This window comes from Dipodomys merriami, unplaced genomic scaffold (genome assembly GCF_024711535.1).
Source record: "Dipodomys merriami isolate MVZ:Mamm:240054 unplaced genomic scaffold, mDipMer1.0.p SCAF_1727, whole genome shotgun sequence".
Lineage (NCBI taxonomy): Eukaryota > Metazoa > Chordata > Mammalia > Rodentia > Heteromyidae > Dipodomys > Dipodomys merriami.
This window is the reverse complement of record NW_027203079.1, coordinates 22,104-94,192: the sequence shown is the minus strand read 5'-3', so window position 1 is coordinate 94,192 and position 72,089 is coordinate 22,104. Positions and strand designations below refer to the sequence as shown.

General features: G+C 43.1%; 1 long non-coding RNA gene across 6 annotated transcripts; it reads left to right on the top strand.

The window, feature by feature from the left end:
- Positions 1–25,444: 25,444 nt before the first annotated feature.
- Positions 25,445–59,590, top strand: LOC138829485 (uncharacterized). Of its 6 annotated transcripts, XR_011372624.1 has the most exons (12): positions 25,445–25,477; positions 25,706–25,783; positions 27,167–27,528; positions 31,656–31,777; positions 33,298–33,336; positions 39,669–39,735; positions 39,996–40,099; positions 42,747–42,911; positions 46,671–46,833; positions 47,929–48,013; positions 57,786–58,006; positions 59,058–59,590. It is a non-coding gene; the product is annotated as an uncharacterized lncRNA (long non-coding RNA). The 6 variants fall into 6 exon arrangements; XR_011372626.1 differs by lacking the exon at positions 33,298–33,336; XR_011372627.1 differs by lacking the exon at positions 39,996–40,099.
- The last annotated feature ends 12,499 nt before the right edge of the window (positions 59,591–72,089 follow it).

Sequence of the window (72,089 nt, the reverse complement as noted above, 5' to 3'; positions counted from 1 at the left end):
TGGGCGCCACTTGACCGGTCCAGCAGGCCAGGTAATTTGGTGGGGGATCCGAGAGGGCACCTCCTAAAAGAACCAAGGGGGGCGAGAGAGGATCGAGACCAAGCGCATAAAGAAATACAGGGTCAGTCTGAGTCGCGTCAAGGTCTCATATATTGGCAAAGAAACTTAGGCTTTTATAAGGAAAGAAGGGGAAGTACTGTATGGAAGGGAGGGGCGGACGGAAATTTCTTTACGGTGAAGTCAGGGCAGGGTCTTTTTGGTCCACCGGTTTCGGTAATTGGCCCAGCCTGTTTTAGGAAGTAATTTAAATGTACACCTTGGAATTCCCAAGAACGGCTATTTGTCATGGCTTAATCAGGTGTTTGAAAAAGGCCAGAGCATTCTCAGGCAGGTTTCAGGTCTCCAACACATGATCATCCATCTAGAGAAGGACTCGTGTTCTGTCCACTGCATCCTGTCTTCCCTTCATAGTAGAGGACGGATATCCTTCTCCACTGTGGTCACATTTGGGAGGGATTGCTTTGTGGGGAGTGGAGGCATGGTGTAACAATGCTTTGTGTATGAAGACAGCAAGCTATTTTCTCTTCTGGACTCTGTGATCTGTATCATGGTTTGATTGGCTAGAAGCCAGTGTCAAGCGAAATTCCTACCCTATCCCACCTCCCCTTGGAATACAGAGGTCATTTTGTGGTACTAATTGTGCATTTCTGTATTAACTCCATTCCTGTCTCCATTGTATGCTGCTATCCATACCTTTCTACTTTCCCGTTCTCTCCTACACCTAGTTTATCAGAGCAGTTCTGGAATACAGCAAGTTATAAATAATTAAAATATAATTAAATTGCCTGGGCCTAGGGTGGAATTTGAGAGCTTTGCTTTGCTCTTCTCTGCTGCTGAGGGGCAAGCTTTCCTGTTGCTCTCCTGACTTCCACTCACTTGACATTCCCTAGGACCTCGGCAGTTTTTGCTCCTGGGTTTGCCATCCAGGCTGACTTGTGCAGAGCATACAGGACAGGCTTGGTTTAGGTTCTCCCCGAATCTTTGATAGTAACCTTGGTCTAAGGAGCCTGAGCGTCTTTTCCCCTGAACTCATACTTGAGTCATTTCACAGGTTTGTCTTGCCTTTCTTGTCTTCATAAATTGTAATTGCTTCTTTTGTCTTAGACACAGAGGTACAAGGAAGAGTTAAGAGCTGTGGAATGCTGGGTGCTTGCTCCCCAAATGATTCCCTATAGTCTGAAGCAAAAAGATAGATTAAATTTTGAAAATCTCTTTACAAGTCTGGTTGAAAATAAGAACCTCCTTACCTTTCTTAGAGGGATAGATCTGTCTGATAGTGACCCTGAGTTTGTAGCCAAAGGCGACTTTTAGAAACCCTGAGTGGTATTGGGCTCTGTCACTGACTGGTAACTCCAGGCTGTACAGTTTCCTTGTTCTCAGTAGAGTGTTAGCTCTTCCCCATAGTCCAGGGGATAAATGGTGAATTGTTTGGTATAATATCTAATGATCAATATATATAACTTACTATCATTAGCCTGCCTTCTGCTTATTTGTCACATTAGTTAGTTGGTCTATCTTCTGTAAAGATTATAGCAATTATGGTAATTACTATATCCACCATAAAGGAACCACATGAATACACACTTAATATCTTATTTTTTTTTCTGTAAACTCGCCTTTTATAAGTGCTCACTCCTTCCTTTCTTCCCTTCCCTCCCTGCTTTTTCTTCCCCTTTTTTGTACTTGAGCTGAGTCTTGAACTTATGGCCTCTTGCTCTTGTTTGGCTCTTTTGTTTATGGATGATGCTTAGTCCTTTGAGTCTCATTGACTTTATCTGTCAAGGACTTTGAACCGGGATCCTTAGATCTCAGCCTCATGAGTTGTCAGGAGTACAGGGGTGAGATAACAGTACCAGGCAACTCTTTGCTTTTACTTTTAAAAGCAATGTATTCTTTTATTTATTATCTTTAAGGAGTTATACAAAGGAGTTGCTATCTAACTCAGCAGTTTAGGAATACAATATATCTTCATCAATATCACCCCTTTCAACTGTTGTTTTGATTCTTCTTTACTTCCTTTCCCTTAGCACTTCTCATGACCAATTACTGTATATTCACTTCTGTGGATTTACTGCACACACATGTGTATGTATGTGCATGCATGTGTATGTCTGTGTTTGGTGTGCACACTCGGTTCCCACCACAGTCTTTTTAGAACATTGCTTGGTACGTCGTAGCCATGCAAATCTATATTCAATCAGTGAATAGTCTTCAGACACCACCACAGTTTCATTAATGCGGCTTTGGATGATACTTGAAACAGAAAGGGCATTCCTTTGACTGAAGACAGAAGCTCTTCCCAGGGAAGTGTGTGCTTGAAAGACCCAGGGAAGACATGGGCTGCATTACTCTTTAATGGGGCTGCTTGCTCAGGATTCTGTCACGAATTACCACTAGTCTTTTTGTCACCAGATTGTGGACTGCCCACTGAGAGCTAGGGAGAAACCAAATGGGAAACCTCGCAGGTGCCCACAGAATGATGTCCCTTTTGATTTCTGTGCAGGGACAACATTTTGGTAGGATCAATACATGTGAGTATCTTAGAATCCTCATATGTCAAGAGCATTTTTCAAAAGCAGTCTCTGATCTGCTGACCTCTCTGGGATTAAGAAAGCTGACTTATGTAAGCACATAGCTAACAATACCCTATGTCCTGATGCATAGAAGAATTCTAAGATGAAGTTGACTCAACACAGGTTCACACTGCATACACTATGTGTGGAAATTCTGCAAAGCAAGGCTGGGGTACCATGGAGCTACTTACCCCTGAGGGGGAGCAAGAAGCTGACATCCAGGGAAAGACAATCAAACCACTTCCTTCTTTCAGAGCTGAGGACCTTACTGTTAGGCAAGTGCACTTCCACTAAGCTAAATCCCCATCCCCCACTGCCTCTTGTCTCTATATTTCCTCAATATTTTCCTGACTCTTTCAGAATGTCTTTTGATTAAAAAAAATCTTAACTGAGGATCATTTCCTTGAGTATGCACAAGTAAAAGTGAAAGTTCTTATGTTCTGTATACTTCCGGAATTCTGAATGAATGCATGCTACCCTGCTGCACTCTGAATGTGCACGCTACCCTGCTGCACTCTGAATGTGCACGCAGCTTTCTCATCCATTATTTCACTGATGCTCTGCAGTTTCATTGTGAATCAAAAGTCACCAATTGCTAAACAGAGAAAGCAAAGCAGAGCGGTTAAGTTTTGCCCCAGGTCATTAGTGTACAAGTTCAGTAAAAGGAAATTATATTCACTTTTTTTTTTGGTTGTGGGGCCTGAACTCTGGGCCTGGGCGCTGTCCCTCAGCTCTTCAGCTCAAGACTAACGCTGTACCACTTGAGCCACTTCTGGCGTTGTCTGCTTATGTAGTACTGAGGAATCAAACCCACGGCCTCATGCATGCAAGGCAAGCACTCTACCACTGAGCTACCTTCCCACATTTACATTCACTTTTTATCTATTAAATCCTGAGTTCTTTTCCTCCCCTTTTTTTTCTAACTACATCCTACTTCCGCAAATGTAGAGGCTCTACTCTCACAGCAATATTATAGCATCCTCTTCGAGAAAGAATATTAGCAGCAGCCATTATATACTCAGGAAACATGGTCTACCCTACCCTGACTCCTACTGGTAACTCCTCTATGAGATGAGTTCCTGGGCAGGTTTTGGACTTTAAGCTACAAGTTAGTTCTGCTATGGCAAAGGGGCCACAGGCAGGACCAGGAAGCAATGCTGCTGTGCAGACTGTGGGGAGCCTGTATATGCTGAAGGTCAGATGCTGACCCAGGCAGGAACAAGATGAGGGGAAAGCACATCGTCAGGCATTTGCTTTGCCTGTCTGCTTGTGCTCAGGACATCAATGAAGAAATAGATTCCGTTGTGCAACATATGTTTTAGATTATAGCCTGAAAGCTGTCTATGTGGCACCACAAATATCTTGGCCGGCATAGCAAATTTGAGGGTAGTCTCGTGTAAACAGTATGAAATTTGAACTAAAGAAGACATCTAAAATAAATGGGCTTCAGTTATTTTCAAAAACTTATATTGGAAACCTAAAATGATAAGGGCTCTAGGAAAGGTTCTGGTGTATTGCTGGTGGAGCCCAGCTATTTGGGAGGAGGTAATGGGAGGGTCACGGTCCATAGATCAGTTGGATAAAACTATGAGAACTTACCTGAAAAAGCCAAATTAAAGCTGGGTGCTCGTGGCTCACACCTGTAATCCTAGCTACTCAGGAGGCTGAGATCTGAGGATCACGGTTCAAAGCCAGCCCAGGCAGGAAAGTGCATAAGACTCTTATCTCATATTTTCCAGAAAACCAGAAGTGGTGCTGTGGCTCACCTGGGTTCAATTCTTCAGCAACACATAAGCAGAGAAAGCTGGAAATGGTGCTATGGCTCAAGTGGTAGAGTGCCAGCCTTGAGCTGAAGAGCTCAAGGGAAAGTGCCCAGACCCAGATTTCAGGCCCCACAACTGACCAAAAAAAAAAGCCAGAAGTGGTACTGTGGCTCAAGTGGTAGAATGCTCACCTTGAACAAAAGACATCTGGAGACAGCACCCAGGCCTTGGCTCCAAGCCTGAGGGCAGACAAAAAAAAAAAGGAAAAGAAACAAAAAGAATAATTTTTAAAATTATGCTATGGTGGTCACGGGACGGAGATAAGACATTTACCAAGAAATGCCCTCCAACCAAGTCCATGAATTATTGAGAAAACCTGGAGATGCTGGTGGCTCATACCTGTAATCCTAACTATTCAGGAGGTTGGGCTCTGAGGATCGCAGTTCAAAGCCAGCTTGGGCAGAAAAATCCTGAAAGACACTTATCCACAATTAATCAGTAAACTAGAGGAAGCAGAGCTGTGGATCAAGTGGTAGAGCACCAGCCTTGAGCAAAAAGGCTCAGAAAGAGCACAAGACCCCAAGTAAAAGGAGAAGGAAGGAAGGAAAAAAGGAAGAAAGGAAGATAGGAAGGAAGGAAGGAAGGAAGGAAGGAAGGAAGGAAGGAAGGAAGGAAGGAAGGAAGGAAGGAAGGAAGGAAGGAAGGAAGGAAGGCAGGCAGAGAGGCAGGCAGGCAGGTAGGCTTATCACATGTCTTCCTGAACAGAGAGCCAGGCAAGGTGGTGTGTGTCTGTAATCCCAGCATTCATAAGGCAGAAGCAGGAGAATTATAAGTTCCAGGCCACCTGGAACTCCATAGCAAGACCCTGTTTAAAAGAACAGGAGAGGAAGCCAGGTGCTGGTGGCTCCCATCTATTAACCTTGCTACTCAGGAGACTGAGATATGAGGATCACAGGTTAAAGCCAGCCAAGGTAGAAAAGTCTGTGACATTTCCAATTAACCCAAAAAAGGCAAAAATGGAGCTCAAATGGTAGAGTAACAGCTTTGAGTGAAAAAACAGGGACAGCACCTAGACTCTGTTCAACCCCCAGGACTGGCATGAGTGTGTGCATGCACGCACGCACGCACGCACGCACGCATACACACACACACACCACACACACACAAACTCACACCACCACCACCATGACAACCACCATCCAAGCCCCTCAACAGGCAGACACTTCAGACAGCAAAATGAAGCTGCCATCACTAGTGCTTTCTCTGAAACCCACATTGCTAAGTGGCTGGGTGTATTTTCCAAAGATGGCTAAAAGAATAGTTTCACCTATATACTGTTCCTTAATGTTTGTTTTGATTTTGAAACAGTGTCTCACTATATAGCCCAGACTGGCCTGGAACTTCTGATTCTCCTGATTACCAGCACATACCACCATACTTGGCTTTGAATAGTTTTTACCAAGACCCATATTAAGAAATGGTTAGGCCGGGCACATGCCTGTAATCTTAGCTACTCAGTAGGCTGAGATCTGAGGATCATGATTCAAAGCCACCCCAGGAAGGAAAGTCCAAGAGACTCTTATCTACAATTAATCAGCAAAAATCCATAAGTGGCACTGTGGCCCAAGTGGTAGAGCATTTGCTGTGAGCTGAAGAGCTCAGGTACAGAGTCCAGGCCCAGAGTTCAAGCCCCATGACCACCACCACCAACAACAACAAAAACACGTTTAGGCTAGGCAATGGTGGCTCCCACCTATAATCCTAGTTACTGAGGATTGTGGTTGGAAACCAGGCAGGAAAATCAACGAGACTCTTATCTCCAATTAACCACTAGAAAACTGGAAGTGGAGCTGTGTCTCAAGTGGTAGAGTGCTAGACTTGAGACTAAAAGCTCAGGTACAGCACTCAGGCTCTAAGTTCAAACCTCACAACTGACAAAAATGATAGAAAAAGAAAGATGGACGTTTAGGCCAGGTGCCGCTGGCTCACACCTGTAATCCCAGCTACTTAGGAAGCTGAGGTCTGAGGATCAAGGTTCAAAACCAGCCTTGACAGACAAATCTGAGATTCTTCTTCTTCTTTTTTTTTTTTTTGCTGGTCATGGGTCTTTCTTTCGTGTATGTGGGTGTATGTGTGTGTGTGTGCTGGTAGTAGGGCTTTAACTCAGAGAATGAGCTTTTGCTTGACTGTTCTGCTCAATGCTGGCATAGCACAACTCAAGCCAGAGCTATACATCTGGCTTTTTGGTGATTAATTGGAGATAAAAGCCTCAAGAATTTTTCTGCTCTGGCTAGCTTGGAACTACGAGTCTTACTTCTTACACTCTTGAGTAGCTCAGAAAACAGGCATGAGCCACAGGCACCCAGCTAGCTCCATGATATATTTATCTAGTTAGACAGTTTATGATGTTTCCAGGTTAGTTTTTGTTTTTTTGTTTTTTTTTTTTTGCCTTTTAAAAAGGATCTGAAATAGCACAGTGGTAGCTCAGTAATGAAAGCACATGCGATTCTTTCTACAGGGTGATTTCTTAGTGCTAGAATTTCTAGGCTAAAGGAGCAAATGCTTTTCTTAAACAAACAAACTTATTTTCTGCCAGGCACCACTATAATCCGAGCTACTCAGGAGGCTGAGATCTGAAGATCACAGTTTGAAGACAGTCAAAGCAGGAATGTCCGTGACTCTTGTCTCCAATTAACCACCAGAAAATCCAGAGTGGCTGTGGCTCAAGTGGTAAGTGCTAGCCTTTAACTGAAGAGCTGAGGGACAGCACCCAGGCACAGAGTTCAAGCCCCATGACTGACAAAAAAATTTAATAACTCTATACACTTCAGAAACACACACATATACATATAACCTTACAATTTCAAAAGGGTGTTCTCATACTCTCAGTCACTAGTTCGTTCAATGCTCATGACTCCTCCAGAGGGAGGAGACCATTATGATTCACAATTTTTCAGAGAAAGCAAAGAGGTTTCATTGAGTGAGGCTATTCGCTTAGTGTGACACACACAACCAGCCAGTGGCTGAGCCTGCCTGCCCTTCATGTCACCTGTTCCACACCCCTCCATTCCACCACCTCATGTCCACTCCTCACTTCATAACATTCCTGTGATAAAGACCTTCTAGACCCTTCTAGATCCACAATGGATGGCTGACCTTGCAACCCCCATGAATGGAGCCAGAACAGTTTCTGTAAGATCAAATGGATCTTGGCCAATTTAATTTTGTAGGATGATGTTCAGGGGCTCCATTCAGCAAGAAGTAGATATTTCCTGGGGCTCAGATGGTTCTAGCACTGCTTTCAAGGAGCCCAGAGAGATCACTTTGGTCAATAGATCCTTGTCAGTTCACTAGTATAAATTAAAAATTCCACCATAAGATTTATTTACTTATTTATTTATTTTTCCCCAAAGAAGATAATTGTGATTCTGGTTAAAATGCAAACCTGCACAAAAGGGAACAGAGTCTGACCATTCACTTACACGCCTCGATCTCCTTCTAGCTGTCTTGGTTTACTGATTGTCAATGCTACAGCACTGGAACCATAGTACCTGTCATACATTACTGAAGGCAGTGCAGGTGTAGCCCTCAGCAAGGTGCTCACGACAGTCCCTAAGTGCTAAGTAAAACCAGGTCTTCTGGGTGCTGCTTGGTTGTGGTAGCTGCTGGGGAAAGAAGCTGCAGAAGGGTCAGGACCGAAGAAATAGCAGTGCACCTGGGAGGAGCAGCTCGTGGGCAGAGGAGGCCCTGGCCATGTGAGAATGGATGTGGCCCAGGTGGGAGAAGGTGGTTGGTAGAGAGGATAGATGGATGGTAGGAAATTCCAAGTGCTGTTGTCCTGTTGTCTAGGAAAATCATAAAGGTGACAGACCAAGGCTGCTTTCCTCTTTCCTTCCCATCTCAGCATGTGGGGCCTACCCTGGGTGGCAGGAGGAGGGAGGGGAGGAGGAGGAGGAGGAAAGCAATCAGGTTCTGGCTAAGTATGGGTTCACACTCTCCATGGAACTATAACATGGGCTCTAGAACAGCCTGGTTCAGAATGTGGAGCAGTGCGGCCAGGTGGGGTGCATGGCTGTGTATGATGGCAGGCGTGGGTGTTTTATGGCTGTGGTGGTGCAGGTTTGCTGGTTTATATGACTTGCCTTTTAATGTTCTGCATCTCAGGCATTGTTTCTGCAGTGCTCGCTCTTCCCCTCTCTCTCTCTCTCTCTCTCTCTCTCTCTCTCTCTCTCTCTCTCTCTCTCTCTCTCTCTCTCTCTCTCTCTCTCTCTCTCTCTCTCTCTCTCTCTCTCTGCTCCTGTCATCTTCCCTTTGTTTCTGATCTTTTGGAAATGCAGAGACATCACGTAGAAGGGCAGAAGCAATGCATTTCCTATGGCGTGCACCACACGTCTGTACACACAGGTGACCATTGTGGCCCACTTCATCCTGCAGCTCAAGGACATCCACACACATAGGACCAAGGATCAGGCTTTGTTATAGCATGAAGCAGGCTACTTGCAACTCAGACTTTGCCCTTCACCCTTCTCTCCTCCAAAGATCTATTAAATGTGCAGACAAAGAAATATGCTTATGCTGGCAGTAAGGCTTGAACTCTGAACCACATGCTCTTGCTTAGCTTGTTTTGCTCTAGACTAGTGCTTTACCCACCATTCGACTGACCCCTTCAATTTTGACCTTTTTCTGGTTAATTAGAGAGAAATTTTCCATGGATTTGTCTGCCCTGGCTGGTTTTCAACCTTGATCCTCAGATCTCAGCCTCTTGAGTGGCTAGAATTAGAGACATGTGCTATTAGCACTAATGTGAGAAAAAGTCTTTTCTATCAAAGGAGTTTTCTTCATTTCTGTTAATATTGAGCGATTTTTCTTTTCTTTTTCCATTTTGTCCACTATGGGTCTTTAACTCTGAGCCTGGGTGCTGTCTCTGAGCTCTTCAGCTCAAGGTGAGAGCTCTACCACTTGAGCCATAACGCCACTTCTGGTTTTCTGGTGGTTTATTGGAGATAAAGATTCTCATTGACTTTCCTGTCCAGGCTTGCTTTGAACTGTGATCCTCAGATCTCAGCCTCCTGAGTAGCTAGGTTTACAGGTGTTTTTTTCTGAAGTGTCCCTGCTTTGGCCAGGTGGCTTGGCCCTTGTTATGTACACTTTACTTACAAACTTCCTTTTCCTCAGCACCTGAGAAGCTCCTTGAATTTTAATTACATCTACATCTCTTTCCACATTATGAGCCTGATCTCAGCCAATGGGAGCAGAGGGGTGGGGCCTCCTGGATCTGGGATAAAAAGGGAGCAGCCAGCCTGCCTGCTCTGTGCGGTTGCTTGCCAGCTTTTTGACTGATGGTGCATTCTTCTGCAGAAATAAACTTAGCCTTGGTGAGTTCCTTTCCAGACACCCAGGAACTGAAAATCCACTTTACCATCCAGGTCCTTAACCTACACAACCTGGAAGTCTGCATGTACACAGAAGAGGTAGGGCTTGCTGCTTGTCCTGAGCACAGCAGGGTTGCACTGTAACTGACCATAATGCAGTTGCACTGAGACGGGAGACAGCATGGGCTAGACTAGAATCTCCATCAGCTCTGTGACCTTGTTTCTGTCTCCTGGCTGTTTGTTTGCCCATTCAAACAATGGAGTTCATGCTTAGCAATCTCTATGTTCTTCTCCAGTCCCATTGGCCTTGTCCTCTTTCTTTTCCCACTCTTGTCCTCTTGCTTTTCTATCACTATATATTTAAGACATTTAAAAAATTTGTTTATTCCTGGTGCCAGTTATGAGACTTGAACTCAGGACCTGGGCACTGTCCTTTGTCTTTTACTCTCAAAGCTGGTGCTCTACCACTTGAGCCACAGCCTCACTTCTGGCCCTTTTTTTACTGGTTAATTGGAGATAAGAATTGCACAGTCTTTTCTGTCCAGACTGGCTTTGAACAGCAAGAGGTCTCAGCCTCTTGAGTAGCTAGGATTACAGAAATGAGATATTAGTGGCCAGCAATCAATTATATCTCTAAATGAAGTTAAACAAACATAAAATATTAATTTCAATGTTGGACAATAAAGTGCTAAAATGAATCCTCAATCTTAGACTGTCTCTTTGTCTAGCATATAACTTTCTACTCTGTCATGTCCCTTAATAATGGCAGCCTTTATGGTCAAATGGTTCCTAACAGGTGACGGCCTCCTCTCCCCCCCACCCGTGCACTGGGGAGGGTAGAGGGAAACACATATTTTGTAAGGCAGACATTCATACAATGGCACTCATTTGTGCCCCTAAACCATGTCTTTTCTACTTGCAAAACACATTAACTCACCTGGCTCCAGTGGCTCACACTTGCAATCCTGGCTACTCAGAAAGCTGAGATCTGAGGATCATGGTTCAAAGGCAGCGCAGGCAGGAAAGTCCATGAAATTCTTATCTCCAATTAACCACCAGAAAACCAAAAGTGGTGCTGTGGCTCAAGTGATAAAGTGCTTGCCTTGAGCTGAAGAGCTGAGGGACAGTGTCTGGACCTAGAGTTCATGCCCCATGACCAAAAAAAACCCCCCAAGAAAACAAAATAGATACATTAACTTCATCCTAGTATTCCCTATCCCTCCACCCACAAAAAAGTAAATTTCGCCACTTATTCCAGCATCAACTTTAAAGTCTAAAATCCCTAGTATGACCTAAGTCACATACAGACCAGCTTTAAATCATGCTCCTTCTGAGGTTGTATGCCAGCGGAACCCAATGTATATTTCTAAAACACAACGGCGGATTGGCATAGAATAGACATCCCCATTTCTAGAGGGCTACATAGAACAGAAGAAAGGAATAGCCATTAAGTCTCCCAAATCCAACAGAGTAAGCAACATTAAATCTCAAAGCTGGAGATGAGTCATCTTAATGAAATTCCATTTCATGGACACTCAAGGCCTCAGGAAGACTTTCCTTGGTCATGCTCAAGTTTCTGCTCATGCTGAAATTTCATGCCTATGACTTCTTTAGGTTGAGGCTGTACATTGAAGCTCTATGCTTGTTTGTGTGTGTGTGTGTGTGTGTGTGTGTGTGTGTGTGTGTGTGTGTGTGTGTGTGTAGCCGGTTTTCCATCAGTCCTCTCAATATTGTCCTAGCAGAGATCTTGATAAGACTCCAGTGTCACAGCCTGCTCTCTATAGCAGCTCTGTCCCTGAAGTAGGACCCTGCCTGGTCCTCAAGGCTTTTGCAAGCATCCTTTGAAATCTGGCCAGACGAAGCCATGCCTCCATAGCTCCTACCTTCAGATTGCCTTGGAATTCACTGTATGTGGACATTTTATAAACAAGGCTTGCGTTGTGGTGGCCTGAGGCAAATCTTGGCCCTTGGAGCCAGAGCTGGGAGTATGGCAGAGGAGTTCTGTGGCAGAAAGTGGGGATCAGAAACTAGAAAAACTCTGGGTAATGAGCCCAGTATGTCCCACAGGTACTCTGAGCCTGTGAGGGGATAGGTAACCCTAGAAATCTCTGGCATGCCTTCTAGAAGCTTGTTTCTATCTTTTGCTGATCTCCATATGGTTACTTGGTTACAACTTTGCTTTTCTCAGCACATTTGTGTATGTATGTGTATGTGTGTGTGTGTGTGAGTGTGTGTGTGTGTGTGTGTGTGTGTGTGTGTGTGTGTGTGTGTGTGTGTGCACGCACACTTGTATCCACGCATGTGTGCATGCTGGTCTTGGGGCTTGAACTCAAGACTTGGTGCTCTCATTTAGCTGTTTCGCTCAAGGCTGGTGCTCTGCCACTGGAGCCACACCCCCCTTTCTGGCTCTTTGCATGGGTACTAAGACTTGAACTGAGGACTTTGAGCTCTTGTTTAGCTTTTATGATCAGGACTGGTGCTCTAACACTTGGGCCACATCTCCACTTCTGAAGCAATTTTTTTTGTCAGTCGTGGGGCTTGAACTCGGGCCTGGGTGCTGTCCCTCAGCTCTTCAGCTCGAGACTAGCACTCTACAACTTGAGCTACAGCGCCACTTCCACATCTCCACTTCTGGCTTTGCTTTTTGGCTTATTAGATGAAGCTAAGAGTCTCATAGATTTGTATACCCAGACTTGCTTTGAACTGTGATCCTCAGATCTCAGCTTCCCTGAGTAGCTAGGATTACAAGTATGAGCCACTAGTGCTCAGCTTGAACATGCTTTTATGTCTCTTTACATGGACTGTCTCTGAACTTTCCAGATCTTTCCATGCTCATTCCCTCCTGAGTGTAAATTCTAGGCTTCAGATCATTTGATCATTCCTCTCTTCTTGCATTTTACAAGAAGCTGTTCAGAGAAGCCACATAGGTTCCTGAACCTTTGCTGCCTGGAGAGATTTCTCCTGCCTGATTCCAGAGCATTACCCCACACATTCTGCCTTCTACAGCATCCGAGGAGAGGGACAGAATTCACCCAGCATCGTTGCAAGTTCACAGCAAGGCTGGCCTTTCCTCTTGTTTCTTTCTCACACTTTGCTCAGGATGTCTAACTGAGGGTCCATTTCAGCTGATTTTAAGTCCTGACTACATCTGCTGAGAACACATTTGTTTTCCCTCCCTACCACTTTATTCTCGCAGAACCCAGTGCCTAATAGCTTGGGCCCTGTATCCATTCCAAATCCACTTGCACATTGTTAGATATTTAGGAGAGCCTCCACAGTGTACCCCATGGCTCTGGGACCCATCTTTGTCGTCTTAGTCCATTGGTATGACTATAACAAAATACCAGAAGCTAGACACTATATTAACAAGAGAAACTTGTGTTTTGTTGCCTTGAAAATGAAGATTAGTTCATGGCCCAGTTGTCAGAGGCTCAATTGTCAGATGATGCTACAGTTGGCTTCCAACATGGTGCTTGGAACACAGCATCTTCTGGAAGGGGATGGACACTTGCTGAACATGGACACCAGGGGTCAGACTCCCCTTAGATTCCTTTCTGATAGCATTAATCTCTCCACAAGGTCATGGCCTTCCTGGCATAAACACCTCCCCAAGTCACCACCTTCTAACACTGAGAGGATGGGGATTACGTGTTCAGCGTGTGAACTCGTGTGTGTGTGTGTGTGTGTGTGTGTGTGTGTGTGTGTGTGTGTGTGTGTGTGCACTCATACCACAGCGATCTCACTTTCTGCATCTCTGATATAAAACATTCTGAGTACTAAGCAGGTAGATTAAGAACTACCATGTGAAATCACATGAGGACCAGGAAACAGGCCAGGAACTTTAGATAGAGGGAGAAGGGATGATGGCTAGGATTTTTTTTTTTTTTTTGCCAGTCATGGGTCCTGAACTCTGGGCTTGGGCGCTGTCCTTGTACTCTTCAGCTTAAGGCTAGCACTCTACCACTTGAACCACAGCACCACTTCCTGTTTTTCTAGTGCTTTATTGGAGATAAGAGTCTCACAGACTTTCTTGCCTGGGCTGGTTTTGAATCGTGATCCTCAGATCTCTGCCTCCTCAGTAGTTAGGGTTATAGGCATGAGCCACCGGTGCGTGGCTTTTTCTAGGATTTTTATCTCATTCTCCTGAAAAGAATTAAACACACTGTGAACAAAAGTGTCAGCTTGTCCTCTGTATCTTGTTATTATTTCCAGGCCATCATTGTGATTTCTGAGTACTAGAATAAAAAGATTCATGAAGCCAGCTTTCCAAATATATAGCCTGGAGCTAACAGCATAAGCTGTTATGAATTCTAATTTGTATTTTACTTAGGAATCACATGGAATTAGACACCAGACTAAGGTTAGTTATATGGAAATGAAATGGAAAGAACTCAGGTCTTCAAAATTATGTTGGTCAGCCATGCCCTGGGGGCTTATGCTTGTAATTCTAGCTACTGAGGAGGCTGAGATCTGAGGATTGCAGTTCAAAGCCAGCCCTGGTAAGAAAGTCGATGGGATTCATGAACCACCACAAAACTGGAAGTGGTGCTGTGTCACAAAGTGGTAGAGCGCTAGCCTTGAGCAAAAAGAGCTTAGAGACAGCATCCAGGCCCTGAGTTCAAGACCCATGATTGACCAAAAAGGAAAGAAAACAAAACAAAAAAAACATGACCAAGGATATTAGCCAGGCCCTGAGTTCAAGCCCCAGGACAAGCACAAAATAAAAACAATAATAGATGCAATCATGGTTCTAATCTCTGAATTAGCTCTTACTTGTTGGAATTCTCTTTATGAAGCGATTGAGCTATTAGGGGATATTGAGTGGAAGTGAGGAGTACAAAAGTCAGGCCTTTCTCAAACTTCTTTTGTGACCCCACACTCATTTTTGAAACCTTGATGGCTGAGCTGTGGGGTGAGTTTTATAGTCCTTGCCTTCCCTCCAAGTGGTGCAAAGCATTTATTGAGTTCTTCAGGTAATGATAGTAGCGTGCATGCTCTTAGGAGGTCTCCTCATCTCTATCATCATGTGAAGTAGAAATGGGGTTTCCACAGCCCTGCAAAACCACCTCCATCAGCACATTGACCCTATGGGAAGGTAAATATATGGGCAGTAATAACACTCAGCCTGAGTCTGAAGCTGTGAGACAGAGGGACTGCACCATGCACAGCTCCCCTAGGGTGGAAACCTGCAAGCTCGATTTCTACCTTTATCAGCAGAAGATTTGACATCCTACAGGGTCTTCTCATGACAGAGAGGGGGCGCTCCTGCCAGACTGTAGGGTCACAGATCAGCCCCACAACACTGATTGTTGATTTATAGTGGGTCTAGTAAAGAAAATGAGACAAAGCATTCTCCTCCCTTTCTTCCTTTCTTCCCTTCCTCCCTTCCCCCTTCATAGCTCCCTCCCTTCCTCTCTTCCTTTCTTCCTTTCCTCCCTCCTTCCCTTCCTAGCTTTTCTTCCTTCCCTTCCCTCCCTTCTCCCATCCCTCCTTCATTCTTTCCTTCCTTCTTTGTTTTTCCTCTTCCTCATTTTCTCTTCCTCCTCCTCCTTCCTCTTCCTGTTTCCTTTCTCTTCTTTCCTTCTTTCTCCTTCCTCCTTCTTCCTTCTCCTCCTCCTCCTTCTTTCTCCTCCTCCCTCCTCATCCCACCTTTCTCTCCTTCCTCTTCTCTCTTACTCCCTGCTCCTTCTTCCCCTCTTTTGTCTTCTCCTCCTCCTCTTCCTCCTCATTTTCTTCTCCTTCTCTTGTTCCTCCTCATCATCTTTCTTTCTGTGTGCCAGTCTCAGGGCTTGAACTCAAAGCCTGCGCCTTGTCCCTTCATTTTTTTAACTCAAGGCTAGTGCTTGCCACAGCTCCACTTCTCACCTTTTGGGTTGTGAATCTGAGATAAGTGAGTCTCACAAACTTTCCTGCCAGTACTAGCTTGGAACCATGGTCCTCAGGTCTCAGTCTCTTGAGTAGTTAGGATTACAGGTGTGAGCCACCAGTGCCTAACGCTCACATTAAATTTTAGCCCACTTAAAAAAATCTGAAGAAAGAATTTGGAATTCTCTCACATCTGTTTTTCCCCCTCTGTTTTCTCCCAACAGTGGCAGCTATGTGCTGCCTTAAATCAATGCCTTGTTACAGAGTCCTGGGAGAGAAGATGAGGCAACCTCCTGCCTGCTTCTTTGCCTCTGGTCTCCATGCACCTTCCAGTCATAAGCTGAGCATGGTTGCCAGACTCCAGTTTCTACAGCATCCTCCCTTCCTTCCTCCTAAGTATTCAATCACTCCCTATTGCCAGAATGAAGAGTGAACTGCAAAGTAAGTACATGCCAGGTTCCAATGTCTCTCTCTAATTTTCAATTTTTCATCTATCTATCTATCTATCTATCTATCTATCTATCTATCTATCTATCTATCTATCTATCTATCTATCTATCTATCTATCTATCTATCTATCTATCTGTCTATCTATCTATCTGTCTATCTATCTGTCTGTCTGTCTGTCTGTCTGTCTGTCTGTCTGTCTGTCTGTCTGTCTGTCTGTCTGTCTGTCTGTCTGTCTGTCTGTCTGTCTGTCTGTCTGTCTGTCTATCTATCTATCTATCTATCTATCTATCTATCTATCTATCTATCTATCTATCAATCTATCTATCTATCTGTCTGTCTGTCTGTCTGTCTGTCTGTCTGTCTGTCTGTCTGTCTGTCTATCTATCTATCTATCTATCTATCTATCTATCTATCTATCTATCTATCTATCTATCTATATTGCTTCTAGTATGAGGACTTGAACTCACGCCCTATATACTGACCCTGAGCTTCCTCACTCAAGGCTTGCATTCTACCACTTGAACCACAGTTCCACTTCTGGCTCTTTTGGTGGTTCAATGGACATAAGAGTCTCACAGACTTTCCTGCCTGGTCGCGTTTTGAACCAGGATCCTCAGACCTCATCTTCCTGAGTATCTAGGATGACAGACATAAGCCACGGTTCGCAGAAGATAATATTCATTTCTATTCTTACCTATAAATAGACTTATGGACTGTAAGATGGGACATAGAACATTGTCTTTGGAGTAATGGCTTTGCCAAGATCTAGGATATGATGGAAGCATGGCCTCTGCTAGCCAGCCTCTAAAGAAAACCCTTCTTCTGGCTTGCTCACACTAGAGATGAGAGTAGAGGAGCTCGAAATGCTGCTCCAGGAAGGACGCCATCATGTTCTTCTGTGAGGTGAGAGATGTGGCCCTCCATGTGGCCTTCCTGGGAGGACAAGACCAGCCCAAAGCCCAGGTAAACATCTACTTCTCCCACCATGCATCATTCTTGACTGCCAACAGTTTTTATGAGTGAATAGCTAGGTGTGGTGATAGTCATGGGAGAGCCTGGGAGAGCAAGTGAGGGCCTTTGGCCTTGTGTAGTCTAAACCCCATCCCCTTCTGATGGGGAATCTGAGCTCCTGAGAGGTGCCTCTGTTCTCTCATCTTCTCCTTTCTTAATCTGAGGCACTGCGGGGTTGAGATCACCTTGAGAAAGCAGAGGGCTGTGTTGACCTGCTCAGCCAGGGGCAGAGAACACTCCAGAAATACTCCTAAATCCAAGGAGAGCAGAAGCAGAGAGGAGAATAGGAGAGGAGAGAACAGGCATTCCTCTGGTTCAGAGAAATAGAGTGCAATCTCAGAGCAGAGACAAGAACAGGAGAGGCTTCAGAACCTATGTGAAAACTTCCTAGCTTGCTTGCTTCCTTCCTCCCTCCCTAACTTCCTTCCCTTCCCTACCCTTCCCTTCCTTCCATCTTTCTTTCTCTCTCCCTTCCTTCCTTCCTTCCTTCCTTCCTTCCTTCCTTCCTTCCTTCCTTCCTTCCTTCCTTTTTCTTTTTCTCTTCTTTTTTTTTGGGGGGGGCGGTCAGTGAAGGGGCTTGAACTCAAGGCCCAGGTTCTGTCTCTAAGCTCTTTTGTTCAAGGCTAGCTAGCACTCTACCACTTAGAGCCACAGCAACACTCTGGTTTTCTGCTGGTTCATTGAAGATAAGAGTCTCAAGGACTTTCCTTCCTGGGCTGGCTCTAAACCACGATTCTCAGATCTCAGCCTCCTGAGAAGCTAGGATTACAGGCATGAGCCGCCAGCGTCCAGCCTAGAATTTCTTATTATAAGAACATAGTTAGGCACCAGTAGCTCACACCTGTAACCTAGCTGTTCAGGAGGCTGAGATTTTATGATCATAGTTTAAAGACATCCCAGGCAGGAAAGTCTGTAAGACTCTTTTCTCTAATGAACCAGAAGAAAACTGGATGCAGAGCTTTGGCTCAAATGGTAGCATGCCAACGTTGAGCAAAAAATACCCTCAGGGTCAATGCTCAAGTTCCAAGTTCAAGCCCCAATAGTGGCACACACAGACAAAAAAAAAGAATAAATTAAGAAGTAGTGATTGCTTTCTACCGAAAACCTGAAAGGAATGAAGAGGTGAACCTTTTAGGAATCTGTGTACCAGAGTTGGAGGTGTGACTCAAGTGATAGAGTACCTGCCTGTCAAATGCAAGACCCTGAGTTCAAATCTCAGTTCTGCCAAAAAAGCATCTAAGCATTACTCTGGGCAGTATTAAGTTGATCAGAATGTTTGTCAAGGGGAGTGTTTGTGCCTTAAATCACAATGGGGGCAGGCATTCTCTGTCATTAAAATTTGAAGATAGATAAACAGTAAATATTGCTGGGGATAATTAGTGCAGTGTGGAAAGACATGGAAGTTCCAACTCTGGCTGGTCCAAATCCATAGGGCCATGGGTATTTATCTAAAGCGTAGCCAAACCGTCTGAGCTGCAAAGGTGAGGTACAATTTGGAAGGCACTCTTTTGACACAGTTATGTTTGAGAGGTGTAATAATAACAGTTTGGCTGGATGCTGGTGTCTCATGCTTCTCATCCTAGCTACTCAGATGGCTGAGATCTGAGTATCGAGGTTCAAAGACAGCCCAGGCAAGATAGCCAATAAGACTCTTATCTCCAATGAACCACCAGCAAAAGGAAGTGTATCTGTGGCTCAAAGTGATAGAGTGCTAACCTTGAGCAAAAGAGCTCAGGGACAGAACTTAGGCCCTTAGTTCAAGCCCTGAAACTGACAAAAGAAAAGAGAAAAGGGGGGAAGGGAAAAAGAAAGGAAAAAAGGAAGGAAGGAAGGAAGGAAGGAAGGAAGGAAGGAAGGAAGGAAAGAAAGAAAGAAAGAAAGAAAGAAAGAAAGAAAGAAAGAAAGAAAGAAAGAAAGAAAGAAAGAAAGAAAGAAAGAAAGAAGGAAGGGAATTATAAGAAGAGTTATTTTCATTCATAGAGGAAAGTGGCTTGAATGGCAGAATGCTCATCGGATGCAGACTTAACCATTGACTTTGGGAAATTACTTGATATCTCTGACTTTGAACGTCACCTTTACAGTTTGTGAATGAGCCCGCTGCATAGTCAGGATCATTGTGTGGATGGGCAGCACACAGTAGGCCTTCAGTTGATGGCTGTCCCTCCTCTCCAACTATCTGTTGTCCACAACCTTCCATCGGCACCTCTCTGAGATGTCTGTCTGTCTGTCTGTCTGTCTGTTGATCAGCTGGCAGAGAGGCCTCTCTGCCAACTTCCACAATGCTATATTATGGGATGCAGAAACAGCTTTCTGCCATTAAACCTGTGAGGAAAGAACACTTGCTCATTAGAACTGCTCAGTGTGACTCTCCCAAAGGTCATCTCAGTTCTGCAATCCAGACTTGTAGGTTCTTGACATAGACCACGTTGTGTCTCTTGACCTATATAAACGAAAACCTGCGAAAAACATCTAAATCCAGATCTAGGCTGAGGAAGCAATTTTCTTTTCTGGATGGATGGCACAGTTACAAACAACTGGAAAGCAGCAGTATTAATCAAGAATGGGGAACTTTTAAACCCACAGAAGTTAAAAGCAGGGGGAGGGAAGTTGACTGACACATGTAATGATAAAATCTAGACTATTTTGGCTTCAGGTATGGCTTGATCCAGGTACTCAATATCAGGATTTCTCAGCATTAAAAGTCTTTTATTTTATTTTTTTTGGTCGGCCGTGGGGCTTGAACTCTGGGCCTGGGCTCTGTCCTTCAGCTCTTCAGCTCAAGGCGAGCGCTCTACCACTTGAGCTACAGTGCCACTTCCGGTTTTCTGGTGGTTTATTGGAGATAGGAGTCTCACGGTCTCTCCTGCCCAGGCTGGCTTTGAACCGCGATCCTCAGATCTTAGCCTCCTGAGTAGCTAGGATTACAGGCGTGAGCCACCAGCACCCGGCTCAGCATTAAAAGTCTTATTGTACTTTTGATCACCCAAGGTAAATACAAATACTGGAATTGACCCATGAATTATTAGGCTGATGAAATTCTTCTGTGACAACCTGCCTAGATGATCATTGTCTTCCCAATTGATAACTTTGATGAGACCGCCTCCAGGTCTCATTAGAATTTTAGAGGAATCTCACTGTACAGAACCATAAAAGACTATGATACTAAGGTAGAAAAATGTCAGTGTACTACACACCCCCACTCCAAACTCCGATTACTTCCTAGAGGATTAAATCGAGACTTAAAGAAGTAGTGATTGCCTCTCCCACCCAAATATACAGAAATTCTATGACATATCTGGTGTTGTAATGTAGATTTCTTGATACTAATGGAATCGGGTTTTTTCTTCTATATTTTTGCTGCAACTGGGGTGGAGATAGGGTTGATAATAATAGCCTCTGGAAAATGAAACTAGTCTTTTTTTTTTTTTGCCAGTCCTGGGGCTTGAACTCAGGGCCAGGAGCTGTCTTTGAACCTGTGTGTGCTCAAGGCTAGTCCTCTACCACTTGAGCCACAGCTCTACTTCTGAGAATTTTTTGGAGTAGTTTATTGGAGATCAGGATCTCATGGGCTTTCCTGCTCTGGATTGGCTTTGAACTGAGATCCTTACATCTCAGCCTCCTGAGTTGCTAGGATACAGACTAGCTGTCCCATTTGGTTCCTTTGCTGAGAATTAGGACTCTTCTGGAAACTCTAAGCAAATAGGAGTCAGCTGTGGAGGGCAGTGTTGGCAGATGGCAGCAGGTGGATGTCAAGCTGCAGAGCACAGGGCCCTGTCCGTGATGCTGACCCTTCTCCTCTGTGAGCCAGAGGTTGCTGGATCCTGTGTGACTTGTTCCTGTTTGCAGTCTCCAACACGTCTTCCATTAAATGATAACATTGTCCCCACACCATCCATGGTGGCTTTGAACACTCAGATCTCGGTTCTTCTGTGCAGAAAGACCTGGTGGACTAGAATCTCAAATGTTGCTTCCATGTTGGTTTTGTTAGCATCAGGACTGAATCTCTTTGAGGGCTCACTTGGTCCTTTTAAGGGATCTTTTACTCAAGATTACCAGGCAAGAGAGACAGGTCTTCCTTCCCTCTTTCAATGAATTATCTTCCAGCCTTCCTTATCTTCTTGGGGCTCACACCTGTCATCCTAGCTACTCAGGAATCTGAGACCTGAGGATTACGGTTTCCAAACCAGCTTTGGTAGAAAGGTCCATGAGACTCATCTCCAACGAACCACTCAAAAGCCAGAAGTGGAAGTATGGCTCAAGCAGTAGAGTGACAGCCTGGAGCAAAACAGCCAAATGGAGTTGGAGGGCTTGAGTTCAAGTCCCAGTACTAGCACATACACACAAGAAAATTTGTCTTGTAGACTTGGCCACTTGTGTCTGCAAATTGGTTCTTCATGGGAATCTTGGGTCAAGTCTGTCTAGCCTTGGGTTTGCCTCAGGTTTGTCCTTTTGTTTTCAATGCTTGGCCATCATTTTGACTCTTAGATTTTAGATCTGTAGTTCCCTCAGAGAGAAATCGTATTTCATTCCATTGCAACTTCTAAAATACTACACAGAATGCCATATTCATCTCAGTCAAAACACCTTATCACATCTTCACAGGAAAAATGACTGCGTGAAGTTTAATTTGCTTCAAGTATTATTTGAACTGTGTGTGTTTGTGTGTATAAATCCTGGGGCTTGAACTCAGGGCCTCGGCACTGTCCCTTAGCTTTTTCTTTCAAAGTTCAGTACTCTACCACTTGAGCCATATGCTTCCCTTCTGCAGGGTTTTTTTTTGTGTGTGATTCATTCAGAGATAAGAGTCTTACAGACTCTCCTGCCTGGGCTGTTCTTTGAACTGTGATCTTCAGATCTACACCTCCTGAGTAGCAAGGATTACAGGTGTGAGCCACTAGCACCTCACTCTGGCCCCATTTGAACTAATTCTGTCTGAAAGAGAGAGAGAGAGAGAGAGAGAGAGAGAGAGAGAGAGAGAGAGAGAGAGAGAGAGAGAGAGAGAGAGAGAGAGAGAGAGAGTGTCAGAGGGAGACAGACATACAGACAGAAAGACAGAGACAGAGAGAAAGATAGAGACAGAGACAAAGCTAAAGAGAGAGAGAATGACTTTTCTTTTGCTCTACTGAGCCTTCTTGGGATAGAAGCAAAGTTTTCCCTTTTTGTTTTGATTTTGGTTTCTGAGGAATTAGCAATAGGTCTAATTAATGTCATCAAAAGGAGAGCATTTAATTAACTAAATAACATGTTGAGTCTAATGAGAACATACTTCAGCACCCACTAGGTGGTAATGGTCTCTGAGGCTAATTCCCAGGAGGCCTGTGATTGGATACAGAGAAATTTCTGTCCGCCAGTGTCAGGGTGTGTGTGTGTGTGTGTGTGTGTGTGTGTGTGTGTGTGTGTGTGTGTGTGTGTGCATGTGTATGCATAGGTGTGTGTGCACATGAATGTGTATACACCTTGCTTTGCACTTGCCCAGAACTCTCTATTTCCAGTCCTCTTGACCTGTCTAGCCATTTTCATACTTGATGGCCCAATCATTTATAACACCTGATGGAGGCAATCATTTTACCTTAGAAGTAAGTACATGAGGCCCAGATAAGGTTTGTGACTGTATCAGAGTCACACAGCCTCCACCACAGACAGAGTAGGCATTGTTTACATAATATGAAGTGGCCCTGTGGCTCAAGTGGTAGACTGCCAACTTTGAGCAAAAGAAACAAAAAAGCCAAGAGCAAGTGCAAGGTCCTGAGTTCAAATCCTAGTACTGGCACAAAAGACAAGGCGTTCTCTGCATCTCTATGTCATGGCGTCTCATTTACCTCAGAGATGATCGTTCTTAAGATTCCTGAGTGCTTACTTCAACATTTTATTTGGATGAATCTAATAAATTCTTTTCCCCCCAGTATTTTAACACAACAGTAATTAGGCCACTCATGGTGTGTGCAGACCTCCTCCATTTTTGCTTAACATTTTTACTTTCAGCACACAGGACTCTTGTATTTATCTCTTTTTTTGGCCGATTGTGGGGCTTGAACTCTGGACCTGAACACTGTCTCTCAGCATTTCAGCTCGAGGCAAGTGCTCTACCACTTGAGCCACAGCGCCACATCTGGTTTTCTGGTGGTTTATGGAAGATAAGAATCTCATGGACTTTCCTGCCTAGGCTGGCTCTGAACTGTGACCCTCAGATCTCAGCTTCCTGAGTAGCTAGGATTACAGGTGTGAGGCATTGGCACCTGGTTTTATTTATCTTTGATGGCTGCATGACAGATGAACTTTAGGCTATTACTCAGGACCAACAAAGTTAATCCACCAAAAAGCACAGACAAGAAACAGGGGAGAGATGGGAGAGTTCTTTCTCTGCAAATCCCTTACCTGAGCAAACCTAGGTCCTGGGGATGAATGGACTTGGAGGCATTAGAGTGACAGGGAGGAAGAGGAAGAGGTGAAGCTTCAGAGTGAAGCCCGCCTCCTACTTCCTTTTCCATCTTTCTTTGCTTTTTCTTCTTCTAAAATTTCTGTTCTCTGCAGAGACCCAAGCATCCAGAATAGAAGCTCCCAGTAGGTTTATCTACTCATTTATCCTTCTCTGGGAACAATTGCTTTGTTAGCATTGAAAAGATTTATTCATCCCATCTTTGTTTTCACCCTTGTGGGCTTTCTGCTTATTATTGGCTGTTTTTTTGTTTGTTTTCTTGCTTTTTCTTTTTGTACCAGTCCTGGACACTGTCCCTGAATTATTTTTTGCTCAAGGCTGGCACTCTACCACTTGAGTCACAGCTCCACTTCTGGTGGTTTCTTTTGTTTAATTTTTTTTTTTGGGGGGGGTCCAGTGGTGGGGCCTGAACTCTGGGCTGTGCGCTGTCCCTCAAGTATAGCACTCTACCACTTGAGCCACAGTGCCACTTCCGGCTTTTTTCTTTTTGCTTATGTGGTGCTGAGGAATTGAACCCAGGGCTTCAGGCATGCAAGGCAAATGCTCTACCACTGAGCCACTTTCCCAGCTCCATCATGAGATTTTTATCTCCAATTAATCAACCCAGAAAGCCAGAAATGGAGATGTAGCCCGAGTGGAAAAGTGGTAGCCCTGAGCAAAACATACAAACAAGCAAAAAAGATTCAGGGACAAGCCCAGACCCTGAGTTCACGTCCCAGTGCCAGCCTCCAGAGAAGACAACAACAAAATAAAGCAGTATGCTACAGCACACTCTTCTACAGATTTGGTAGAGATGTGCTTGACCTTCATTCAAATGAAGAGAATCTTTTAATTTTCTCTGCTTGATGCTGCTCAGTGGGGCATTGGGGAACCTCTCCTTTCTCTGCGGGTGTCAACCATTCACATTGTACGGTGAAGGTTACAGTGAAAGTTTCCACTGGGTTACCATTCCTCGGCCAAAGCTGTCTTATATAATTGAGTTTTCAGCTCTCTCCAAATCTATTTTGAAGCTCTTCTGACCCATTTCCTCTCCTGGGAGATTGGTCCTTCTAGAACACTTCACCTGGATGAGTTTTGCTGGTTGGTCTCACATGGAAAGGGGCCAGTGAACTACTACACTTGAATGTGTTTGGCTGGGTTGGGTCGGTGGGAGGCAGGAAGGAGGCCTAGGCGCTTCTCTAGTGCTTTCTTGATTCAGTGTGACACTGGTAATCATCATGGGTTCCATCTTTGTGGCCCCTGATGGAGGGCCCCTGGTGCACAAATCTGACTCTCTGTGGACTCTGATAGCACTTCTTCTGAGCTTTCATCTCCTTTGACCTCGGGGAATCCACAGCTCTCTTTTGCTGCCAATCTCCATGTGGCTCAGTGGCCCTTGTTTATTCTTTAATCTCCTACCCATCACTTCTTTCTTCCAGTTGGTTCACAAAAGTGAACTGAATTTGTTTGTGTGTGTGGGGGGGGTGTACAAGTACTTAGACTCTGAGTCTCTCTTGCTTGTTTTGATTTACTCAAGAGAGCTCCACTTCTTCCTTTTTGATCAATTGGAGATCAGAGTCTTACAGACTTTTCTGCCAAGGCTGGCTTCAAATCTTGATCTTCAAACCTCAGCTGCCTGAATAGCTAGGATAATAGGCATGATCTACTAGTACTGGGCTTTCCATGGGGCATTTGTTTCCTGCTGAGACCTGGAGCAGATGCTCCTGCTGAATTCACTCCTATGTGTTCCAAGTTGTTTTTTGGTTATTTCACAACTGATAGGTCCAGCCCATCACCAAGATTATCACATTTGCTGCCTTCCCCTGGCACACATCGTTGCCCCTCCCTGAGTTCTTGGTCAACTAGAATTGTGAGGTCATTATAATGAGGACATTCTTTTTGGAACTTGATTTCAGAACTAGGTTACCCAGGCTACAGGCCTGTCACCATCTTAAGGACTGTTTATGAGTAAGATCCTGTATTCCTTCATTCTCAACTTTCTGCTCTGTTAAATGAGAGCATCATAGCTTTCCTTTCAAGCTAATTACTGCCAGGATGAAGTGAATTGACATACATGGCAAACTTCATACGGGACAGTGCTTAGTGCTTCATACGGGTGGCCTTCATTGTCAAGGTAACCATGCTTTACATACAAGAGCAAACATTTGATCTAAACACAACACTTGTCTTTTATAGGATGTCGATTGTCTCATGGGCACTGCAAATAGTGATGCTGTGGTGCTTTCTGGAGCCAGGTATCTTGGGAAGGAAATGGTGAGCCATTTTGTGTGTGTGTGTGTGTGTGTGTGTGTGTGTGCGTGCGTGCGTGCACATGTGCACGCATGCATGCACGCAATCACGCACGGGTGCATGTTCTGGTCCTGAGGCTTGAACTCAGGACCTGGGCTCTGTTTCTGAATTTTTCTACTCAAGGCTAGTATACTACCCCTTGTGCCACAGTTCCACTTCTGGCTTTTTGGTGGTACATTGGAGATAAAAGTCTTAAGGACATTCCAGCCTGGGCTGGCTTTGAACCATGATCCTCAAATATTAGTCTCCTGAGTAGCTAGGATTACTGTTGTGAGCCATCAGTGCCCGAATTGTAATTGTCTTTTTTTCTTTTCCCCAGCCTTGTTTGAGTTTTCTCAGGTGCTCCCTAATGTGTGATGGAGTTGTATGTGAAAAGATGATTATAAGCAAAAATGTTGTGTGTTGGAAAATGTGTTTAATTCACCCTGACTACTGGATATCTTTGCCTAGCAACAGTGTGCTAGAGTGGTTAGTTATTAACTCAGAATTGCTGGGCTGATCTGAAGTTGTAGGTACTGTCTCTTCTCAGCTTTGCAGGAGAAAATCCCATTCATCAGCCTGAGAAAAGATTCACATTGAAAATTCAATATATGAGCCAAGTACTGGTGGCTCACATCTGTCATCCTAGCTACTCAGGAGGCTGAGATATGAGGATTGTGGTTCAAAGCCAACCCAGGCAGGAAAGCCCATGAAACTTTTATCTCCAATGAACCACCAAAAAGCTATGTGAAGCTATGACTCAAGTGGTAGAGTGTTAGCCTTGATCAAGGGACAGTGCTCAGGTCCTGAGTTCAATCCCCAGGACTGGCAAACATGTTTGCATGAGCTTACCCTCCAAATTCAAGATATGATTTCTACTAAATTTTCTGCAATCTATTAACAATTCAAAAGAAACCATAGTTGGGATAATATAGGCAGGGTAAGGTAATAGGGAAGTTAGAAAATATATTCAAAAAATTAAGCTGGAATTAGGAGTGAGGGTATAACCCGCCTAAAAAATAAACAGTCTGGCTGGGTGCTGGTGACTCACACCTTTAATCCTAGCTACTCAGAAGACATGAGAGCTGAGGATCCTGGTTCAAAGCCAGCGTGGGCAGTAAAGTCTGTGAGACTCTTATCTCCAGTAAACCACCAGAAAACTGGAAGTGGCACTATGGCTCAACTGATAGAGTGCTCGCCTTGAGCTGAAGAGCTGAGGGACAGCACCCAGGACCAGAGTTCAAGCCCCACATCAATAACAACAAATAATGGGCTGAACCACAAGAAGTTGAGTCAACTGTTTCAAAAACCCACAGAACTGCCTTCTTTCTAACACTTTCTTTTTCTTTTTCTTTTTTCCACATGTAGAGTAAACATTTCTGCCTCAGAGAAGTAAATAGGTATGGGAATAAAAAGTGACTCTTTCTGGTAAATCTATGACCAGAATGAATATCTTAAATAGGATCACGAAGAGCAGACTTCCATGTCACAAAACTCCTTTGCCAATCCAGATCCACTGTGCCACTCTTGCATAACAGTAGCAAAAAAAAAAAAAAGAAGAAAAACAATAAAAGGATAATAGAGAAGTTGCTAGGCTACCCTTCATCCAAGTGACCAGTTTGTGAATGAGGAGCTCCAACCCACATAGAGACATGAAGGTCACTTACGAAGCCCCTAATTCTCTGTTTGGCAGAAGCCGTCAAATTCTCCCACTCCTGGCAACTGGCAAGGTACTATCAGCTAACTTGTGTGAGGTTTTGTGAATGACTTCAAGCTTGTATTGTTAATCTAATTTCCTCAAGGGTCACAGTGGGGCATGGAAAATCTAGTAGGGTTCCCTTTTCTTTCTTTTTCTTTCTTTTTTTTGTCAGTCATGCGACTTGAGCTCTGGGTCTGGGGACTGATCTTGAGCTCTTCAGTTCCCTACAACTTGAGTCACAGCACACTTCTGGTTTTCTGGTGGTTAATTGGAGATGAGTCTCACAGATGTTCCTGCATTGGCTGGCTTTGAACTGTGATCCTCAGATCTCAGCCTCCTGAGTAGCTAGGATTAAAGGCATGAGCCACCAGTGTCCAGAGGGTCCCTTTTCTATTTGGGAAATCTCTTTTCCACATACCTTCCCAGAGATACCTAAGAAACTACAAACAAAACTGGATTATTTTGTGGTGCTTGGGATTGAATTTAAGGTCTCACATTTACCAGGCAAGTACTCTACTATATTACCTATACCCTCAGTCCTGTTTACTTTTGGGGTTTCTTTCTTTCTTTGTTTCCCTCAGATAGGGGTATCATGTTTTTACTCCTACTGACCTTGGACCACAGTCATTCTACCTTTGCCTCCAGAGTAGCTGGGATTATAGTCATGCATTATCATGTCTGGATTTGTTTTTAAGTATTTGTATTATAGTTTGAATTCAGGGCTTTGAGGCTCAAGGCTGGCATTCTACCCCTTGAGCCACACCTCTACTTCCTGTCTTTTGCTGGATGGTTGGATATAAGACTCAGAGGGTTTTCTGTTTGGGCTGGCTGAGAATTTGACCTTCAGATCTCAGCCTCCTAATAGCTAGTAGTACATATGTGAGCCACCAGTGTCTTTTCCTCCTCCTCCTCCTCTTCTTCCTCCTCCTTCTCTCCTCCTCCTCTTCCTCCTCCTCCTCCTGCTCCTCCTCCCCTCCCCCTCTTCCTCCTCCTGTTCCTCCTCCTCCTCCTCCTTCTCCTCCTCCTCGTCCTCCTCGTCCTCCTCTTCCTCCTTTTTCGGTAGATTCTCACTAAATTTTGTCTTGGCTAGCCTTCCACTATGGTTCTCCTATCTCTACCTCTAGAGGAGTGAGTCAGCATAGCTGGAAAGGAAACAGAACTTTTGCCTGACTCACTGTGGTGACAAGATCAGCAGGAATTCATATCGTCTCAACCTTCTCTCAACCCTTTCTAATTCATTTCTTCCCCCTTCTAAACTCTGTGTGTGTGTGTGTGTGTGTGTGTGTGTGTGTGTGTGTGTGTGTGTGTGTGCGTGTGCATTTATAATTGTGCTAGTACTAGGGCTTGGACTCAGGGCCTGGAGCTCTCATTTGGCTTTTATTGCTTAAGACTGGTACTTTACCATATCAACCACAGCTCCATTTCCAACCCTTTTTTGCCAGTCGTGGAGCTTGAATTCAGGTCCTGGGCACTGTTCCTAAGCTTCTTTTGGTCAAGGCTAGTATTCTACCACTTGAACCACAGCGCTATTTCTGGCTTTTCTGTGTATGTGGCCCTGAGGAATTGAACCCAGGGATTCAGCCATGGTAGGCAAGCACTCTACCACTAAGCCACCTTCCCAGCTCCTGTTCCCAATTCTTTGCTGATTCATTGGAGATCAGGCTCTCACAGACTTTTCTGCCTAGGCTGGCTTCAAACCAAGGTCTCTGCCTTTCTGAAGAGCTAGGATTATAGGCATGAGCCACTAGCATCCAGATTCAGGCCATGGGTTTTTTGTTTTGTTTTGTTTTGTTTTGTTTTTGCTTCAGATCCAGATTGTAAACATGTCTTGGATGGATTTATATCCTGCTTAGGGCCATAGCCCACACAGTACAAAGTAGACTTTACCTTCACTTGAGGTGAATTCTCATGGGAATTTAGTGGTGAGGATTACATAGTGTGGGCTATTATAGGACCCAGGCAGTATGTGAGAAAATGGGAAAGCACACAGCAGAGACCTTGGCATCTCTTTGATGGCCACAGAAGGAAAGTGTGGGTTTCCTCCATCTTGACATAAGTTCCTTTTTGGATTCTCCAAGTGTGAAGTTCCTCTGAAGCGATCCTTCTTTGATCTCCAACAGAACGCACTTTGTAGATCATCTCCATCCTTGACCCCCTGTGCATCTCCTTCCCACAATAGCCAGGTGTTCTTCAGAGATAATGCCATCTGCACAATAGCTTTGTGTCTCCTTCATGTCCTTCAGAAGTGGGGGCGGGGAGGCTTCAATCTTAGAGACCTATAGCATCCCTGAAGGGCCTTTGTTGCTTTTCCTTGAGATAAATGGGTGCCGGTGTCTCTGGGCAAAAGGGATCAAACTTTGCACAGTGATTTTCAGATCCGTTCAGCCTCCCAAGTAGCTAGGATTACAGGTGTGTATCACTGACACCTGGCTGCATTCTTTTTTTTTTTTTTGTCAGACTTGGGGGTTGAACTCAGGACCTGGGCACTGTCCCTGAGATCCTTTTGCTCAAGGCTAGCACTCTACCACTTGAGCCACAGCCCCATATCCAGTTTTTTCTGTGTATATGGTCCAGAGGAATCCAACCCATGGCTTCATGCATGCTAGGCAAGCACTCTACCACTAAGCGACATTCCTACCCTTGCATTCATGTTTAAGGATGGTTTTCTTTCTCTTGTCAGCCCTCTTGCCTTCTTGTAGTTTCCTGAGAACCTCAATTCCTTTCTCCTGAACACCAACAGTTTCTCCTCCAAGTGGAAAAGAGATGGAAAGTATTCAGAGTTTCGTAATGCTTTCTTTTGGCTCTATTTTTCTTCTATTGATTTCTTTGTAATTAAAAAGGTCATAGAAATGTGTGGGGCTGAGAAGGTGACTCAGTGGTAGAGTGCTTGCCTTGCATGCCTGAGGCCCTCAGCACCACATAAGCAAAAAGAAAAAGCCGAAAGTGGCACTGTGGCTCAAGTGTTAGAGCGCTAGCCTTGACCTGAAGAGCTGAGGGACAGCGCCCAGGCCCAGAGTACAAGCCCCACGACCGAGGCCAAAAAAGAAAAAAAGAAATGTGAGAGAAACGGTAGAAAGATGGAAGGGATCCTAATAGATGAGATGGGTGGAATATGGTGAATAATGGTGAAAGCATGTGGTTGTAGGGAATGTGGACTGACAATCATTCCTTCAACCTGAGTTTTTGGGGTAGGGAAGCCAAAGGCCCAGGGAGGGGACTTGAGTGGCCTGTGGAATTTCTGTGGGCAGGGCTCTCAGCGAACAGCACCCCTGGTGGGCAAATCCAGTGTAGCAGAGCATGTTACTTTGGGAAGCAAAGAACTGTCTGGCCTTGGGCTCCCCACTCACCATGCAGAGATAGGAGAAATGAAACAACCGGGGGCATTTTTTAGATACAGCCGTAGAATGCATACATCTCTCTAGAGAATCAGCCTCTGTGGGCAGCTGCTGGTTTAGCTCAGAAGTGAAGGGTTGGAGAAGAAAGGAGGGAGAAAGAGCCAGGGATGTTGGTTTCTTGTTTTTAGCTCTGTTAGCGTCTTCTGTGCTACTGTTACTAAACCGTATCCTAGTAATAAACACTATCCTAGTGTTACGGTTATTAAAAAAATTAGTTCTGGCTCTAATCCTAGCTCAGGAGGCTGAGATCTGAGGTTAATTGAAAGCCAGACCAGACAGGTTATTTTTGATAAACAACTCAGAAAGCTGGAAGTAGTCTTGTAGCTCCAAGTGTATATCGCTATCCTTGAGAACAAAGAGCCTCAGGGATAGCTCCCGGGTCAAGCTCCAGGATCTGTAAAAAATAAAAAAAAATTAGAACTGGGTACTGCAATCCTAGCTACTTAGGAGACTGAAATCTGATGATTATGGTGGGAAGCCAGCTCAGATAAGAGTGTCTGTGAGACTTTTATCTCCAATTAAACACCAAAAACCTGGAAGTTGTGCTGTGGTTCAAATAATGGAGTGCTAGACTTGAGCACAAAAGGTAAGCACCCAGGCCTTGAGTTCAAGCCCTAGGACCAACACAAACACACACACACATACACACACACACACTCACACACACACACACAGAGCTGTGCTGGCATGAGCTCTTCAGTCTTTTCTCCTTATGAGATTTTTTTCATTAATATTTACACAATATTTTATTATTTTCATTCAGGTGAAATCTTTCCTTAACTCTCTGAGTGGAGAAGAATTAGAGGCTCTAATATTTGAATTAGAACAACTCAGAAGCATTTTCCCTAGCAGAATTTTTTGAGGAAGAGGAAGAAGAGAAAAAAGGTAATATGAAAATTCAGAATCGGAGTGGGAAGATGCAATGTATTTATTATTACTAGAGTATTTATTATTACTAGGGTATTTATTATTATTATTATTATTATTATTATTATTATTATTATTATTACTAGATTATTTATTATTACTAGAGTGATTTGTGTGTTTGTGTGTGTGCACGCACAACACCTGTGCTGGTCCTGGGGCTTGAACTCAAGGTCTGCTTGCTGTACCTGACCTTCTTTGCTTAAAGTTAGACCTTTAAGGACTTGAGCCACACCTCTACTTCCAGCTTTTTTTTGTGTGTGATTAGAGATAGGAGTCTCACGGAGTTTTCTTCCTACGCTGGCTTCCAACTATGATCCCCAGATCTCAGCTGCCTTAGTAGCAGTCTGACAGGGATAGCCACTGGTACCCTGCATCTCTCTCTTTTTTGCAGTAAGAATTTTCATGTAGAATTTTTTTTGCAACTTTCCCCCATCTAGGTGTTCAAACACGTCAGCCTCTTGCTTATGTCTTCTTTTTTTTTTCCCTGTCAGACTTCTCTTATCATCCCTCATACTGATATTGTTCATACACCCCTGCCAGTGATTACAGTTAAAGATTGCTTTTTCAGAGTTTGTCCTCAGTTTGGCTGATGTTTCTTTATATCTCTGGATACTTCATCTGTGCCTCATGACTTGTGGGATCCTTAATTCCATCTTGAATTGAGGCAGAAAAGTTGGTAGTACCTAAAACGTGAGTGGCACTCTTCCCCCTCCCTGCCTCCACAATTTAAAGCCTGTATCTCTTAGAAAATATGAATGTTGAAGCTGCTCATTTTTTATAGTAATTAGGTAATGTGGCAGTTAGTATAAAATGTAATTTCTGGACAAATGAATCTTAAGGGTTGTTTAATTTTAACATTTAATTAGATATATTTCTAAGACATATTCTCTGCTAATTGGCTATTTTAAGAAAGTGGAATCCAATGAACTAAGTTTTGTCTTTTTTTTAAAGCTGGTCCTAGGATTTGAACTCAGGGCTTGGATGTTGCCCTAAGCTTTTTTGCTCATGGGTAGTGCTCTACCACTTGAACCACTGCACCACTTCTGGCTTCTTCTGAGTAGTTTATTGGAGATAAGAGTCTCACAGACTTTTCTGTCTGGACTGGCTTTGACCCATGATCCTTAGATCTTAATTTCCTCAGTAGCTAGGATTACAAGCATGAGCCACCAGTGCCTAGCCCATTTGTAGTGTTTAAATGAACTATTTACTTTGCCATGGAATGACATTTTCACTCTGAAGTATACAAGTGGTCATAGAGACTAGAATTTTATTTGGTGAACATTTCTTAAAAGTGAATGAAATGAGCCTTTTCAATGAGAAAAGCAACGATGTATGAGTCATGATACACATTCAAACTAAGTTTCAATTTTGTAGAATGTATTTATTGCTCTGTTGAGCTTTGTAGCTTCCCAGTGCTGTTTACAGACTATGCTGATGAAATCTGTGTTGATAATAACAGCTATATTCATTGATTTCAGGACAGTTGGTCAGCATTTGGAAGATTTGTGTCACTCGGTGTGAGTATTTTCCCATTATTTAATGTGTGATGTTAGCAAATCATGTACAGGCAAAAGAAAAGAAAAGACTAACTGATTTTAATTTAATACATCCAAGCAGAAAATCTTATGGTATAGCTTCAGGCTCATTGCTATGTATCTCATTACAACTAAATTTTAAGAGATGACCACTAGTTGAGTTTTAGTGTAATATTAAGGAGTATGCCAGCATTAGCTTTATTGATAATCTGAGAAGGCAACTAAAATACTTCTTCCTTTTCTAACTAAGTGACTTTGTAAGGTAGTTTTTCTGCATATACTTGAAACAACATAACCCAACAGACAGTATAAAAGCAGATGAGAGAATACAGGTGTCTTTCATTAGGCTAAAGGATGAAGAGATTTATTAAAGATGTAAAACAATGGGACTATTCTGCTGAAATTTTACCTTTTTTGGAAAATACAGTGTTTTTCAAGAAGCGTATATTAATAAGTAGTGTTTCTTTTCTTTCTTTTTGGTGAGTTGTGGGGAGTAAACTCTGGGCTTGGGTGCTGACCCTCAGCTCTTTAGCTCAGTGCTAGTATTCTACCACTTGAGCCACAGCGCCACTTACAACTTTTTCTGCTTATGTGGTGCTCAGTAATTGAACTCAAGGCCTCATGCATACAAGACAAACACTCTACCACTGAGCCACCTTCCCATCCCCAGTGTTTTTGTTCTTAAATTTACAAAACTACCATAAGCACTTGAGTTCTAAATTTTCTTTTGTTTGGGTTGTGAAACTAGGACTCAATACCTGATGCTTTGCTCATTACCTGAGTTCTACTTTTTAACATATCTGTCTGTTTCTCTTGTGTGTGTGCGTGCACATGCTAATGCATGTGTATCCCCTATTTTTTATTTAATTTATTTATTTTTGTGCCAGTCCTGGGGCTTGAATTCAGCACTTAGGCATTGATCCGGAGCTGCAGTCTACCACTTGAGTTATAGTTGTACTTCTGGGTTTGTTTTGTTTTGTTTTCTGAGTGGTTTATTGGAGATAAGAATCTCATTGACTTTCCTGCTCCAGCTACCTTTTAATAGCAATCTATAGATCTCAGTCTCCTGAGTGTGTAGCCAGGATTACTGGTGAGAGGCACCAGTTCCTGGCTCTACTTACATTTTTTTTTGTCGGTTGCGGGGCCTAAACTCTGGGTCTGGGCACTGTCCCTCAGCTCTTCAGCTCAAGGCTAGCGCTCTCTCACTTGAGCCACAGTGCCACCTCTGGCTTTTTCTACTTATGTGGTGCCGAGGAATCGAACCCAGGACCTCATGCATGCAAGGCAAGCACTCTACCACTGAGCCACCTTACCTTTTTAATTAGCTCTTTGGGAGCTCTCAAAATTTAAGAGTATTAAGAGGTCCTGAGACGAGCATGTTTGAGAGCTGCCAGATTAAAATTTTCCAAATGTCAGTGCTTTTAAAGATGGCTCTCTGTTTTACTTCTTTGAACTGTCAGTGTGCTTGCCACTGATATCTCTAAACCTCATTTGATTTTTTTCTATTTCTCATCAACTGTAAAATAACTAGTCTTCAAGTTTTCTACAAAGCAAATATTTCTCAGTGAGAAACTTTTCTTACTCCTTTAGTATGGATTTTATGCAGACTGGGACATTTTCTTTTTTGTTTGTTGTCTTCAGCATCGTGTTTAAGAAGTCAGACTAGACAATTGTATAACATCTTACTAATAAATGATTCCTTAGTCTATGTAAAAGCTTGATTCCTGATTAGAAAATGTTTTCTGACCAGGTACTGGTGGCTCACACCTGTAAACCTAGATACTCAGGAAACTGAGACCCCGGATGGGTTTAAAGCCAGCTCACCAGCAAAGTCTGTGAGACTCATCCCCAGGTAACTACCAAAAGCCCAAAATGGAGCTGTAGCTCAAGTGATAGAGTGTTAGATTTGAGCTGAAGAAGCTCAGGGACAGCACCCACACCCTGAGTTCATGCCCTAGGACTTGCACAAAAAAAGAAAAAAAGATTTTTTGAACATAAGTTCTTAATGTTCTTCTGAAGTATTGAGATGGCAGTTAACTATGATGGGCTTTGGAGTTATCCACTGAGTCAAAATAAAGATCTGTCTTTTACTAAAGCCATGTGACCTGTGATACTGAGCTCTTTTCTCATCTGTAAGGTAACCCAATCTAATTCCTTACAGGTTGTTAAAATAAGTACTAAATGAAATACTTTATTCAGAGGCTGGGAAGGTGTCTCAGTGGTAGAGTGCTTGCCTTGCATGCATGAGGCCTTGGGTTCGATTCCTCAGTACCACATAAGCAGAAAAAGCCAGAAGTGGCACTGTGGCTCAAGTGGTAGAGCACTAGCCTTGAGCTGAAGAGCTGAAGAGCTGAGGGACAGTGCCCAGGCCCAGAGTTCAGACCCCGAGACTGGCAAAAACAAAACAAAACAAAACAAAAATGAAATAATGTATTCAATAAGTGGCATAATAGTCATAAGCAAGGGATGGTAATTATTTTAATGATTCCAAAGATATAATAGATTAAAAAATCTGCTTTTTAGAAGTCTTAACTTAGGAAACACATAAAGCCATTGTGATGTGTTTAGATAGTTGCATTCTTTCTAATTAGTCCTCAATATGACAGTTGTGTTATTTATAAACTTTTTTTGTGCAATTAACTGCATTTGTTCATGTAATCAGCATCTGTTTGGTGTAGGAATGGGAATCCTGAACTTTAAATACCATTCAGAGGACTCTGAAGGATTTTCTAAACAGTTGGATTTTTGTCTAATATATTCACCAGAAATGACTCTGAAAAGAGACTCCTGCCCAACTCCTCTCACTCTGTGCCAGCCCTCCTCAGTGATATTTGTTGAGAATTCAGCAGTGATGTTGGCATTTAATGATATCTCAATGAAGTACTATAAAAACGGATGTAGCTGACGGGGGATAAATGTAGGAACCTGCTGTTGCGGTAGTGTTGGTCATCTTTTTCTATCAGCATTTTTGGACACAGTGGCAAGTGTCTGTGATCCTAACAATGACAGGAAGATGAAATCGGTAATTGTAGTTCAGGCATGCATCCAGGCAGGAAACCATACTCTCCCTGAAAATAGTCAAGGGAAAGCAGGGCCCAAGGCATGGCTCAGTGGTAGAGTGTCTGCTTACTAAGTTTGAGTGAGCTGAGCTCAAACCCCAGTACCATCATAACAAAGTAAAACAATGGTGGAAGATCACTACCAAATACTTTCCACAGAATTAAGTATATATTGGGCAGGATTGTGGCCCAGTATTAGGCTAGGGGTGTAACTCCATGGTACAGTACTTGCCTGAGGCTTTGCATTTGGTGACTGGCATTGAGATGAGGAGAAGTTGCATCGAAATTATGTAGGATGGTGCTGGTGGCTCACGACTATAATCAGCTACTCAGGAGGCTGAGACCTGGAGGATGGACGTTTAAAGCCAGCCAGGCAGAAAATTCTGTTTAGATCTATCTCCACTTAGCAAGAAAAAGACAGACTGGTGTTGTGGTTCAGATTAGTAAGACATCAGCTGAGTTCAAGCTGTGGTCCTGGCACCAAAAACAACAATAACAAAATAAATAAATAAAGGAATAAAGTGTGGGCTTTGGAGGGACTTTGGAAAAAGGAAGGACTCTCCCAAAATCGGAAGATGCATGCCTGAACTACAATTACCGATTTCATCTTCCTGTCATTGTTAGGATCACAGACACTTGCCACTGTGTCCAGCCTCTCTGTTGAGATGGAATCTCCTAAAATTTTCTGCCCATGCTGGGCTGGAACTGAGATCCTCTTAATTTTGGACTCTCACATTAGTGTTGGAGGATGAGCACATACTAATATAACAGGCTATGGCTGAGAAGGGATCTCACAAACTGTGCTGCCAAGGCTGACCTCAAATTATAATCCTCCATTCTCAACCTCTCAAATAGCTAGGTTTACAGGCATGAGCCACAGCAGTGACCTGCCTCATTTTGTTCACAACACTTACCAAAAAATAAGTTTATTAACACTCAAACATAATACATTGTATATCTGAACATTGTAAATTAAATGTATATATTGGAATATTATTTACATTCTAAGTACACACTAAATAATTTTTTAGAACAGAATGAGATAAATATAAGTGAAAAAAAATTCTGCATGCTATTGGATCATTTTGTCAATATTTTGTGATATAGGTATGTCATTATATTTTCAGATTAATTTCTTGCACCCAGTAGGATTTAGTTGGATGACAACCTACGAGTCAGGTTTTAGATTTTTATTCATATTAGGATATAGTTAAATGTTGTTTAAATGAGTTACATTGGTAAGGATGGTATTAATGAGATCAGCTTCACAATCCATCTTATACTTGGGATTGCTAAGTCATTTTAATTCTTTCTCTTAAATGCCAAGGGAGAGGCACAAATGAGCTATGATACATTCTTCCCGCCAATCCCGGGAAATTTTGGGGACAATGGTCAGATAAAGCAGTAACAATTTGCCCTTTAAGCTATAGACTGCTGATTAAAAAATATATAGATTCTAAAGGCTAAAACCTTAGGCTGGTCTCAAAGTGAGTGAATGGATAGGATTTATTTGTGTAAAGAGAGAAGGAATATTTCCTGACAGTATGTTTGGCTGTCTTGATTATAGTTTGCTCTTGACTTACCCATATGTTTGCATGTTTCTTCAGTGAGGTGTTCTGCTTTCCCATCATCAAGATAACATTTTCCTTAGCACCCTTCCAACATTAATCCTTTCTCCCGCTGATTTAAACATCACCTTGCTCACTTGGATCATGGATTATTCCCTCAATTTTACTTCCTTTTTTGTTCCTAGATTAGTGCTGATCAGTTCTCTACTCAGCCACTAAAATTATCTTCCTTTGATTTAAATTTGATCTTACTTGTCTCTGTTCTAAAAATCATTCAGTGGTTCCTCATCTCTTCGTTAGAATCTTTGAAATCTTACTAGGGTGTAAAGGCCCAGTCTTTGCTGGATCCTACTTTGTTGTTTTTTTCCTTTGTTTACATTAAATGCTGTGATCATACTAAACTTCCTGCTATGCTTTCACCCCCTAATCTTGGCACTCATTTTCTCTGCCTGAAACTCTTCCCATAACTTGAATTCCATTTTTTAAATTCTTTTTCTTTTCTTTTTTTCTGGTCCTGGGGCTTGAACTCAGGGCCTGGGTTCTGTTCCTGAGCCTCTTTGTGCTGAAGGCTAGTGCTCTACCATTTGTGCCACAGGGTCACTTCTGTCTCTTTCTGTTTGTGTGGTACTGAGGAATCAAACCCAGGGCTTCATGCATGCTAGGCAAACACTCTACTACTAAGCCACATTCCCAGCCCTGAATTCCATTTACTTTATACAATATCTGCTTCATACTCTCCATTCATTATTCTGTAATGTGACGCAAAGAGCATTGAGAGTGGAGGCCAAGGTTTAACTCCTAACCTTTGCTAAGAAATCTTGTGGAAATTCTTGACCTCTTCCAGCCTTCATTATCTTTATTGCCAACGTGTGATAATGCCCACCTCTCTTATAAGCCCATTAAGAACATCTATCGACATACTATACACAAAAAAATTCTATAAGCATGTCAGCCAAAGATGTTTGGTGTGGCAACGTTTGTGATGACAACAAGAATGATCCCAAGGAAGCATTTAGCTTCACTGCTCAGGTGACCTTCCTGAACCATCCAGGCCAAATCAGTGCTAACTATGCCTCTGTCCTGGATTGTCATTCAGCTTAAATTGCTTGCAAGTTTCCTGAGTGGAAAGAGAAACTTGAACAGAGATCTTGTAAGAAGTTGGAAGCTAGTCCTAAATTCCTGAAGTCTAGTGATGCTGTCATGGTTCATATGGTTCCAGCAAGCCTTGTGTATGTGGAGAGCTTCTCTGACTATCCTCCTTTGGGTCATCTTGCTGTTTGTGATAGGAGACAGTTGCTGTGTGGCATCAAAGCTGTGGACAATAAGTCTGCTGGAGCTGGCAAGGCCACAAAGTCTGCCCAGAAATCTCAGAAGGCCGAGTGATTATTATTATCCCTAACGCCTGTAGCTTCAGCTTAACCAGTGGTGGAAGAAAAGTCTCAGAAATGTTTGTCTTAATTGGGCATTTAAGTTTAATAGTAAAAGACTGGATAATGATAACAATGCATCATAAAAACTTGAGAAGGAAAGGAAAAAATTCTATAAGCACTCATATTCCATGCTCATTAAATTGTTATGCATACTTCTGCTGCATTCACTCCTCTTCCTTCTCACCTTTCTTGTGATCCTCAGCAGTTTTTCTGGAATGTTTTTCATGTAAAACTTTATTTTTTTTCATGGGATGAAGATTTTTCTGAAGAGATAACAGATGTTTTTACCAACACATCTCCTGCAAATCAGACAAACTGGCCAGGGTAAGTTATTACTTCTTGGTGATTGAGATTCATTTGTGACACTTCAGTGAATAAAAACTGAGATAGTAACCATTTACGATATGGAAGTAAGAGCGAAAGCCTTGCTCTTTGTTGGTGACTTGTGAGCTATGTGCATATCCAAGGTCAGAGTGGGCAGGGAGGTGCTATATCCAGAGAAATATTTAATACAACATATATTCCATTGCCTGCTCATGCACAGGACATGGGATGCTTTTTCCTTTTATCCCTATCTTTCCCAGGCTCAGGAGACATTCTGTAAACCAGTACGCCCCAGGCACACAATGCTCTCTGGACAGAGGGAACTGATATAATCAGGATGTCCTGTTTGCTCCTAAGTCCTAGGGTAAGGACCCTAATACTTGATCTTTTTGGTTGTTGTTGTTATTAGAAAATAAATTTTGTTATGGAATGTCTTGGGTAAAAGAAAGACATTCCTCAAGCAACAAAGTAGCAGAAAGTTCCAGGCCAGCCTGTTCTAGCAGGGTTATAACTCAAAAAGAAAAAAAAACATAAAGAAATACATGTTTAAAATCTACTGAATGTAAGAAAAAAAGAGTACAGTTTCCTGTGAGTATATAATGTCAGAGAGTTTCCTGGAAACAGTAGCCTCTAAAATGGGATGATTTTTTTCTTTATAGGGAAATAGTAATAACATTTATTATTATAACCACAATTCAGTGACATTCAGTACATTTCCAGTATTGTAGAACCATCACCTTTATCTTATCCCAAACATATCCATCACCCTCGACAGAAATTTTGGGCCATTAAACCATTCATGCCTCTTTCCTTACCTCAACCCACAGTAGCCCTGAGTTATTTTCTGTGTCTGTGAACTTTCTTACTCTTGGTACTTTATTGTTGTATTCTGAATGTTTGGATTTCCATAATTTTTCATATGGTAACACTTGATCTTTTATTCTTATCCCCTAATGTTTGCTTTCTCCATGAAACCCTCTCAGAACACTCCTCGGGAACTCATCTTCTGCAGTTCAAGTGCATCTCTTCACTATTCAATCTAGTATTGTTTAAAAATGGTCAAATTTAAGAAAAGTCATAAAAAGAATATAAACAGTATTTGTGTGCTTTTTATGAAAATTCACTATAGTTAACATTTTCCTTCTTTCGCTTAATCACTTATTTGTGTGTATGTTCTCTTTGTGGACATACATTTGAGATTAACTTGTATATATCATAGTCCTCTATTCCTACATATTTTAATCTTGCTCTCCTCAGGATAAAAATGTCCTGTTATTACATATCCACAGTAGTTACCGGCTTCAGTAAATTAATCACAATGCCATACTTTTGCTTAATCTTTGTCTATATTTCAGTCTTGACAATTGGCTCAATTCTGCCCTCTCATTTTTTTCTCCAGTACTAATACCAGTACATGATCATGAATTATATATAGTTGTGTATACTTGATCTCCTATAGTCTATAATAATTCTCTGCTTTTCCTTTATAACATTACTATTTTTAACAACACAAGCACCTGCTTCCATTTAGTAGCTAGGATTAGAGGTATGAGTGACTGCTGACTAGCAAATGTAGAGTTCTTGAGGGTTAAATTGTGTTATTTGTTTTTGTTTTTGTTTTTTACAAAGTATGAGGCCCATTGTAAAAATTGCTCAGTGTTGATGACCCTATATAAACTAGCTTATTATCCCAAATATACATGTAGATGTTCAATAAGCAGATATGTCTCTATATTTTTATACTAGGTAATTTGCTAGGTGCTAGGGAAGTAATGATGAGGACATAGAAAAATCACAAGAATAAAAGAAATCATGTTAATAAATATTTTTGAGGTCAATAATTCTCAATGTGGTCCCTATGTGGCAATTCTCAGAAGGCAGTTTTCAAATAATTGAAATTTCAAATAATTTCAAATTGAAATAGAGATACAGGATATAGCAGGGGCATTGGCCTGGTTGTCTGCACACTAAGGATGTAGGGAAATGTGCACTGGAGCATGTGGTTCTGGGAATAATTTTTTAATACTTTTGTTTACATTTTTTACCTTTTTTCTCCAGGCTAGCAGGCTTCATACCTTGAGCCACAGCTTAATTACTCACTTTCTTTTTTCTTTGTTCCTTTTTGCCGACCTTGAGGCTTGAACTCTTCTGCCTGGGCCCTGTCCCTGAGCTTCTTTTGCTCAAGGCTAACACTCTACCACTTCAGCCACAGCAGCACTTCCAGCTTTTTCTAAGTAGTCTATTATGTTTCTCGGACTTTCCTTCCTTGCATCAAACTGTGATCCATAGAACTCAGCCTCCTGAGTATGAGTAGCTAGGATTACTGGTGTGACCCTTTGGCACCTGGCTAGGTTTTTCTTATGTTTTGGTTCTGGACCTAGGGCTTGAACACAGGGCCTGGTCAGTGTTGTTTAGTTTTTGTTTTTTATTTAAAGCTGATAGTCTATTTGAGCCAAAGCTCACTTTCTGCCTTTTTGTTGTTGTTTTTATTCTTTGTGTTAATCCCAGGGCTTCAAAGTGGCCTGGCCAGTCTCCAGTCTCCATGCTTTCTCCCCCTCCGCCCCCCCCCCAAGTTAGCAAGCACTACATCTTTAGCCAGTGCACAACTCTTCCTTTTTATTTTTGGTTGTTGTTTTTATTTCTTTGTATTTGGCTTTTATTTATTTATTTATTTTGGCTGGTCATTGGGCTTGAACTCTGGGCCTGGGTGCTATCCCTCAGCATTTCAGCTCCAGGTCCTCTACCATTTGAGCCACAGCACCACTTGCAGCTTTTTTTTCTGCTTATGTGATGTTGAGAAATCGAACCAGGGCCTCATGCATCCAAAGCAAGCAAGCCCTCTACCACTGAGCCACCTTCCCAGCCCTGGTTTTCATTTTTTATGGTGATCCTAGGGCTTGACCTGCCAGTCTTCTTGAGGTGTTGGGCTTTTTCCCCCCTCTAGGATGGAAGTTTTACAAGTTGAGCCATAGCTCATCTTTTTTTTTTTTTTTGGTGGTTAATATTGTAAGGTCCGCTCCTGGATGGCAAGCAGACTCCACCCTCCTCACAGCAAAGTCTCCATCCAGTAACTGCATTACCTTGGGAACTGGGACACCTGGAAGAAGTCACATTTGCATCCACTGAGGTCATATCTGAATTTGATGTGGCCACACCTTTCTCTGCACGTACCCTAGGTAAGGCCTAGCCCAGGCCCAGACACTCTCTCTCTGCTCTCTCTCTGCTCTCTCTGCTCTCTCTGCTCTTTTCTAGCTCTTTCTTCTCTCATTCCTCTCTTTCCCAACTCTCTCTCATTCGAAGGCTTTTCCCAGCCAGGTGGAGTGCCAACCTTGCCTGGTCCCAGCAGGTCTACTGAATAAAACTAGTCCCTTACCTGAATAGCACATGCATGGTGCTGTTCTTACTCGGCTATCTCTTTTTTTAAAACCTAACAAGTGAGATAAGTGTCCTATGGCTCTAACTACTCAGGAGGCTGAGATCTGAGGACCTCAGTTGGAAGCCAGCCCAGACAGAAAAGTCCTTGTGAGACTCTTATGTCCAATTAAGCACTCAAAACCCAGAAGTGGCGCTATGGCACAAATGGTAGAGCACAAGGCTTGAGTACAAAGAGGCTCAGGGACAGCACAAAAGTCCTGAGTTCAAGCCCCACAACAGTCAAAAAATACAGAAAGAAAAAAAGTACTACAGGAAGCCAAGATGACTATCCAGACAGCTTGGTATTGGCATAAGAACAGACATCAGGACCAATGGAATAGAATTGAAAACCCAGAAATGAACCTACAGACCTATAGACATCTAATCTTCGATAAGGGAGCTAAAACAATAGAATGGAAGAAAGACAGCCTCTTCAGTAAATGGTGCTGCTAAAATTGGTTAACTACTTGTAGAAAACTAAAGCTAGATCCTTATATATCACCTTGCACCAGAATCAACTCCAAATGGATCAAAGACCTCGAAGTCAAAGTACACACTTTGAAAACATTACAGGATGGAATAGGAGAAACCCTAGGTCTCCTCGGCTCAGGCCAAAATTTTCTGAATAGAGACCCGGAAACACAACAAATCAAAGAAAGGTGGGACAAATGGGATTGCATGAAGTTGCAGAGCTTCTGCATGGCAAAGGACATAGCTAGCAAGATCAATAGAAAGCCCACGGATTGGGAGAAGATCTTCACTAGCCATACAACAGACAAGGGTCTCATATCTAAAATATACTTGGAACTCAAAAAATTAAATCCCCCAACAACAAATCCTCAAAGAAACAACTGCCCAATAAATAAGTGGGCTAAAGACTTAAAGAGAAACTTCTCTGAAGAAGAAAGAAGGATGGCCAATAGACACATGAAGAAATGCTCAACCTCCCTAGCCATAAAAGAAATGCAAATCAAAACAACATTGAGATACAACCTCACTCTAGTTAGAATGGCTAAAATCAAGAACTCTAACAACAACAGATGCTGGAGGGGATGTGGACAGAAGGAAACCTTACTTCATTGTTGGTGGGAATGTAAACTTGTTCAACCACTTTGGAAAGCAGTATGGAGGTTCCTCAAAAGACTTCACATAGAGATCCCCTATGACCCAGCAATCCCATTTTTGGGCATTTACCCAAATGTTTACAAACAAGACCACACTAAAGCTACTAGCACAACTATGTTTATTGCAGCATTATTTACCATAGCTAAGATATGCAACCAACCCAGATGCCCCTCAGTAGATGAATGGATCAAGAAAATGTCGTATATATACACAATGGAATTCTATGCCTCCATCAGAAAGAATGACATTGCCCCATTTGTTAGGAAATGGAAAAACGTGGAAAACATTATATTAAGTGAAGTAAGCCAGGCCCAAAGAAACATAGGTCCCATGGTTTCCCTTATTTGCAATATCTAGTATATGTATGAGTCAAGCGGAAAAGGTCAGATAATGTGATGTTAGGAAAATGAATCCTTAGATATGTATTCAAATGTTTTTTTTCCTTTCATGCATTTGTTTCTAACGCATTTATAAGATTATCTCTTTGTAGCTTTGTATGTCCCTCCCCCACAGTATAACCCTGCTTTTACTATATTTGATGTCAGTATAACTTGTGTAGGAGATGGGAAAAAACAAGTCGTTTAAGGATACAGGTAGACCTGTTGCAACAATGAGAAGTACAAATTGTCATGTCGAAAACGAGCTTTACAATGTTGGTGGGGGGGCTAGCGGGGAGGATTGGGTGGGCAGATGGGGGGGAGGCTGGGAAGGGATGTTAAGTGTAAACAAAGGAGGAGGCTGCAATGCTTGATAAGAAATGTACACATTAACCTGCCCATGTAATTGTAACCCCTCTGTACAGTGTGTTCACAAAAAAATAAAAATAAAATAAAATAAATAAATAAGGAAAAAAAAGAAAGTTGAGAGCCAAGGTTCAAAGCCATTCTAGGCATGAAAATCAATGAGACGTTTTTCACCAATTAACCAGCAACAGGTAGGAAGCAGTAGAGCTCTACCCTTGAGTAAAACTCAAGTTTTAGCCCAGGAGTAGCATAAATGAAAAGAATTCTCATTTACTTTCCTGCCCAGGCTGGATTCAAACCACAAATGCTCAGATTTCAGCTATTTGAGCAGGTAGGATTATAGGTGTGAACCATATTTTTAAAATCTTGAATTGGCTCTAATATTTTTGTCCTTCTTTTCATTAATTTATTATTCTTTTTCACTTTTTCATAAGTTTGGGTCATCCAGCTTATTATTAGGGCTGGCCACTGTTTCTGAGGTTTTTGTTTTGAAGTTTTTTTTTGTGGATTTTTGTCCCAACCTGCAGGACGTCAATGAGGGCGATGAACCTAAACGAGAAGGAATGAAGGGACAAGAGACATGAAGAATGACAGCAAGACAGGGATTCTGATCAAGCTGCAAATTTTTATTTTTCACACAGGGGTATTTATATGCTTGGAATAAGGAAGCTTTTAAATTGGCCATTAAGGAAGCTTTTTCATTGGCCATAGCAGCTGCAGGATGTTTGCGTAGGGCAGGGTGAAAGGGTGGTCATTAGCAGCTGCAGGATGTTTGCATAAGGCAGGATGAAAGGGTCGGATTTCTGAGAGTGGTTCTGTAAACTCAGCCACAAGATGTTCCAGTGAGATAGTCAAGCCTATCTTCATGTTGAGAGACTCCTTTTGGATCTCAACAGATTTTTTTTTTTGAGCTTGTTATAGTACTTGAACTCCAGGCCTGGTCATTATTCCTAATTTTTTCTCAAGACTAGTAGGCTTCCCACCTCAAGACAGTTCAAATTGTGGCTCTTTATGTATTTTTCTTTCTTTCTGCATTTATTTTAGGTGATGCTCTTATGGTTTGTACTCAGGACTTGGGCATTTTTTTTTTTGAGTTTTTGTTGTTGCTGTATTTTTTTTTTCTTCATTGCTGGTCTTAGGGCTTGAACATAGGGCCTTAGCTTTTGCTAGTCATAAAATCAGGGCAGAGCCACTGTGTCTGAGGTTTTTCCCTTTTCTTTCTCAAGACTAGCAGTGTCTATGGCTTGAGCCACAGATAAAGTTCTGGCTTTATTTATTTATTTATTTATTTTCATTTTTGTTGCTAGGGCTTCAACTCATGACATGGCCACTCTCCTGAGGCTTGAAGTCAGGGCAGGGCCATTGTGAATGAAGCATTTTTTGTATTGTTTATTCTCAAGGTTAGCATACTTTAACAGCTTGAGCAACAGCTGCATGAATGGCTTTGTTTATATAATGTTCTCTACCACCCCCACCAGGCAAAAGTTGTAAAGTTCATTTTTGAAATAATTTCTTGTACATCTCATTGTTGCAATAGGTCTAGCTGTAACCCTATTTAAACAATTTGTTTTTTCCCTTCACCTTCACAAATTACCCCAACATCAAATACAGTGAAAATGTGGGAGTTATTTATTTATTTGGTTCTGGTCCTAGGGCTGGAACACAGGGAGTGGTGACTCTTCCTAAACCTGAAATCAGGGCAAGGTCACTGTGCTGGAGTCTCTCTCCCGTGTCCTGAGCAAGGCTGGCAGGCTCCAAAACTTAAGCCACATTTCAACATCTGGCTTTGTAAAACAAATTTGGTGATTCATAAGGGGTAAGTTTCTTATGGAGGAGCTGGGAAGTGGCTCAGTGGTAAAGTACTTGCCTTGAGCTGAAGAGCTAAGGGACACCATCCAGAGCTGGAGTTCATGCCCCACAACCCACAAAAACGAAAAAAGAAAAGAAAAAAAAATCTGAGTGCCAGTGGCTTACACCTGTAATCCTAGCTACTCAGGAGGGTGAGATCTGAGGATTGCAGTTCAAAGCCAGACTGGGAAGGAAAGTCCATGAGACAATTATCTCCACTAAATCACCAGAAAACCAGAAGTGGCCCTGTGGCTCAAGTGGTAGAGCACTAGCCTTGAGCTGAAGAGCTTAGGGACAGTGTGCACGCCGAGTTCAAGCCCCATGACCAACCAAAAAAAAAGAAAGATTCTCATGGGAAGACAGGGACATTAGCCAGGTTCTAAAATCAGAGTATGGTGATTCGAAGCCAGCCAGGGCAGGAAAGTTTTTGAGACTCTCATCTCCAATTAATCACCAAGAGCATGGAAGTAGAATAGTTCTAGTCTTGTGCAAAACAGCACAAGTTCAGGCCCCAGGACTAGCACACATAAAACCTAGTGTCATGGAGCTTCCTGCCCAGGTTGACTATGAACCACAATCCTAAAATTTCAGCTTCCAAAGTAGCTAGGATTATAGGCATGAGCCACTACTTAAAAATATTTCATTGACTTCTCTCTTCTTCTTTTGCCTTCTTATTATATTGTTCATTTCGTGTGTGTGTGTGTGTGTGTGTGTGTGTGTGTGTGTGTGTGTGTGTGTGTGTGTGTGTGTGTGTGTCCTGGTGCTTGTTCTAGACCTTGAACTCTGGAGCCTAGCCACAGTCTCTGAATTTGTTTTACTTTTATTTTTAATGCTGTTTCTAGGCTTTGTATTCAGGGCCTAGTCCCTGTCCCTGAGTCATTCTTTTGTTGCTGGTGGTGGTGGTCCTAGGGCTTGAACATAGGGCCTGGTCACTTCCTGGGTTTGAAACCAGGGCAGGTCCACTGTGTATGAGGGTTTTTGTTGTTCGTTTTCCCTCAAAGCAAGCAGTCTCTGTGGCTTGAGCCACACAGATCAACTTCTGGATTCTTTTACTTTTTGGCAGTTCATGGAAGATAAAAATCTCATAGAATATAAGAGTACTGTATCAGCAACTGAAATCTGAGGATTGGGGTTGAAAGCCCGGGCAGGTAAGTCCGTAAAACTTATCTCCATTTCATCCCCCAAAGAAAGGAAGTGGTAGAATGCTACCTTTAAGAAAAAAGAATTTCTATTTCAAGCCCTGGGTTCAAGACCCCTACCTGATACATACTCACAAACTCGTAAGGGACTTTTCTGCCTGGGATGCCTTGGAACCCAGATCTTCAAATTCTGTCTTTTGTGTAGCTTGAGCTCCAGGTGTAAACCACCAATTCTCTTGGCTTTTGTGCTCATCTTCCACTCTGATTTTTATTTGTGTTTTGTATTTAATTGATTAATTATTAGTAGTCCTACCCTATGTATCTGGGCCTGGTCACTGTTATTTTGCTTTTTCATTCAAGGCTGTTGCTTTACCACTTGAACCACAGCTCTACTTCTGGCATTTTTGCTGGTTAGTTGGAGATTAGAGCCTCATGGAATTTCCTGCCCAGGTGGGCTTTTAACCACCATCCTGAGATTTCATGCTCCTAACTGGGATTACATGTCAGCCACCAAAAAGTGCCTGGCTCACTCAATTTTAATATTCTTTTTTTTTGTGGTTGGTCATGGGGCTTGAACTCTGGGTCTGGGCTCTGTCCCTCAGCTCTTCAGTTCAAAGCTAGCGCTCGACCACTTGAGCCACAGAGCCACTTCCAGCTTTTTTCTTTTTTGCTATATGGTGCTGAGGAATCAAACCCAGGGCCTCATGCATGCAAGGCAAGAGCTCTACCACTGAGCCAACTTCCCAGCCCTCAATTTTAATATTCTTAATAGGCTCTTACAGTCTTTTTATTCACATGATGATGATGATGATGATGATGATGATGATGATGATGATGATGATGATGATGTGCTGGTCATAGGTTTGAAATCAGGGCATGGGTGCTGTCCATGATCTTCCAGTTGAACCTCAGCTCAAGTCCTGGACTTTTCTTTATTTCTTTTTGCTTCTTTCTTGGTGGTTAATTTGAGAGAATTGTCTCATAAAAAACCTTGGCACTACTCAGAAGGTTGAAATCTGAGGATTGTGTTTTCAAGCCAGTCCTGACAAGAAAGTCCAAAACACCCTTTTCTTTTTCTTTTTGTTGTTGTTGTTGTAATGACAAAGGTGAGGTGCAGTGGAGTTGCAGTTTCATTAACAGGTAAAAAGGATGTTTGCTTTTGAGCAATAGCCTCCCAAAGTACACTGCCTCCTGACTAGGGATGGTCCACTGATGGTTAGAATGACTTGTCTTCCTTCTATGACCCTATTACCCTGGTAACCGATTGTTTACAAAGATGTGATCCTGACACCTTAGCAACATGAGAAGGGACAATATCATTCCTAGGTTGGGATGAAAACCAAGTGGATCCCCCCATTTGGTGTGCTGCCTCGCTCTGGGGGGCCAGGATGATAGTGCACCCTTCTGTGAAGAAGGAAAATGACTTGAACAATTCTGTACTCTTTGTTCATTTCTGACAGATGAGGGCTGTGGATAAATTCATGGACTCACCTAGGGACAAGCAGGGAATTTTCTAGGATCTCCATTGTGTCTAGGAAGGAAGGGCCTCAGGTTTTGCTGCAGAGAGATGCATCCTACAGTGCGGTTGCAGCAGCCCTGGCTTGCTCCAATGCCAGTGATTTCACAGATCAGCAATATACCTGGACCCAGGAAATGTCACCTTATGCAGATGAAATAACTCTCAGGACATCTGTCCTGATGACCATGGAAGCCTATGCCAGTGCAAGCGTTGGTGACACAATTCTGCTCATGTGGCTGGGAGTATGGAAGTGGCACAGGTGTGGATTTGAGGTGTTGGATAGCACACGTGGTGTATGCTTTCTGCTCTGCCCACCACATGAGTAAAGGCAATGCTGGATTCTGTCTGAATTTAACTGGGGTCTGAGGGACTGTGGATTTTCTGGGATGCCAAAACTCCCAGGGGGACATAGGTTGAGCTGGACTAGGTGAAAGGGAGTGAAGGAAACCTCCAGAAAGAAGGAAGTCTTGATTCTCTTTAAAAGTTCCTTTAATGCTTAAATTTTAATGAAAACGGGAAATAAATGGAAAAAGTGATTCTAGATCTCAGTTTCCTGAATAGCTAGCATAACAGGTGTGACACTAGTACCCAACTCACTCTTTTGTATCTATTGAGTTTATTAGGTTCTAGACACTGTAGCAAGGAAAAAAAGAAAAGCTTTGTTTTGAAGGTCTATGCCTTTGTGTGTGGGGTTGGGAGAGGGTAGGGAATGTATACACATAAATATGTTTAAATATATGATGGAAAAAATATATTGAGTGATGTGCTAGGGAGGAATGTTAGCAATTTGCAGTGATGTATGAGTTCAGAAAAGCCTCATGTGGTAAAGTGACTTAGAAGAGATCAAGGCAACTCATCCAGGCCCCAGAATCAGGTAGAGTCATGAGCTCGAAGTATGAGCACCTACACCTGGGTCCCCTCCCATTTCTGGAGTTCCCTCCATACAACTGGCCCCTCCCTCTCTCTGCCCAGACCCACCTGGACTCCCATCTACCTCACTTCCTTTTCCCTCAGATCCTCCTGCTACCAGGATAGTGATGGAGGTCATGTGCTCCCTCTTGGGGGAAATATCGCTTCTCTAATAAACCTTGTAATAATCTTTCTCCTTTGCCTTCCTGCTTCTGCATGGTCCCCTTGCATGGATTTTTGTCTAATCCTCTTACATTGGTCGCCCCTGTGGGGATAGGCTCCCCAGTGGGTTTGATCCTCCCTCCACTTCGGAAGGAGGTTCAACCAGCTTCCCTGGGACCTATGCTGAGATCCTATACGCCAGCCACCAGAGGACCACCAAGGTAACTTTCTCCTGACTGAGCGCTCTACCAGCCCATCCAACACTGCTAATTAAGTCCCACTCCAGGGTAAGTGAAAAGTTTATCTGAGGTCTGCGTTTCTGATTCTGATATCTCAGTGGTAAGGGTACCTGGGCCTCTGTGACTTACCGAGCCCCCCTTCCCCTCATCAGAGCCAAACCTTGGCCAAGTGCCAGGGGCCTACCTTGGCCCAAGGACCCCTCCTCCATGGCCCAAGGAATGCAAATGGACAAACATGAAGACATTCTCCACTGGCAGGGCCACCACCCCCTTTAGGAGCCAACCTGTACTGTGGAGAACACTCTAATATAGGCCCATGGCATCAGGTCCGTTACCATGGGAAGGACACTAAATTTCTTTACATTAAGGCCACCTGGGCCTTGGAGGGCTTCTGAGCCCCTTCAATCAAATTTTGCCCCAAATTTAAAACTCCACTTCTGCGAGTGCTTGGGCAGATAGCTCTGGCTCTCTCTCTCTCCCTCTCTCCCTCTCTTCCTCTCTCCCTCTCCCTCTTTCCCTCTCCCTTGCAACTGAAGGTAAAAGTATGGATGAGTTTAAGTTTAAACTCCTCCTCTGTGTACTGCTTTTGCAGTTTCCCCTCCTCTGCAGTCTCCCCTGTGAGGCCCTCCCCTCTTTTGCGGCCTCCCCCACAAGGCACCCTCACTTCTTTGCCCTTCCCCACGAGGCACCCTCACTCCTGCGGCCTCCCAGTGAGGTATACTCCTTTTTGCAGCCTCTTCTGTGAGGCCCCCACCCCTGAAGGACTTCATCTGTGAGGTCCCCACTGCTCTGCGGGACCCCTCCTCTGCCTTTGTAGTGGGGGTGGAAGCTGAAGCTCCAGTTTTGCCAGAAACAATGCATAAAGCATAAAGTGACTCCATTTAGGGTATCATCTCTTATTCTTTTCCATGGTTTTCCATGGTCAGGACTGACTTTGTCCTGGCCATTGTCTCAACATCCATTGCTGGGATAGCTTGTCCCGGTTGGCATTTACGGTTTGGACTCAAGGCCTGGGCACTGTCCCTGAGTCCTTCTGTTCCAGGCTAATGCTCTACTACTTAGAGTCACAATGCCACTTTCAGCCTTTGGCTGGATAGTCCTGGTTCTGTGCTGATTAGTAGGGAGATGGAGTTTTAGAAGGATTTTTTTTGTGCCCAAGATGGCTTTGAACTTTCTTACAAAAGCTCTTTTTATTTCCAGCTAAAGCAACAAGGAGATCAATGAGATGGAGGTTACCTATAACTTGTTAACAATTGACTAACAATTACTTGTCAGAGATTTTTAAAAGAAAGCCCAGTAGATGCTTTTAACCTGAGACTGATTGGCACTCTAAGTACAGCCCACTGCCTCTGGGTAGCCTGTTTAAAGTGGCTTATAGACAACATTTAACCTATAACAAATGTACAGGCCTTTTCTTGGGCTACAGCAGCATAGCCTGTTTAACACCCTGGTTTATAAAAGCATTTTCTGTCTGGCAGAGGAATGCCTACCTATGTAGGCCTTTAGACAGATCTCAATAGGAACATAATCTCAGCTTTACAAGCTTTTCAACAGATGAATTTAACCAGCTCAAAAGTTACTGCCAATTAGGACTTTGAGCAGATACAGGGGTTTTGGGATTTACATTCTACAATCTTAGCTTTTACTACCCACTATCACAGATCTCTGGAAAGTTTTGCCCAGTTACACCAACATGGGTGATAGGAATGTTTAAAAACTTATCTTTCCATGACTTTCTGGCTTGATCAATTTTTTGGAAGACAAAGCTCAAGTAACTCAGGACCTGATACCACTTTTGTCATCCAAACATTTGTTTGTAATTGCCTCTGAATGTTTTAACATTGTCAGGGTCCCTGGAGTGCCTTTCTTATGTTGGGATAAATACATCTTTGGCACTTTCCTTGGTCAGTCGCCGGACTTGAACTCAGGGTTTGAGTACTGTCCCTCAGCTCTCCAGCTCAGGACTAGCACTTGGCCACTTTAAACTCCAAAACAACTCAGCTTTGAGCACTCTGTTGGCAGATTAGAGATGACAATCTCACAGGGACTTTAGTCTGCCTGTGCCTGGACTGGCTTCGAACGACAGATCAATGAGTTGTTTTTTTTTTTTTTTACAAACAGTCACTTTGAAAAGACCCCAGACCCCAGAATACGTTCATCCATTGAGCTCTTTAAGAAAAACCACTGCCCCTTCCCCTACATAGCTAAGAGAGCAAGCAGGACGCAGGCAAGTCATTAACCACTGAGTCACCGCCTGCAGACCTCAGCATGACTCTAACACATGCCCTAAAACCAGGCATTCCTGAAAAATAGCCGACCCTCCCGTCCCTTCCTGTAAAACTTAGCTATAATGGCAGGGTAGGTCAGGAGGTAATAAATCACTTGTCAAAATTAGGGAACGAACAGTTTCGGTGCATGACGACCAGCACAGACTTGCCGGGGCAAGTACCGACACGTCAGCTTTCCCCCAACCCCACCTGCCCCATCTGGCCAGCTTAACCTGACCAATCCCCACCCTGAGCGTAATTTGAAATTAACCAATCAATACTCTGTAACCAAGCATCTTGCTTCTGTAACCTTGCTTCTGCTGTCCATAAAAAGAGGGTGCTTCCAAGCACTCGGCGCGCAAGTCTCCCGATAGACTATGTCGCCCCGGGTACCCGTGTAACCGGTTCTCAGACATTCAACCCGAACCTTGTGGATCTCGAGGTTGAGTGCACCTGGGAGCCGAGGGCTTGCCCAAATAAACCTCTTGCTGATTGCATCCGCACAAGTGGTCTCGTTGTTCCTTGGGGAAGGGTCTCTTCTGATTGAAGGACACCCCACGCCGGGGGTCTTTCAACTTTTACTCCAATTAAAAGCAACAAAGATGGTCATTGGAAGTAGTTTTATAAGCATGGTTTTACTTATTAAATTACATTTGACAAACGTGTCCTATCTTTTACTGTGGGCCTTCCGGCAACTGTTACAAAAAACTTTAGGGGCAAACCTGAATAATCCTATTTTTTTTTTTTTTACTTTGAAATAAACCTTTAGGAAAATTTTATCTTTTAAACTTGTCTGGGAGGTCAGCCACTCCCCACAACTTCTCAAATTTTTACAAGGGGGATGTCATTTTAAATCCTTTTTGTGAAGTTATGTTAATTTGCATTTAAATGCATCATTGAAACACTGGGCTGTATATTCTTTGCCTGTAGGCTGTCCTGTGGGCAGTGAATAGAAAGAGTGGCCATATTTTTTTTCTGCAGTCTGAGTTACATTTAGGAATTTACCTCCAATTGTAAAATAGTATAGAAATCAATTTCTATCCTTTGCTCATACACCCTGTATGGTCTAACTTCTGGCGATTAACATTTACAGAACCAAATATCTAATGTGGCTTGTGTTTTACCCTTAATTAACAGGCTTTTGGTCATGTAAGATGAAGCAAGGCCAGAGTCTGAGAGAGACTGTGGCATCTCCCAGCATGTATGGACTGTTGCACCTCCTGTTGGTAACCTGCAATATTTCTACATATACTGGTTAGAGACCTGGTTTACATTGTCTTTTGCAGGCTGGTGCCACTGGTTTAGGCAGCTGTGCCTGGGCATAGTCACTCTGCTCCCTTGATCTTAATTGAAGTTGATCGGCACACAGGGGAGAAAACAGAGAATGAAACCCTTAGCTTTAGTTTACTAGCCATGGTCAGTGTACAATAGTTAACTCTTAGCATAGATGGACATAGGAATGACATAATTCACAGCCAACTTAGTTACCAATTTCATTTACTTTGTAAAGGACATTGTCTTTTTTAAGTCCTTTTCCAAGGTCTTTTAAAACTGCCTGTTTTTTCTTTGGCTTAGTCAGGTCACAAAGTTTTAAAGCAATTTAGATTAATTCACAGCTTCCATTGACAAAGATTTTTAGTAGGCAGAGTAACCTTGAAACCATAATCACTTACATATAGTCAAATAAGACACAGACAGACATGTTTGTGCACAGATTATAGAGCATGCTTAGATTTTAAAATAGACTTTTAAAGTTTTGAAATTTTAGTGGAACTACTTTTCTAATTATGAAGGAACCATGTGGTCAGTTTAAAATACAAAACTTTGCCAACAAGAAACCAAATGAACAGGAGGCAATAGGAACATACACTTGGCCTAGCATAATGGCACCACAGGACAGGGGAGGGGGAAGGGGTAGTACCAAGCTGAAGTACCAAGATGCCAATTTGGCACATCCACCACTTGCTCAGTGCTAGAGAGAAGATTAATACACTTTTGGTAATATCCAAACTTGTTGGCCTTTATTTCGGTGAGTTTAGACTTAAACTCACCCATTTTCTATCTAATGAGTAGAAACAAGCAATTACTGGTTACATTCTTCCAGGGCTTAACCAACGCGTTTAGCATATGAAATACTTGTGAAAGAGGTTACAAGCAGGTAATTTTGGCAAGAGGGAGAGTTTAAGGGGAGGGGGAGAGAGAGAGAGAGAGGTACTTGCTCAAGCACTCTCAGAAGTGGAGTTTTAAATCTGGGCCAAATTTAACTGATGGGGAACCAACAGCCCTCCAAGGCCAGGTGGCCTTAATGTAAAGAAATTTAGTGTCCTTCCCATGGTAAGTGACCTGAAGCCATTTGCCTACAGTAGAGTGTCCTCTACAGTGCAGGTTGGCTCCTGAATAGGTGGTGGCCCCACCAGTGGAGACTGTCCTTATGTTGGTCCAAGGTGGGTCCTTGGGCCATGGTAGGCCCCTAGTGGCTAATTCTAGCACTTGGCCAAGTTTTTGGTCAGATGGTGAGGGTGGGGCTCAGTTAGCCCAGAAAGGCTCAGGTGGCCTTACCACTGATATTGGAATCAGAAACCCCGACCTTGGACAAACTTGTCACTTACCCTGGAGTGGGAATTAATTAGTGGGGCTGGATGGGCTGGTAGAGCGCTCAGTCAGGAGGAAGTTACCTTGATGGTCCTCTGGTGACTGGAGTGAAGGATCTCAGAATAGGTCCCAGGGAAGCTGGTTGAACTCCCTTCTGAGGTGCAGGGGGAGCAAATGCACTGGGGAACCTATCCCAGTATGGAGCCACCAATGAAAGAGGATCAGACACATCCATCCTATGGGACCATGCAGAGGCAGGCAGGCAAAGGAGAAAGATTACAAGGTTTATTAGAGGAGCCATATTTCCCCCAAGAGGGAGCACATGACCTCCATCACCATCCTGGTAGCAGAAGTATCTGAGAGAAAAGGAAGTGAGGTAGATAGGAGTTCTGGTGGGTCTGGGTGGAGAGAGGGAGAGGCCAGTTGTATGGAGGGAACTCCAGAAATGGGAGGGGGCCCAGATGTGGGTGGAGCTGAGGACCAAAGGTGAGCAATCTACAAACTGCAGTTCAAAGCCAGTCCAGGCAGAGAAAGATTATCATCTCTAACTAGCCAGCAGAGTGCCAAAAAAGTGGGCAGAGTTGCTTTGGAGTCCGAAGTGGCAAAGCGCAATCCTTGTACTGGAGAGCTGAAAAACAGCACTCAGGCACTAAGTTCAAGTCCAGTGACCAAGGGAAATGTCAAGGTTGCATTTACCCTAACATAGAAAGAGGCACTGCTGGGACTTTGGCAATAATGTTTGGCTCTTCTAAAATTGATCAGAGCTGGAGGTCATGGCAAGCTAGTTTATAAGCATGCATAACTGGGCAAAAACTTGTCAACCATTTGTAATAGTTGGCTGTAAAAGGCTGAGTTTGTGAAATGTGGGGAATAGCTTAAATCCAAACTGCTCTGTATGTGCTTAAGACCCTAATTGGCAGTAAATTCTGGGCTGACACTAACCAAATAAATTTGTTTAAGAATAAAATATGAAATTGTTAGGACCAGATCGAAAGTAAACAGATAGGGTATTAATTAGAACAAGGAAGGAGAAAATTCAAATTTAACTGAGACAAATAAGTCCCAGGTAAGCAGAGAAACATTGGTATAAACACCAAAATAAAACAAAATTGTGGTCTGATAATTACTAAAAAGATCATTTATATCAGGATTTAGACCAAATGTTAAATTTTCAAAGATAAGGGCTTAAGTAGAGAGTTAAGCACCAGGAGCTACACTAAACATCTGTATGCCAAAGGATGGGCTGTCCCACCTAGGCTATTTGAGGAGCTAAACAATGCTTTCGCCCATTTGGGGAGGTAATGTTTTCCTAGAATTTCAAGGTAAGACTTGTCCCACCTCCAGGCCTTGAAGCTGGGTACAATGCCCCCATCTCCAGCCTAGATACCAGGATGTCTACAGGCAGTTGTTTGGACTCAACCACCCTATTTGCCTTAATGCAATTTGTAATCACTAACTGTTAGTTCTGCTTTTATAACTTGTTTGTCAATTACAAAACTGCCACTGAACACCTACAAGTGGAACTTCTTATGGATCTTACCTTTAAACATCCTAGACTATTTAAATCTTTTACAAACCAAAGTACTAAACAGGCTATGCTGCTATAGCCCCCCCCCCAACAGGGTCCATACAGCTATTAAAAGTTAAAAAATTATGTCTAAACTCTAGTTTGGAATAAAATGTAATTAGTAAAAAGTTGTCACCTTGACAAACTACCCCACACCATATTATAAAAGCCAGTGTACAACCAGAAAAATATTAGGGGAGTTTACTAAAGTTAGTCCCTAGGAAAACTTCTTTAATCAACCTGTGTAGACTAATGCCAACTGTTTACACACCCATAAAACATTTAAGCTTCAATTATAAAAAAAAAAAAAAAAAAACGAAAAAGGGGAATCCCCAAGGGAAACTTTTGCCTTCACCTTATTTAAATTTTTAAAATTTCACTCAAAGTGATCCTTTCACTAAAGCTGAAAAGCATTTTATCCCTCTAGCACCACCTCACTATCTATTCCCATATGGTTTAAAAAATTTAATCAATGAAGACTAAGAGTAATGCCCCATAAGGGAAAACAGTGTTTCTATCATTCCAGATGGATCCACTGGCAACATCTGGGTCCCTTTTTGACTCATCCGACCTCCAGAGAAGCAAAAACAACACAACACAACCCTGAGGAAGAAGATCTAGTACGCAGCTTCGCAGACCTAAGCTTTAAGTCCCGAGGAAGCCATCATCCTTATCTTAAGAAAACCAGCTTGACCCCACCAACATGGGGTCAGAATAAGGTGTTGACACAAGACCGAAGCCACCCTGGTCAGTACAAAAACCCCTAGAATACCTGAATATCTGTTTTGGCCGTGATTGCACTGCTTGTGAATACATCTGCAGTGAACATGCATATTGGGTCTATGTCCCTCACCCACCATTGTTAAAATTAGTGGATTAGCTAGACCAAGGTCCGGTGGCGTATACAAATGACAGCACGTATTTTCCGCCACCATGGGATCATGCAGACCCTACTCATCCAGGTGAGGAAGGAATACCTTATATTATTTCCTTAGGATTTGAGTCTTTACCACTGTGTTTAGGGACATCACCTTGCTTACCAACCAGAAGACAGGTATGGGCATACATCTTGCCTGATGATAAGATCAACAATCATATGGGGCTATTCAGAACAAGTTCCTTAAATTTTATTGGTCAGGATCATTCTTATACAAATAAGACTGGGCAACCACCTAACCTAGTATGCCAGGACATTAATTATTGAATTGGGTTTATGTTTCTATTCAGTGGTCTCAGTGTCAAAACCCTAGAGGAAAGATTATACAGCATAATGATAACATCTCATTTATAGATTGAGGTCCTCATGGATGTTTCATTGCCAATTATTCTGAAAAGCATGTTGGTGATTGGTATACTAATAATTCTTCTGACGGTGACGTCTATACAATGGAGTTATAAATCATGTAGAACCCATTGGCTTGCTCACCTGACATGATGGAGGCCTTGTGCCTCGTAGGCCACATATAAATTTCAGGGGACACTTAGGGCCTGAGCAGTGGCATTTATAAAACTTGCCACCCAATTTTATACAACTCAGAATTGGATTGGTCACTTTACTAGGGCCCATGAGGCAAATTATACATTTTACAGGAACCATTCTTCTACTGTACAGGGTTGTATTAAACTTTCCTATGTACTAGCCCACAGGGACAGTGTCAATCAATGAGAACCCACGCAGCCAGGACTCTTTACATGCTTAAATCATACTATTTCTTTTAATATGCCTTCTCAGTCTCTCTTGATATTAAGATCTCGCTTAGGGGTCTGGGTGCCTGTTAACCTCACCCGACCTTGGCAGGAGAGCCCCACTGTTGGTTTGTTGAAAGGAGTCTTCCAGCAACTGCTGAAGAGAACTAGGAGATTCCTGGGTCTGAGTGTAGCTGTGATCCTTGAAATGATTGCTATCACCATGACTGCTGCGACTGCTGGAGTGGCCCTGCATTCCTCCATCCAAACCAAGGACTTTGTAGAGAAGTGGCTGGACTGTCACCAGCTATGGACTCATCAGCACAATATTAAACAGGACATTGATTCCCGTCTGAACACACTGCAACACAGGGTGCAGTGGATGGGAGACTAGATAATTGATCTGCAGAAACAGCTAACCTTCAAGTGTGATTAGAGCTCAATAAACTGTGCATCACTCCTACTTGATTCAACACTTCTAACATTACTTGGCAGGGACTTCACTACCACCTGCCAGTCTTGCAAGGAAATTTGACTTGGGACATCCACTAGTTACAGCAGGAAGTCATTGAGACTTTCTTGGCACAACTCCCTGGGGTGGGATATGAAGGTCTGGCTGAGGGAATTGCATCTGTGCTAAACCAATTGGACCCTCGTACCTGGTGGCACAGTTTTAAACATAGTGTTTCTACAGATCGATTGCATTATGTCTTGTCAAGATATTGCTGTCTACATTCCAAAATAGTTTCTGCAAATCCCTCCTGCAAAGGATCTCTTGCTTACAGTTGTACTTAAAAAACAAAAAAGGGGGGAGATGTCAGAGGCATCGACTGGCATAACCCCATTTGTTGCTGTTTCCACAGTGGGATCTGGGGACACGATGTGTGGTATAGGCAAGAAGGGACTACACCATGTGGGTATAGACAAAATTTATTGAAACATCACATGCTTATATACAGCACACAAGCAGGAGAAGTAAATCTTCAGTCAGGGGCAGAGAGTTAAACAGTTTTATGGGAGCACAGGCAATGAGAGTTTAAACAGAAAAAGCTAATCCTTGTCAACAAATGTGGAGCAGTTCCACTAATCAAGGTTGTAAAAGTAGGTAAAGCACAGGTGATTACACATAGGGGGAGTCTCCAGGCATTGTTCTACGTGGTTAAGTAGATGAAGCAGGAATGGTACTTTGAGCAAACCATTACCTGAGTCTTGCACCGGGGGCAGAACCTTTGCCCAGCATGGAGGAAGGGGTGTCCCTTCCTCCCCGAGAAGAATTGGAAGTGGTCCTGTGGCTCAGGTGGTAGGGCACTTGCTTTCAGCTGAAAAGCTGAGGGACAGCGCCCAGGCCCAGAGTTCAAGCCCCACGACCAACAAAAATAAATAAATTGGAAGGAAAGAATGCATGCCTGCATGCACCCTCAGGGCACACAGGTGCTCAGATGGGGTTTTGTAGGCCTATGCCTCCAACACCCATCTGAACCCCTCTCCTTTTGCTCCAGATCCAGCTCCCAGATCTTAGGCCGATTGGGTGGAAGGGGGTTGTGTCAATCCTGGAGTTTTTCTCCGCCTCTGGCTGTGCCTGAGCAGCTGCAGGAGCCCTGGCCCATGCTGCACGAGGCAGCAACAACTGCTTCAGTCGCTGCTGCAAGTTTGGCCATTTGGCTCCACTCCTGCCTGGTTGCCCTGACACTGGAGGAGTCTCGCTGACTCCTTTGCTGTTTCACACTGCACCTCCAGCCTAGGGATGAGCCCAGGAAGCTCGGCGCTGGAGCCTTTGAGGCCTGAGGTCAGCCACTGGAGGGATTTGGAGGGGCTTCCCTGACTGCAGGGTCTGGCCTGAGGAGCCTGTGCCCCAGCCATGGCTGCTTGCTGCTTCTCACTGTTGCTCAGAAGAAGCGGCGGTGGCGGCGCTGGCCTGTAGCCGGCTTGCTTGCTCCCTCCGAGGCTCTTACAGTAGTGTTACTGGCAGAACAATATCCCAACTGCTCTAGTACTATTTTATTGTATTTTAAAAATAAAAGACTTCATGGGCCCCATAAGTGCTTTATAAAATATGACTGGCAGCCGCTATTTAAATAAATGTGAGAATTCAGGAGGTTTTTTTTTTTATCTTCCTAAGTGATTTTTTTTGTCTGTCTTGGGACTTGAACTCTGGGCCTGGGTGCTGCTGTCCCTTAGCTCTTCAGCTAAAAGCTAGCACTCTACCACTTGAGCCACAGGACCACTTAGGTTTTTTGGTGGTTTATTGGAGATAAGAGTCTCATGGTCTTTCCTGCACTGGTTGGCTTTGAACCAGATCTCAGCTTCCTGAGTGGCTAGGATTACAGGCAGGAGCCACTTGCGCCCAGCTCTAAGTGATCATTTTAAAGGCTAAGCATGATAGATCACTCCTGTAGTACCATCGACTTGGGAGGCATAGATTGAGAGGACTGCAATCCAAGACCAACCCAGGCAAAAAGTGAGATCTGATCACAATCATCAAGCTGGGCTGATTCCAATAATCTCAGCTAGATGGGAGGCTGGTCCTGGGATGGGAAGAAAACAGGATGCCCTAACTTAAAAACTAAAGTACAAAAAGGCCGTGGTGTGGATTAAGAGTTAAACACCTGCCTAAGCATGAAATCCTTTGTATAAACCCTAGTACTGAGAAAAGGAGGGAGGGAGGAAAGCAGGAAGGGATATAGGGGAGGGAGAGAGATGTTATTTCATTAATTTTACATTTTTCCTAACACCATTCATTTTGAGTTTCTTTTGCTCAAGACTAGCACTCTGCCACTCAAGCCTCAGTACCACTTCCAGCCTTTTCTCTTTATGTGGTACTGAGGAACCAAACCCAGGACTTCATGTATGTGCTAGGCCAGCACTTTATTACTAAGCCACATTCCCAGTCCTTCTTTTATTTTGTAAGATGAGGTTTGGTTTTGTGTTCTTCTCTTGGCATGGAACTTAGGCTAGTCTCGACCTAACTTCTGACTCAGCCTCCTAAATTCAGAGATTGCAAACATAGACCACCATGCTCAGCTCAGGATTCCTTTGAGAGAATCATCTTTTCAGAGACAGAGTTATTCTGTCTTCCTTGGATTGGATGGCCTTTTGCTTTTGGCATTGTGTTAATCCCATTTCTTGTCCTGATATATTTCTCCTCTTAGATCAATAGAAAAATTTCAGGTTCCCAACTTGAAGCCTATTGGTGTCATCCAATAATATCACAAAACTTGTGAATACCATTACCTGGCATCATGGGCATGCCAGCCAGCTAAAACTCAGCTATCAGATGGGCTTGGGCTCCAACAATGCAGGCATTTCTCTGCATAATCTGAAAACTGTCATAGATAATGTTGGTTTATCCCATCCTGTTTTCAGCTGCTTGCCATTCTGAGCTTTATATGTTTTTGCATTCTTTTATTTATTTATTTATTTATTTTGAGTCATGGGCCTTGATCTCTGGGCTTGGCTTGGGTGATGTCCCTGAGCTTTTCAACTCAAGGCTAGCACTCTATGACTTGAGCCACAGAGCCACTTCTGGTTTTCTGCTGGTTTATTGGAGATAGGAGTCTCACGGACTTTCCACCCTGGGCTGGCTTTGAACCACGATCCTCAGATCTCAGACTTCTAAGTAGCTAGGATTACAGGTGTGAGCCACCTGTACCCGGCCCTGACTGAATCTTGAAAAGAGAAGACAGGAATAGGTCAAGAGACAGACAGTATCAAAAAGGGGATGGGAGGGATCGAGAGTCCTGACTGAGCAGTGGATCCATATAAAGTCTGATCAGACTTACTCCAAACATGAAGGAACATCTTCAGTCTGGATGTGGGATGCCTATAAACATTGTCAGGGACATGAAATGAGCAGGGCTGGGATGAGGGTTTTAGAGAGCACTGTGGGATGAAGTGTCATTAAAAACTCTCAGCTCTGGGGCTGGGAAGTTGGCTCAGTGGTAGAGCGCTTGCCTTGCATGCCTGAGGCCCTGGGTTCGATTCTTCAGCACCACATAAGCAAAATAGAATAAGCCGGAAGTGGCGCTCTGGCTCAAGTGGTAGAGCACTAGCCTTGAGCTGAAGAGCTGAGGGACAGGGCACAGGCCCAGAGTTCAGGCCCCACAACCGGACCCTCCCCCCCAAAACAAAAACCCTCTCAGTTCTGACAGCACAGATCAGGTGTATGTCTTGGGAGTCCCCTGTTGTGCCGTGGCAATGCTCTTCCTGTGTATGTCTGCCTAGAGGGGGAGGTGTTTGCTCCTTATTTGTCATTAATTCTAGAGGACAGAGGAGCCCCATGAGTCCAGTAAACAGATGCTTTCTGGCAGCTTCTCACAGTGTTTCCTCCAGGCAGCACCAGGCTCTTTACTTGCTCTGATGAGGCAGCTGCATATGGGTCTGCAGGAATTTCTTGTCAAGAAATTAGAGAGTCATTCATTCATTACTCTAGAACAAAGAATGGCAATGCCTAACTATAGGTTGCTTTGTTATTCCAATGTGTGTGCTACTGGCACTGGCTTGTCTCTTCAGTCTGCACAGGCTCAGGACAATACTATAGTCAGCTCTGACACACCAGCTTACACCCAGTCACTACTCAGAATGTGATGTCAAAGCTACGGTAATAGATGACAAGGCTGTTTAAGTCAGAATAATATCACAGCAGAATGCACTATGATATCTTTTTGCTCCTCTGATTTAACAGCTTCTAAGCTAGTGTTTCCTGGCTTTCTATCCTTGTGGCCTAGTATGAGAGCCATCTAGGTTGATGCAATGCATCAGCCAGGAGAAGGGTGTCTATAGTCAGAGTATGACACAAAAAATAGCATCTGTGGTGGAGGTTAGACTTGGTGTTGGATTATAATTAAGCGCTTGCTGCAAAGCTGGGAACCATGGAAATGGACTGCCATTGTGAAATGGACATGGGATAATTTAGGAGACAACAAGGATCTGAGTAGCTCTCACCTGTAATCCTAGCTACTCAGGATGCTGTGATCTGAGTACTGAGGTTCAGAGACAACCTAGGCACAAATATCAGATAGTTACTTTCTTCCAATTAACTAGCAAAAACTGGAACTAGAGCTGTGGCTGAAGTACTTACTAGCCATAAGAAAAAGAGCTAAGGGTCAGCACTGAGCACATGCTAGCATGAAAAAAATGAGAAAGATTTAAGAAGGGAAATTACAAGAAACTTACTGTGAACAATTAGACCTCTAATTATCTTTCTTTTTATTAGCAAGTATTGGTTGTACAAGGAGGAGGTTGTGAAGTTCCCATACATGTATACAATGTATACAATGTAGGTTACCCCCTCCATAACCTACCCAGTCTTATTTCCAGTTAACACGAAAAAGCCAGAAGCAGTGAGGTAGCTCAAGTGGAAGGGTCCCAGCCTTGAGCAAAAAACTGAAATGACATTACCAGGTCCTGAGTTGAAGCCCTAGTACAAGGACCACCACACCCAACAAAAATAAAACATTCCATGGGAATGAATGTAGATCTTGTAACATACAACTACAGAAAATAGTAATGTCTGGCATTGAGCTTCCTTAAATTATAAATAACATGAGGAAACTGTTAGGTTTTTAAAAAGAGGTAGCCGAGTAAGAACTGCACCAGCACGCACGTGGTATTCAGGTAAGGGGTAGTAGACCTGCTGGGACCAGGCAAGGTTGGCACTCCACGTGGCTGGGAAAGGCCTGGGAATGAGAGAGAGCTGGGAAAAGAGGAAAGAGAGAGAGAAAAGAGCCAGAAAAGAGCAGAGAGAGGGGTAAGAACAGTAGCACTCACGTGGTATTCAGGTTAAGGGGTAGACCTGCTGGGACCAGGCAAGGTTGGCACTCCACGTGGCTGGGAAAGAGAGAGAGAGCAAGAAAAGAGCAGCAAGAGGAAGAGAAGAAGAGCAAGAGCAAGAGCAAGAGCAAGAGAGCGTCTGGGCCTGGGTTAGGCCTTATGTAGGGTATGGGCGGGGAAAGGTGTGGCCACATCAAATTCAGATGTGACCTCAGCGGATGCAGATGTGACCTCTTCCAGGTATCCCAGTTGCCTAGGTAACGCAGGTACTGGGTGGAGACTTTGCTGCGAGGAGGGTGGAGTCTGCTGGCCATCCAGGAGCGGACCTTACATTCCAGCCTTTTAATAATCATGAAATAGGGCGAGGATTCTCTCTGGCTACTTCCTGCTGACAAGGGGCGTCGACAATAGGGGTAAAAGGCTGGAATTTGGTCTCCTCCCAGAGAAGGCAGTGAGCAGCAGCTGTCCCTTGGTGGTGTGAGTCCTTAGATGAAATCTGGAGAAGTCTCATGAGCATTGAGGGGCTGGAAAAAAATACTAGAGAGCAAATAAATGGCAAGGGGAAGGACTTGGGCTGAAAATGTTGTTAGAAATGTCCCTAGTTACTTCTGACATCTGGCGACTAGGTAGAGAAGTCAAGTGACAAAGGCAAGAATATAAATTCCTGTTCAGTTAATAGGTAGACAGGTATAGACACTGGCTGGGTAGGCTTCTTACTTCTACTGACCTCCAGGCTCAGGTTAATTTTGAAAGGGCAGGCACAAAGTAGGTGATGTGACATCATCTCCTCTTACTCCTTTCCACGTTCCCTTGTTCCCCAGACTGGCTGAGTCTAGGTGCTCGTTGCTGGGATGGCTTGTCCCAGTTGGTATTCAAGATTTGAACTCAAGGCCTGGGCACTGTCCCTGAGCACTTCTGCTCAAGGCTAGCACTGAACCACTTTGAGTTATAGTACCACTAGTATTCAAGGAGGTTTGAACTCAAGGCCTGGGCACTGTCCCTGAGCACTTCTGCTCAAGGCTAGCAGGGAACCACTTTGAGTTATAGTACCACTTGCAGAGTTTAGCTGGGAGACAGAGTCTTAGGAATTTTTTAGCCCAAGCTGGCTTTGAACTGAAATCTTTGCCACAAAAGCCCTTTATTATTTCCAATTAAAGCAACAAGGATTTCAAGTAGAATAAGTAGAGCTTACCTGGTTCTTATCAAGAATTGCCAACAAATATTCTGAAATGACAAAACTCATTAGATGTGATGAGAATTTTAGCACAGATATACCCAGTATTTTATTTTATTTTATTTTAATTTTATTTTATTTGAGAACATACTGTACAGAGGGGCGACAATTACATGGGCAGGATAATGCATACATTTCTTACCAAGCATTGCAGCCTCCTCCTTTGTTTACCCTTCACCTCCCTTCCCAGCCTCCCCCCTCCCCCCACCCAATTATACCCCCCTCCCCCCCCACACCGACATTGTAAAGTTGGTTTTGACATGACATTTTATACCCAGTATTTTAGAACCACGTAGTCAGTAGTAGAATACACAACACAAAACAAAAAAGGCAAAACTTAAAACCTAAAATTTCGACAACATTTAGACATCTTTGCTAACAAAGCATATCAGCTGGTTGGGCGTCCATTACCAGGGCCTGTGAAAAGAGCAACTTGTTAGCAAGGCACCTTAGAATAGATGGAGTAGTAAACTTAGTGGAAGGTGAAGGGTCAGATGGGGCCAAATCCTTAAGCCACCACATGGCCAAGATGGCGAATTCAAGATGGCGAATCTCTGAAAGAATGCAAAGAAAGCCTGAATAGATTAAGCCTACATTGGCTAGCGTTTGAGAGGGAACCTAGAGGGGGGGGGGTCCCTGGGACCCAGCCTGCGTCGCACTCTTCAAGACACAGGCCAAAAAGTTATAAAAAAAAAAAAAAGGGTAGAAAGTTGCCCATGAATGGCAGAGAGAGAGCAAAGAGAGCCCGAAAGTAAACAGACTTCTGATCATTTACCATTGCAGTAGCAAAAACTGTGTACTTCTGAGAACGGCATAAAAATGAGGCTCTCTGGCTTTCCAGGGAGCGCAGGAGACATTTCAAAGGGGCTTCACGGCTTGGGCGTGATTCGCAGCACCCGATTAATGAGTAGGAGAGTCAGTCTGGTGAGTGAGGGAGAGCTGACCAGGCAGAAGCGGCGTCCCGACATCCCCCAGAGCCCTCTAGAGAGAGCAACAGAGAACCGTAGAGAGTAGCTCCACTCACCAGAGTAGAGAAGTGGTGTGGACGTGGATGTGAAGGCAGCAATGGTATCAATGCATTGATTCCGCCGCAGACAGACGGGTTTGCAAAAGGCCATCAGAGCAAAAAGGGAAGAACAAAAAAAATGAAAAAAGAAGCAAAAAACAGAGAAATCCCAGCTATCCTGACTATAAGCCTTTATCTGAGTCACGGTACCATTTATGTTAGGTTTCTAAAAAGAGGTAAGCCGAGTAAGAACAGCACCAGCACGCACGTGGTATATAGTAGTAGCCCTGCTGGGACCAGGCAAGGTTGGCACTCCACGTGGCTGGGAAAGGCCTGGGAATGAGAGAGAGCTGGGAAGAGAGGAAAGAGAGAGAGAAAAGAGCCAGAAAAGAGCAGAGAGAGGGGTAAGAACAGTAGCACTCACGTGGTATTCAGGTTAAGGGGTAGACCTGCTGGGACCAGGCAAGGTTGGCACTCCACGTGGCTGGGAAAGAGAGAGAGCAAGAAAAGAGCAAGAGCAAGAGCAAGAGCAGGAGCAGGAGCAGGAGCAGGAGCAGGAGCAGGAGCAGGAGCAGGAGCAGGAGCAGGAGCAGGAGCAGGAGCAGGAGCAAGAGAGCGTCTGGGCCTGGGTTAGGCCTTATGTAGGGTATGGGCGGGGAAAGGTGTGGCCACATCAAATTCAGATGTGACCTCAGTGGATGCAGATGTGACCCCTTCCAGGTATCCTAGTTGCCTAGGTAACGCAGGTACTGGGTGGAGACTTTGCTGCGAGGAGGGTGGAGTCCACTGGCCATCCAGGAGCGGACCTTACAGAAACAAAGGTCCAAAGTCTTTTTGAATAGCATTTTATTTTCTGAGGATAACAGAATAAGAAGACATTGTTATTGTCTGTTCTGTCACATGGTGTTAGATATAAGTATGGGATACTCTGCAGGAAGAACCTCTGTGCAACTTCTGAGGAAACAGAAGTTGGCTGTTCTTTTAAGGGTGAAGGAAATACTTTGTATCTTTTGATGGCTGTGAATCTATGGGAAATCATCAACCTATTAAAAAAACTAGATATAGTTATAGAATTATATCATCTTATAATAAGAAAGGTCATTAAAGGCACTTTAAAACTAAACAAAGAGGGGCTGGGAAGGTGTCTGAATGGTAGAGTGCTTGCCTCACATGCATGAGGCCCTGGGTTCAATTCCTCAGAACCACATAAGCAGAAAAGCAGAAAGTGGTACTGTGGCTCAAGTGGTAGAGCACTAGCCTTGAGCTGAAAAGCTGAGGGACAGCTCCCAGGCCATTTGTTCAGACCCCATGGCCAACAAAATACATACATACATACATACATACATACATACATACATACATACATACTTACATAAACTAAGAATAAGAACTTTAAAAGAGTAAATTAATAGAAATTGAATCTAACTTAAATAGAATCTACAAATTTATACTGTTAAATTCATTGAGTACTTAAACAAATGGGGAAATTCAATTCTTTTTGTTAGATTGTTAACTGAAGAATATAATTTGAGTGAGGGAATTTTGTGTAGATGCCTATTACATATCATCTAATAGAAATGCCATGTAAGCCAGAACACATAAGCCTCCCACAGGACATAGTGCTGTCTGAAAATGAACTCATGGAAAAATGGTACAAAACCTCGTTCAGAAGTCATACTAAAATTTTTCTGTGTATATGCTGATCCTGGGGTTACAACTGAGGACTTGGGTGCTGTCTTTGAGCTAATTTTGCTCAAGACTAGTGCTGTGCCACTTGAGTCACAGCACCACTTCCAGGAGTGTTTTAGTAGTTTTTTGGAGATGAGTCTCATGGACTTTCTTTCATGGGCTGGCTTCAAACATTGGTCCTCAGATCTCCACCTCCTGAGCAGCTAAGGCTATAGGCATGATCCAGCAGTGCTGGGCTCCCAACTGACAATTTTCTCTCAAGAAATATCACTTCACACTGAAATAGTGAATCCAAATAGCTCATAATGGAACAAGGAATAATATTTCCAGAGCAACCTGTAGTGGATCTATTCGCATATACTGTGACAGATACCAAATGTTCCCAAATCAAATCTACCCTAACCATTTTTCTCTCATAGACCCTTCTTAAAGCAATTTCAGCAGGTTTTGTTAGTTTGTTTTGTGCTTATTCTAGGTCTTGAACTCGGGGCCTGAGTACCATATCTATGCTCCTTTTGCTTAATCTTAGCATGCTACCACATGAGCTACAATCCATTTCCTTTCTTTTGGTAGTTTTTTGGAGATAAGACTCACTGATTTTTCCTGCTTACAACCTTCTGAATAGATAGGATTAAAGTTGTGAGCCACTTTCCCCCACCTTCATTGTTTACTTTTGTAGGAGCACATAAAGTACTTCGACCACATTTGTCCATTTGCCCTTCCCCTCAATGCTACCCCCACCAAAAACCTTATAATAGCTTTCTTAATCCCTTGATTAAAGTAAACTAAGCAAAGAGATAATTAAAAATGATATGGTATATCTTAGGTTGCCTTGATCTTAGCAGAATATCACTTCAAGTTAAAAACTGATTAACAAAAATTAAAGAAAAATACCGAGGAGACTCAAAATTGAACAAAGTAAATCCTAATCTTCAAGTTTCAGGTCTCCAAGTAAAAGGAAAGCAGAAACTGTTGTTGGGAGTTCCAGGTAACCAGTGAGGCTTGATAGTCAAAAGTGATGTGTGATCCTGAAGTCTGAGGGGAGTATGAGCAGTACTAATGTATAAGTGTTTAAAATCCCTCACTTCAATGGTTATGCTGGGGTGAAGTTGAGAATGTCCTTGTTCAAGGTTTTGGGTATCATCATATTTATGACTTCATGAAATCCCTTAACATCATGATGCCTCTTCCTGAAAATTCATTGAGCAATCCTAGCTACTCAGAAGGCTGAGATCTGAGCATCATGGTTCAGTTATCTCCAATTAATCACCAAAAAGATGGAAGTGGAGCTGCAGCTCAAGTGGAAAATCACTAACCTTGAGGGGGAAAAAGAGCAAACAAGAACAGATTCTAAGCCCTGAGTTCAAGCCCTAGGAGTGGGGATGGGGGGAGTTTGATTGAGAAGGAAGACAAAAGACAGTCAAAGCCAAGAGTAAAGTAGGTCCTAAGAGTTCAGAGATTACAACCTAGAATGCCTTTAACCAAGGATGCTTGTCTTAGTTGGGTTTTTCTTATTGTGATTTTTTATAGGCAAACAGCATTGAATTGGAGAAAAAAATGGCTTTCTCAACCTAAACAAAATGTCAAAATGAAGAAAAAGCCTATCTTGTGCAAGCCTATAAGGCAGGAGTTACTTGAGGGGAATGAAGAAAGCCTAAAGAAGAGCTCAGCATCCCAGAGAATGGTGTGTCAGACCAGGAAGGCAAAGAGGAGGACCAGGAGCTAGAATCATCATGTGACCTCAATTCTGTGGATATGTGCAGAGTCATGTGTTCACTCACTAACTCTTAGGATTTTGTCATGGCTAGGACACTAAACTTGCTCCTTACTCAAATTTTCCCTTTCATCTGCTTGATCTCAAAACTTCTTAACTTGGGTGGCATTTTTTGTGCTTTTGAAAATTTTATTATTTCTCAAAAACAGCCTTTGAAGTGTTAAAAGGATATCTGGGTGAATAAAGTGGAAATATTCGAGTTTTGTTAAAAAAAATGAATGAACTGAGGCAGTTGGAAGACCATGGGAAGAGGTGTAATAAGAATAGTCTCTTCCGTGGGAAAAGTCCTAGCAGTTTTACCTTCAGCTCCATCTATAAGAAACCATTAACATTCTCTATTAGTAGAGTTATTATTTGTATAATTAAATTTGTAATTGGCACTTGATGATCCAAATATTAAGTACCATGTCCCCTGAGCAAAGTTTAGGTTGTCTGATATAAAGTTGAAGAGCCTACAAGTTTAAATTTTTCTTTAATATAATAAGTAACAGACTATTTTTCAAAATCTACTTGGTATGGCGAACTTGAATTGCTAGGCCTGGTAATACTTTTCATTGTAGGAACAACTAGTTTTTCTACATAGCTCTTACCCTATACCCTGATGCCCTACTCTGCTTTGTTAGCCTTGTCCAATACTTTGGGATGTAGTCCTTTGGTTTATTTTTATCATTCTAAAGCTAGTCTCTATCATCATAGATATGTCAGAATTGGCATGTTGGTATAAATATCTGGGAATAAATCTATTTCTTCCACTGTTCTCCCCACAGATATCTTTAGGTAGAAAAATGTTGTTTCCTGCTCTTTGCCTTAGCACCATCTTCCTAGAAAAAACAGCACCATGAGAGCCAAGTAGAGGAAGCGAATGCGCAGGCTGAAGGGCAAAAGAAGAAAGATGAGGCAGAGGTCTAAGTAAACCAGTCTGTGCACCCATCGAGGCCAGAGGAGCAGGACGAATAAGGAATGCCATAGGCTGGGATGCTGAGATGTTGGACTGCATGCCGCTGTGATTTCCCAGTGGATCCAGAACTTTCATTGCCAAGATCATCTCTGAAAGACACACCTTGCTCATAACCAAGCATCCCCTGATGGTCCTGTGCCCCGGACCTGTGACATTCTGGACTAGTTCTGTTCATAGTTGTGGCCAAGTGTGACACATGTACAATAAACCATCTCTTTTGCTGTTGCAAGAAAAAAAAGGAAACAAAAATGTTGTTTCCTTATTGAAAATTCACCCATTTCAAATATTTTGTGGAAGTTTCTTTTTTGTTTATTGTTTTTTGTTTTTTGGATTTTGTTTTTTGTTTTGTCAGTCATGGGACTTTAATTCTGGGCCTAAGCACCGTCCCTCGTTCTTCAGCTCAAGGTTAGCACTCTACCACTTGAGCCATAGTGCCACTTCTGGTTTTCTGAGTAGTTTATTGAGATAAGAGTCTCAGGGACTTTCCTGCCTGGGCTGGCTTTGAACCATGATCCTCAGATCTCAACCTCTTGAGTAGCTAGGATTGCAGGCTTGAGCCACTGGTATCTGGCTGGAAGATTTTTATATGTGGATTTATGGAGGGGTGTATTTGTTTTCTACTTTTCAAACCATTATTTAATGACCATTCTTTTGGTATTGAGCAATTTTATTATTTTAATTTGGGGCATTGCTTTATTTTGTTTTGTTTTTACA